This window comes from Dipodomys merriami, unplaced genomic scaffold (assembly GCF_024711535.1).
Source record: "Dipodomys merriami isolate MVZ:Mamm:240054 unplaced genomic scaffold, mDipMer1.0.p SCAF_5, whole genome shotgun sequence".
Lineage (NCBI taxonomy): Eukaryota > Metazoa > Chordata > Mammalia > Rodentia > Heteromyidae > Dipodomys > Dipodomys merriami.
Window position 1 is genome coordinate 12,131,449 of NW_027206068.1, and position 72,089 is coordinate 12,203,537.

Here is a 72,089-nt window from a genome sequence, read left to right on the forward strand (position 1 = left end):
GCGCTTTGATAAGGATTTCATTGAAACTGTGGATTTTATTGGATTCTATGAATATTTTAACAATACTAACCCTTTCCATCCATGACACAGGTATCTTTCCATTTATGTATGCCATCTCCTATTGATAGTTTTCGCTACAGAGGTTTTTCATTTCCTTGGTTGAATTTATTCTAAGCATATTTTTCTTTCTGATTGTAATTTCTATCCAACAACTGGGATTGTTGTCTTCATTTCCTTTTTAGTTTGTTGTTAATGTATACCAGTGCAACTGATGTTTGAATATTGATTTTATATCATGCAACTCCACAAATAATTTTATTTAAAAAATGTTGTAAGTATTGCTAATGCATTTCCCCTCCAACTACTAAAACCCATAAATCATTGCAAGTGTGAGGTAGAGTGGTATCATAAGAAGGGAAGTCCTGTTCTTCATGGTTCATCAAGGAAGATTTCAAAGAGAAAGAAATGTGTGAAGTGGGTTTATTAAAGGGTTGGAGGAGTCTGGCAGGCTGAGGTAGGAGGGCAATCATACTGGGGGTCAGTAAAGATGATGAGGTGCAAGAGTCCTTGGGACATTTCTACATGTCTGTCCCATCCAGCAAGAAGAGTAGATAGATCAAGTGTGGGAAAGTGATAGACCAAGGGCCCAGTCATCTGAGAGGTAGGATTGCACTGGAATTGATGCTTCATCTGTCATGCCAAAGAGGTTTGAACTTTCTCCTGTAAGCAAAGGAAAGCCTACAAATGAGAAGTGACATGAACAGTTGTTGAGCTTAGAAATGTCAATCAAGTCTATCCTGAGGCTGCAGAGGACGGATGTGTTAATTAGCCAGGCAATTTATGGCATCACTTCTAAGTATCACATGTCCATACTGGCTTTCCTCAGATTGCCTCACATAAGGACTTTGGTTATTATCTTTTAAAAATTATTATTATAAAGATGATATAAAGGGGCTGGGAAGGTGGCTCAGTGGTAGAGCGCTTGCCTTGCATGCATGAGGCCCTGGGTTCAATTCCTCAGTATCACATAAGCAGAAAAAGCCGGAAGTGGTGCTGTGGCTCAAGTGGTAGAGAGCTAGCCTTGAGCTGAAGAGCTGAGGGACAGCGCCCAGGCCCAGAGTTCAGGCCCCATGACTGACCAAAAAAAAAAAAAAAGGTGATGTACTAAAGGGTTACGGTTACATAAGTCAGGTAATGATTTTTTTAAAAATATCACCCCTTCCCTCACTTTCTATGTGAGTATTACTGCTGCCTTCATTCATCTTTTGTCCCACCAGGTTTCCAAATGTAAAAGAAAGAAAATGCAATAATAAAATACATGCCCAACAACCAGATTTCAGAAATGTTTTAAAGTCTACCACCTATGGGAGAGTGTATAAGTTTTAAGAGTAAAGTTGATCTTTGATGCATGCTTATAAAGTAATTGTACATAATTAATCACAGTAAAAAATCAAGATAAAAATACTATCAGAGTGGCTGGGAAGGTGGCTCAGTGGTAGAGTGCTTGCCTTGCAAGCCTGAGGCACTGGGTTCGATTCCTCAGCACCATATAAGCAAAAAGAAAAAAGCCGGAAGTGGTGCTGTGGCTCAAGTGGTAGAGCACTAACCTTGAGATGAAGAGCTGAGGGACAGCGCCCAGGTCCAGAGTTCAGGCCCCATAACCGGACCCCAAAAAAATAAAAAAATAAAAATACTATCAGAACTCTAGGTATATCAATCTACAAATCAAGATATAAATACTACCAGAACTTTTGACCTTTCCAAGACATTGCCTTCCAAAAACCTGGCCACTGTTCCAGCTTCTTCTGGAAGTTGTTATCAAATTGTATCACCTCATTAATTGAAAAGACCATCATTTCCCAAAGCCTTCATGTCAGTGTCTAATGATTTGTAGGGCAGTTATGTAGAGATGTGTATCTGTCAAGCTGTGGGTATGGACATCTGTATGTACATAAAGTGTGTTTTTAGAGTGTGTATTTAGAGCTGTGTGTATGTAGAGCTGCTGTGTATATGCATCTGTATATATGTGTCTGAATTCCGCTTTGTACCATTACTTGCATATCCTTGCAGCAATTCTGTACTGTTGCAATATATGCAACTTTATATAAAAATACTTTAACAGTATTTTGATTCATCCCTTTCTTTTCTTCAAGATCTCAATGCCATTTTCAAGGTATTGCATTTCCATGTAAATTTTGGAAGCATTTTGTTGGCTTCTGCACAATAACACTGAAAGGTTTATTTGGATTGCATTAGATTTACAGATCCATGTGGAGTGCTGGTGATATGTTTTCAATAGTGAATATTCTGATCAATAAACTTGGTACATACCTACAACTACTTTAAGACTTCATTTTTTCTTTTTATTATTATATTTAAGTAGCGGTACAGAAGGGTTATATCATTTCACTTCATGAGTAATGTGTCTTGGTCAATGTCACCTATCTCATCTGTTTTAGGACTTTTCAAACTTCTCTCGGTAATGACATGTTGCTTTCTGTCTACAATTCTGTTATTATATGTATTCCTATATCTTTATAATTTCAGTGTTTTAATTTTAATTTTAATTTCAGCGTTTCTTATTGCTATTATGTAGAAATGCAATTGACTTAAAATAGTGTCCTTTAAATGATTTTGGTGAAGTGCATATATTTATACATACATATAATAATGGATTGAACATAATAAGTATGCTATGTGCAAATAATGACAATCTATTGCTTTCAGTTTCTATATCTTCTATTTCTTTTCATGCCTTGTTGCATCTCTATTAAAATGGCAAATAACAGGCATCTTTGTTGTTTTAGTCATGGGGAGGAAATCTTCAATATTTGAACACCCAGCCTATTTTAACAGGCTTCTTGGAAAATTTAATTTGATCTTAGTTTAATGCTTTTATGTTGAATGGGTATTGAATATTATCAAACACTTTTGGGAGACCTATTGAGATGACCATATGATTTTCCCATTTCACTCTGTTCATATAGTGAAGTAAAATGATTGATTTCTAGAACAAGTACAACATGAATAGTTTCCATTTTCTGTATTACAAGAAACTCAATTTGCCAATATTTTGCTTAGGACTTTTATTTCAAAATCCATGATATACATTGAGCTGTAATGATCTTTTCTTGTACTACTCATATTAATTGTAAGTTGTCTCATAAATCATTTGTATTGTTATTGTTATTGCAGTACTGAAATCAGAGAGCCTTGTGTCCCACTGAGCTACATGCCATACTCATGTAATTTTCATGAGATTTTCTGAGGATATAACTTAGTATCTGTGAATGATGACAATTTCATCTCTTCCCTTTCAACTTCCTCCTTTTTAGCTTAAGACATTAGCTACCATGCTGAATAATAGAGCACAGTACACAAGCATGTACAAACATGTATTGTTTATATCTTAGCTAGAAAAGACTCCCATACTTTTATAGCTAAGTGATTATTATAGGTTTTAGTAAACATTATTAAAGAGGTTTCCTTCTGTTCTTTGCTTACTAAGAGTTACATTTTAATGAATTAGACTTTTTAAAGTCAGTGGAAATGCCTTAGAGCATAAATGATGTGTGATTTTCTCCTTTAATCTGTTTATATAATGTATATCAATGATGTGTTTTAAACATTTATATGTAAAGAAAGATGTCTTTTCCAATTTAATCTACTACTATTTTAAGAAAATTTTCATCTAGTTCCATAAATTAGATTAGGCCTTTTATTTTTGTTGTTGTTGTTGTTGTTGTTGTTATTTGTCAGTTGTGGGACTTGAAGTCTGGGCGTGGGCATTGTCCCTGAGCTCTTCAGCTCAAGGTGAGTGCTCTACCACTTGAGCTACAGCACCACTTCCTGTTTTCCAGTGGTTAATTGGAGATAAGAATCCACACAGACTTTCCGGCCAGGGCTGGCTTTGAACTGTGACCCTCAAATCTCATCCTCTTAAGTAACTAGGATTGGCACCCGGCCCTTGTTATGATTTCAAAACACAGAAAACAGATTCAATGCTGCCTGTTTCTACATATACTTAAGATACTGTGGGAGCCAGCTAAAGTCCTCGCTTCCTTTCTAGGTAAGCCAAATTCCCCTCTAGAATAAGAGCTTAGGATAAATTAAAATATCTTTTTGTCATCTCTTATTTCTCTTCTATTACAGCATAATTAAGCTTTTGTGGTTTGGCTTGAGCATGCAGAATATATTCCAAGTTTTTAACTAGTGGCTGACAAATGAGCTTTACAACCCAAGGCCCTGGAAACTGAGAGCTGCCAGCATAATGCTTCTGAGGCCCCAAGCAGTGGATGGCAATTTACTACTTGCTTTCAACACCTTGGCCAGCTGGAATCCAAGCCAAGGGAGGAGGTCCTCAAACCTGCAAGCCAGCCCCACTCTACAGAGGATGGCATGCAGCCAAGATTTCAGAGCTGTTGTTTTCTGTGTCCACCAGGCTCTGCCCTTCTATTCTACTCACCGCTCCTGAAGGCTGAGGCTACAGAGGATAGTAAAAAAGTCAGCTATCCTGTGACCCCAGTGAAACTAATGATTTGGAAATAAACTATGAATCCTAGAAGATTTCTCTCCCTCTCCCCCTTCCTCTCCCTCTTTCCCTTCCTCCCCCTCTCTCTGTATACAGGGCTTGAATTCATAGCCTGGTATTGTCCCTTAGTTTTTTTAACTGTATTTTTTTTTTGTCTTTTCTTTTTTGGTACTGGGGATGGAACCCAGGACGTTGCACTTGCTAGGCAAGCGCTTTGCCACTGAGCTACATCCCAGCCAGCCCTAGTTTTTTTGCTCAAAGTTGGTGCTCTACCACTTGAGCTGGTTAATTGGAAATAAGTCTCTCAGATTTGTCTATCTAAACTTGCTTAGAACTATGATCTTCAGATATCAGCTTCCTGTGTAGTTAGGATTACAGGGGTGAGCCACAGGTACCTGACTCCTAACTTATTTCTTTTTGTTTGTTTGTTTTTTGTTGGTCGTGGGGCTTGAACTCTGGGCTTGGGCACTGTTCCTGCGCTCCTCAGCTCAAGGCAAGCGCTCTACCGCTTGAGCCACTGCTCCACTTCCAGTTTTCAAGTGGTTTATTGGCGAAAAGAGTCTCACGGACTTTCCTGCCCTGGCTGGCTTTGAAAGTGATTATAAGGTCCGCTCTTGGATGGCAAACAAAGTCTCCACCCAGTACCTGCGTTACCTAGGCAACTGGCACACCTGGAAGAGGTCACATCTGCATCTGCTGAGGTCACATCTGAATTTGATGTGGCCACACCTTTCTCCACCCATATCCTAGATAAGGCCTAGCCCAGGCCCAGATGCCCTCTAGCTGCTCTTTTCTAGCTCTCTGCTCTCTCTGCTTGCTCTCTGCTCTTTTCTAGCTTTTTCTCAGCTCTTTCCTTCTCTTCTCTTTCCCAGCTCTCTTCTCTTTCCCACCTTTCCCAGACTCTCTCTCTGCTCTTTTCTAGCTCTTTTGTAGCTCTTTTCTCTCTTTTCTAGCTCTTTTCTCTCTCTTTCCCAGCTCTCTCTCTTTCCCAGATCTCCCAGCTCTCTTTCCCAGGCCTTTCCCCACCGCGTGGAGAACCAAGATGGCCTGGTGCCAGCCGGAACAATGAATAAACCTACCCCTTACCTGAATACCACGTGCATGGTGCAGTTCTTACTCGGCCACCTCTTTTTAAAAACCTAACAGTGATCATCAGATCTCAGCCTCCTGAGTAACTAGGATTATAGGCATGAGACACTGGTGCCCGGCTCTAACTTATTTCTTATAGCTTGTGTTCTGGCTAGGGTCTGAAGAGCGTAGACCACTTCTAAACCCAAGGAAGCTCTTCTCAGCCAGATTGGTGGCTATATGACATTTGGGAGAAAATGAATAATGTAGATTAAATCCCATCATTCAATTCTTCAAGTACTTGCTCACTTAAACATGCTGAGCATTGATCTAATCTAAAAGCAATTATAACCCTCTCAGGATTTACATGCAAATGTGACACAGCTCTTGAGAAATTATAGGAAGAGGAGAAAAGATTGTTGCTGTTTGTTGCCATTGGAAATGAAATAAAAGCATGGAATCATACTATTTATTTTTCCAGGAAATAAAGGAACTCTTACTTTAGCTCTATAAGGAAAAATAGGAAGAACATTAATATTTCTTTTATCAGGTTTCTCACTGGATGACCATCTAAGCCTTTAGTTCTGAAAGAGTCAGGAATCCTTGCATTGATGTTTCTCTTCTTTATACTGCACAGAGCAATCCATGGTAGATATTGCTTCTGTGTCCTTGGTAAACCATGTATATCATATTCAGTCATTTCAATAGTCACTGCATGCCAGAATTCCCCAAGGACCACACATTCCCACGGCAGTGCAGGGAGGGTCTCCTTTGGAACCATATTAAATACCACTCTAGTTCCAGTCATTCCTTCCTTCTCTTCCTTACTTCCTTCTTCCCTTCCTTTCTTTCTTCCTTCCTTCTTTCCTTCCTTCCTACCTTCTTTTTCCCTTCCTTTCTTGTGTGTGCATGTGTGCACATTTGTGCATGTGTGTGTGTGTGTGTGTGTGTGTGTGTGTGTATGAAAGAGAGAGAGAGAGTTGCAGCTTGAAACTCAGGGCCTGGACACTGTCTCTTAGCTTTTCCATTTAAGGGTGGCATTCTACCACTTGAGCAACACATTTACTTCCAACTTTTGGGTGACTAATCATAGATAAGAGTTTCACCAACTTCCCAGCCCAGACTGGCTTCCAACTTTGATTCCTAGATCTCAACCTCCCAAATCACTAGAATTACAAGCATGAGCCACAGGTACCCAGTTCAGTGGTTTCTTATTAAAGGCCTATTTGTGCAAGGGCATAATTTTCTAGCAATACACACAACATACATTTATTTTTAAAGAAAAAAATGTCAGCACTAACAAGTTTAGAATACCCTGCTGGGATGTTAGGCTACTGAATTATTCTCCTCCAAGCTATTTGTAGAGCCATTAATTGAGAAATTAGAGAAATAAGGGCATGTATGCCTCTGTAATTAAACTGCCCATTTCTCCTCCTCACTAAAGTGGTTTCCAAGGATGCTAATTGTCTGGCAACTTTCCCCCAGCTTGGTAGATCTTGATAAGTTGTGCACTAAACAAGAATTGCTCCCACCTTTAAAGTGTCTGGGGGTTTTAATTCTCTTCAACAGATTTAGCACTTTGAAGTGTTAATGACAGATAAAAAGAATATTTTTGATGTGTGTGTCTTTTGGCATATTGGCTACTGATGACCCTCCTGCCATCAAATGATGACAATTCCTTATTGGATTTTCTGATTTTCCAGGGGTTGTAGGGAAGGGGAATTCCTGGGAGCAGCAAGCAGAATACTGCTTTGTTTTGGGCAAAACACTCATTTCCTCAAGGTTTTGCTTTAGAAGAAACTCTATTTGATTTCTGTGTCTGTGTTTTCCCTCCCAGGCCATCATCTACCATCTATTACCTGGGCTGTCCTGCCACCTCTGTAGATTCATTGTCCTTTTCAGGAGAATTCCGAAAGAAATGACTATTGGTGCCCTTTGCTTCTGTGTCTCTATCAGCACTGACTCATTCCTCTTGATGGTTAATTGTTTCTTTTCTTTCCACTCTCTAAGAAAGAAAACATGTGCTTTCCCTTAGGGGAAAAAAGAATTGTGTTTTGGAGAGTTTTTTTTTTTTGGTTGGTGTCTTTGGTTGTTGTTTTTTTAAACAGCCAGTGTTGATGACTAGCAACAACCTTTCAGTGTTGATGACTAGCAACAACCTTTCACTGTTTTTACACTAGGAGTTTATAACAATCATTGATTGGACCCAGAACTTTGGGGACAGACTCAATTTCAAATATTCTTCCCTGCTGTTGTCTAAAATACATTCACAAATGAAAATGGAAAAATAAACCATCGTTTGGTGATGAATTTATTTTGACTTTTAGGGTAAAAAAAACCATAAGTAAAACTGTGTGCTGGGGGTTCACACCTGTGATGCTATCTACCCACGAGGCTGAAGTCTGAGGATCACAGTTTGAGGCCAGCCTGGGCAGGAAAATCCATGAGACTCTTATCTCCAATTAGTTTCCAAAATAGAAGTGGAGCAAAAAAGCTCAGGGACAGCATTCAGACCCTGAGTTCAAGTATCAGACAGGCACCAAAAAAAAAAAACCAAGCAAACATAAGAAAATCATAACTAAGTTGAGTCACGTGAGTAAACATGAGTTGAATTGAAAGATAGTGTGTATGTGTGTGTGTGTGTGTGTGAAAAAGCAAGGAGGTATCTTGCTCATGATAGAATCGACTAATAAGCAGGTAAACAAATAAGCATAGTTAGATGTGTTTTCAAGTTTTAAAAGAAAGCATATAAAGCTTAGAATCAGAGAAATGTGTGTTAGAATCCTACCAACTAGGAACAGCTCCTACCTGACATGTTTAAGTCTCAGTCCCAGAATCAATGAAGATAATATCACTTACCTGGCAGCTTGTTTGTGCAGCTAAAAGTTAAGACTTTTGTATCTGGGCACCAGACGTTCCAGACCTATAATCCTTGCTGTTCAGGAAGCTGAGATCTGAGGATCACAGTTCAAAGTCAGCTGGGCAGTAAAGTCTGTGATTCTCTTTTCTCCAGTTAACCACCAAAAAGCTGGAATCTGTGGCTCAAGTGGTAGAGTGCCAGCCTTGAGTGAAAAATGCAAACAAGAGCTCCCTCCACACCCTGAGTTCAAGTCCCTTACCGATAGAATTACTGCAGACATCTTTGCATCTGTCTCTTGTCTCTGAAATCAATGTGTCATGGGCCCCCATCTCTATCATTCGTTTAGGTTTTATGCTACACTTTAACAGCAGTAATGTCCTTTCTTTTTTATTCCTATTATTACTTAAGTAGTTATACAGAGGGGTTTCAATTCAATAATTCAGATTATAAGTACAGTATATTTTGATCAGTGTCATCCTTTCCTTTGTCCTCCCCATCTTGCCCAATCCCATTTATAAGTAATATCCTTTCAATGTGATCTTTTCATCTTGTCAGTCTAAAGTGCATAGGAGACATTTTGAGCTGTTGGTTTTATGGTGATGATGATTTTTTATTGTTTTCTATTTAATAATAAATATGTAACCCGAAGATTATAAACCACTGTTTGATTGCTGTAATTTCCCAAGGGCATTATTATGCTTTCAAATGGCACTCCAGAAAACTAAGTATCATGACATCAGCCATTTTATTTGGCATGGATTTTGGTATTAGAATGGAGTCCAAAGGCTGAATGAAATTCCTTAATTTCACTAGCAACAAAAATGTACATCCATAATGAGGAGGTCACTCTGCACAGAGAAGAAATTTTGCTTTATGGTTACAAACACAAGAGAGTAAAAATGGGCATAATTTTAAGGAGTGATTAGGAGATTCTTTCAGGTGTATAAACCTGGAGAATTTAACGATTACTGTGAAAGTGATATGTGAAAGCGACTCACTTATCTGGAAGTGGGTCTATAATTTAAAAAACATCAATTGGGGACTGGGAAGATGGCTCAGTGGTCGAGCGCTTGCCTTGTATGCCTGAGGCCCTGGGTTCGATTCCTCAGCACCACATAAGCAAAAAGAAAAAAGCTGGAAGTGGCGCTGTGGCTCAAGTGGTAGAGCACTAGCCTTGAGCTGAAGAGCTGAGGGACAGCACCCAGGCCCAGAGTTCAGGCCCCATGACCGGACCCAAAAAAAACAAAAAACAAAAAACATCAATTGGGAAGCAATTGATCAATTTTCTAAAGCCTGGATAACCAGCATATATATATATATATATATATATATATATATATATATATATATATATATATATATATACACATACATGCATATATGTGCACATATATTAATGTACATTTGCAATGTATATGATACTCCTAACAAGAGATCCTATTTTTAGTAGAGAACAAGCTGGAACATTTTCTGGATTTTTCTTGTCAGTTCATAAGGCCAAATGACCTTCCAATGAATCCCATTTTCCCTGACCCTAATGTCTGACTATGTCAGGCATTCAGAGACTCTGGGTTGTCTGTGAGTCAGGTTTGGCTGAGTGGCCTCCGAGCCTGCACTCTGCTCCTCATGGTGACATGGGGTTGCACCTGCCCAAAGCTCCCAGCTGCCAGGTGGGACCCAAGTCACCTGACAGACATTTACCTCCTTGTCCTCTCTGTTCTGTTTGCACCACATGATAAATGTGTCTGTTGTTACTAGGAACAAAAAAGAGAAACTGAGGGCTGGGAGGATGACTCAGTGATAGAGTGCTTGCCTTGCATGCATGAAGCCCTGGGTTTGATTCCTCAGCACCACATAAGAAGGGAAAAAAGCCGGAAGTGGTGCTGTGGCTCAAGTGGTAGAGCGCTAGCCTTGAGCTGAAGAGCTGAGGGACAGCGCCTAGGCCCAGAGTTCAGGCCCCAGGACCAACCAAAAACAGAGAGAGAGAGAGAGAGAGAGAGAGAGAGAGAGAGAGAGAGAGAGAGAGAGAGAGAGAGAGAGATCTCATGGTCTAAAAATTGTGTTTAAGACATTAAAAAAATAAATATAAAGAAGAGAGAGATAGATCTTGAAAGGAAGAGTAAACCAGAATCATGTTTTTGTTTTTGTTTTTAGCATTGCATGTAAGCTGGGAGTCATTGGCTCACACAGGTCATCCAAGCTACTCAAGTGGCTGAGATCTGAGAAGTAGGATTCATAGTCAGCCCAGACAGACAAATCCAAGACACTCTTCTCTCCAATTAGGAAGATAAAAGCCAAAAAGTGGAGGTTTGGTTCAAGTGGTTGAGTACCAGCTTTGAGCAAAAAAAGCCAAGCAAGAACCACAAGGTTTTGGGTTTAAATCCCAGTATCAGCACACACACACACACACACACACACACACACACACACACACACACACACACACAAGTTGTATTGAGTTAAATTTGAAAAGCAAACAGCAGTTACTGACAAGAGAAAACACACAGTGCTACTGAAAGACAATCCTGGGGGCTGTGGACAACAGACATTAAGAGGCAGGCTATCTACACCAATGAAGAGCTGCCCTGCATAGAGACTGCCACGCACTGAGCACAATCATCAACTCAAAGCACTACATGCACAGAGAGATCCATGCATCCCAGTCTTTAGAGATTCCCCCTCCAGGAAACAGGGCCATTTCCCCCTTAGGGGACTATTTGGCTACATCCAGAGACATGTTTGTTTGTCACATCCTGGGAGCACTATTGCCATTAAGTGGTATAACACAGCCCAGCCCCTGCCATGACAAAGAATTACCCCGTCCAGGACATCAACAGGCAATTCTGCTCTTTCAGGGTTGCATTTACCTCTGAGCAGCAGGGAAAAAAACGTCTATTGCTGTAGCAATTTAAACAATTAGAAGCTTTATTTATCTCACACAATAAGTAGTACAAAGGTTGCCAGGCCAAAGTTTGTATTGCAGCTCAGTGATGTCATTAAAGACTCAGGACCTTCAGAAAGAGTTTTAGACAGTGCATATTTTAGCTGTGCAAATTACAGATAGGCAATGGAGCTTGCTAGTAAGAAGAAAAGGCCTCAATGGATATGGGATAGGTCAATGGTATATTAGCCACAATACATTCTCCTTTTCCAAGCTGCTGTGCCTGCTTTAAAAAATCATTATCTTATTATCTTTAAGTGTTTTTACAAAGGAGTTTCCATCTAACCAATATCACCCTCAAATGTTACCCAGCCATTTTCTACCAAATGAGAGCCTTTTCTGGAGTATTCCATGCTATTCCCAGGCAGTGATGATCTCTCTGAGCTAGGTGATCTACTGATGAGGGACAAGAAGGGTCTCAAGCCAGAAAGGAAAAGAAATGACTCATTCTTCATAGGGACAATTATCAATGAGCTAGAATTCCCAGAGAGGTAAGTCATAATAAGAAGCCATAGATATCTGAGACCATAATAAGAGATGTTGACAGGGAAAAGCACATTAGAGTTATTATTACTATTATTACTTTTAATACTATTATTACTGAGCAAGATTGCTGATTTAAAATAAAATCTAAAGTAAAATTAAGAGAAAATTCAAAAACATAGTGAGACAGTTTGAAAATGGGTTTCTTGGAGCCAATATATAATAAATAGATTGGTCATTAGTTAATTATGTTCAATACTGGGGCTTGAACTCAGGGTTTCACACTGTATGTGTCATTTTTGCCTCAAATCTTGCCTTCTATCACTGGAGCCACACCTCCACTTCTGGCTTTTTTTAACCAGTCCTGTGACTTCAAACTCAGCCTGAGTACTGTCTCTGAGCTTTTGTGCATAAGGCTAGCATTCTATCACTTGAGCCACATCTCTACTTCCAGCTTTTTGGTGGTTAATTGGAGATTAAAGTCCCATGAACTTTTCTGCCTGGGCTGGCTTCAAACTCAGTCCTCAGATATCAGTCTCCTGAGTTGCTGTGATTACAGGAGCGAGCCATTGATCCTGGCTTAGTTCTGGCTTTTTGATGGCTAACTGGAAATAAATGTCTCATGGACTTTTCTGCCTAAAGTAGCTTTGAACCTTCCTCCTTAGATCTCAGCTTTCTGAGTATCAAGAATTACAGGCATGAGCCAAGAGCACCTTGCTAGAACTCATTTTTATCAAAATACAAAAGCAATAAAGATAAAAATGACAAAGCTCATAATCGTGAGGCAAAATCTTAGAGCCATTCTCCAGTCCATGGCAACCCATTGCAAAAGAGGCTGCAGAGCCCCATCTGAGCTTCAGATGAGGTTGGAGTATCATGTCGCTAGTGAGCATTAGTTCATTGGTTCAGAAGAGAGCCAGGCATAAAGTGGCCTCCTTACAGAGGTGTCTGGACAGACACACTCTGAAATTGTAAGAGAAATTCCTAGTACTCAGCTTTTCCCTCCAGGCCAGAGAAGGGTGAGCTTTTAAGTTTTCTATCAACCATGTGTGGATTATTTGTACAACAGTTGGTGGTTCCTAAAGGTTGGCACGATTTCCATAATCTTAAAGTGGCTTGTTACATGGGATGCATAATGGACCAGTCCTTGAAACAGGGAGTTCTTTGGGCAATTTAAAAATGAAATCCTGGCAGTTACAATGTTTTTAAAAAAAGAGACTTCTGCGAAGCAATTCGTGAAAGTCTGCTTAGTCGATTATAGAGCAAAATGTATCCGGCTCTAAAAGGGCTGCCTTAATAATTTGGTACTTTTCAAAATTTCTATTCCTTTCCTATTTCTTTTCTGAATTCCTTTGAAACAAATATTTGTAACTCACAGAAAATTTTGTAAGGCTGAGAGATTTATAGTACTTTTAAACACTTGATTTCTCCATGAGAATCAGAGTTTGTTGGCAAGAAAACCTACATCATCCCATGCTCTAAAGAAACCCCCAAACACAGGTGGGACCTGTCAGTAAACACTTGGTAATCTATTGGAGTCGTTTTTTCCACAAGATGATCTAAATGGCATGGCGGTACATGTATTAAGTAAGATTAGAGTGATGCATTTTTAACCTATTTTCAGACCTACTTAGAGTTTCCTCAACAATATGTTTGATATACTGGGACATGTGTTTTGAAAGAGGTTGGGGGGGGTAGAGAAAAAAGAAATCTGTACATCATGACCCTGATGTGCACTCCAATTTCCTTTCTATTCCAGGGGCAGGTAGGATGTATGTGAAAGGCCCTGATTAGTTCAGTTCTACATCAGCACATCAGCTTTTAAACAGACAGAAGAAAATAATAGACACAGTTTTCACCAATATTATAAAGGAAAGCAGGAAGTTTGCAAATCAGACTGAAATGGCAGCATAACAGCACACTGTGGACATGTTTGGTCTCTGAACAGACTTGATTTCTAGATTGGGTGTTCATTATCCATTAAAATATAGGTTGATTTGGCAAAATCGGGTACAAAGTTGTACCGAATAAGCAGCACATGAACCACAGGATGTTACTCTGGAGATAGAAATAGTCTGTTCTCTGTGTGTATTTTTCAAGGCACATATCCTCTGTTTTGATGAGACATACTATCAGAAAGTAATAGCCAGGCACCAGTGGCTTACACCTGTAATCCTAGCCTGTCTAGAAGCTGAGATCTGAGGGTCTCAAAGCCAGCCCAAGCAGGAAGGTCCATGACACTCTTAGCTCCAATTAATCACAGAAAAATCTGGAAGTGGCACTGTGGTAGAGCACTATCCTTGAGCAAAAGGAGCTCAGGAACAGCGCCCAAGCGCAGAGTTGGAGCCCAGGACCAGAAAAACAAAAAAAGATGAAGAAGTAATATGCTCACCTTCAAGTGCTAGTGTGAAGCTCCGTTTAGGACTCTGTATCATTCACGAGTGCCTTGTCAGCTGATCTAAAATGGCTGAATCTTCACACTGCTATCCATGCCTTTTGGTTTTTTCTTTATCTTGCACACTGTAGACATGAATTTAGGGTTTTCTCTTTATCATTTGACAAGCAGAGGTGTTTACCCACCCAGTAGCTATCCAAGTGTGCTCAGGAGACCCTCTGATGCTAGTCAGGGTTTAGATGTGTGTTTGCCCATGTCTCAGACGAACCTGGACTACAGAGTTTTAGGCATCACTCACCTTCTCCTCTCACTTCAGAGGAAGATTTCTTGGTAGGGGTTGGGACAGGACTGGGAACTGAGCTCAGGCTCTACCTTATGCTCTACCACTTGAGCCAGGCCCCTAATCTTCTTTTTGCATTAGCTAGTTTTTCAGATGGAGTTCTGCACTTGGTTGATCTGATTCTCCTACCCATGACCCCTAAGAAGTTAGGATGACAAGGATGCTCACCATAGCTGGCCTATTTTTTTTTTATGGAAGTCCTCATTAATTTTGCTCAGGTTGGTCCTGAACCACAATCTTGTTTTTGCTTCCCAAGTGGCTGGTATTACAGGGATACCTAGGCAAGCCTAGCTCCAGAGGCAGTATTTTGATATAGAATTAAGCCCATCATGGTCGTCTCATTCTCTTTCACTTTTGTTGGTTCAAGAAGGAGAAGGCTGTGTCATTCTGGTCAGTGAAATATGAGCAGAAACTTGTGGGGAAACTCCTATAAATATTCTCTGCACATTAAACAGTTTACAAAAGCAGCATCTGCCTGTAATCCCAGCACTCAGGAGGCTGAGGCAGAAAAGCACAAGGTCAAGGCCCCCTAGGATATATAATGAGATCCTATCTCAAAAACAAAACAAAACAAAAAGGAAAAGGGAAAGAAAGCAAGCTGGGTGCTGATGGCTCATGCCTGTGATAGCTCACACTTATACTCCTAGCTACGCAGGAAGTTGAGATTATTGATTATTGGAGGCCAGTCTAGGCAGAAAAGTTCAATAGAATCCATGCTACCAAAAGCAATCAGAAAAAAAACCCACAGGGCTGATTGTGTGCCTCAAGTGGTAGGGTGTCAGTGTGAACAAGCAAACCAAGGTCAGAGCTCGAACCCCAGAATTACCCCTCAAAAAGCAAAACAAGAAAACAAATAAAAGTTCACATGGTCTTTCTTTTCCTTTTTTTTTTCTTTTTTTTTGGTATCAGCAGTGGTATCCATCTTGGATCACCACAGCAGGCAGGCTATGAAGAAAACTAATACACTGAGGTGAAAAGAAAGAAGAAAAGAAACTGTCTCCCTTATATCCACCAATGAGACACTAGATTGACCCACTCTGCCCGCTAACCATCATGTTGTAGTAGACACTGGGATGTATACCACAGGCTCCTACAGGCCCTACAAATACTCCCACTCCCTGGGTTCTTCCTTCACCCCAGAAAGCCTGAATCCTATGATAAGTCATAGACAGACACACAGTCCTGGTTACTCTGCTTCCCAACTCTGAGGTTTTCTGTGGATCAGCAAGCTCTTCTTCTAACAGGAAGAAGTCTAACAGGAAGACCCAGCGTCTCTCACTTGCCAGTCCTGGGGTTTCTGGTATTCTACCACTTGAGCCATGCTGGAGCCTGAGTTTTTGCTGGTTGTTTTAGAGACAGAGTCCACTGGACTTTTGAACCACGATTCTCTGGATGTCAGCCTCCTGAATTGCTCAGGTTATAAACATGAGCTACAAACACCCTGTTTCTCTCACTATACATGAAAGCAACACCAGTGATTATTTTGCATATAAAATGGAGTTGATTTCCATTATTATCCATCATAAAACACTTAATTTTCTTTTTTTATTGTGAAAATACTGTACAGAGGGGTTACAATCACATGGGCACGATAATGAGTACATTTCTTATCAAGCATTGTAGCCTCCTCCTTTGTTTCCCCTTCCCATCCCATCCTCCCCCCGCCCCTCCCTATCCAACCCTCCTTCTCCCCCCACCCCAACCAAAGTTGTAAAGTTCGTTTTCGACATAAGGACTTGTATGTCTCATTGTTGCAATGGGTCCACCTGTATCCCTATTTAAACACTTTGTAAAACACTTAATTTTCTAAGTAATCTTTTCTTTGCTTAAAAAAAAATACTTCTTGGTACCTTCCTTTCCATCATTGTTTTAGAATACACTAATCGTTCAAAGGGGTTTCTCCATGGTAGCTCACACATGCTTATACAATATTTTAATGAGATTGACTTCATTTGCTCTCATTTAATTGGTTCACTACCCCATCCTCACTACCATTTATTATTTATTAGCTACCCATGAGTTTCATTTTACTATCTTCTTTCACAGATGCCACATATTTCAGTATTGTTTAGGCTCTCAGATCCTTCAATATTTTATATAAACTTTATGAGGAGTTTATCAAGTTCCACAAAACATCATTAGGCTTATACTCCATTCCTTCCTGAAACTGTACCCTTGATTGGGTTCATTTTCCTTGTGCCTAAAAAAACCATCCTAATAATTTCCTTTGTTGGGTGTTTGCTGATGATAAATCTCTCTGTTTTATCTTTTGCTTTCATCCTTTACATATTTTTGCTAGGTCTAGAATTCTAAGATGAGAATATTTTCTTTCAGTGAATTGAATCGTTCATGTATCTGTCTTTGAAAAGGTAAAGGGGCATAGAAATGGAAGGACAAAGGATGAACAAATGCAGTGGTGGTATTCATTAGGCACTATGTTGAAAATGAACTATACAACTTGTGGGGAGGGATGGGAGGAAAAACCAATAAAATAAAATAAAGCAAAAATTTTTAAAGAAAATTAATTTCTATGTTTTCTGGATGTTGTCACTTCTATTTAGATATCAGTTGCATAATTGTGACTGCTTGGACAAGACTTTTTTGGATACTAGGGACTGATTTCAGGGCTTTGAACTTTTAGGCTGGCACTTTACTAACCAATTTTTGCCTCCAATCCTGTTAGTTTTAGGATAAAACTCAGACACACACCTGAACTTCTCTGGATGAGGCCCTGTGGCTTCCATGATGCCAGTTCAAGTGGTCCCTTCCTATCCTCATCTTACACAACCTCTTTCCTAGAATGCCAGGAATTCCCATCCTCCTGAGTTTCCTCCTAACACCTAACAGTTTCCTGACATCTAAAACTGCATGTGATCATTCTCCCTTCCTTTCCCAAGGAAATGCCACACTCTAAGAGTCTGGAGCTCCACCTTGCCTTTCCCCTGTGTTTCTGAGTAATCTGAGGATGTTCATCAAATGGGTTTTGGAGAAGATTTCTCATTAAGACAGAGCTAATCCTCAATTCTGTGTCCTCGAGGAATATCACCTAAAGAACGCCTCACACTCTAAGATGGGGTAGCAGAGCTGCTTGCTGATCTATTTCCACTTCCTTATAGCTGACAGACTAACTTTGTTCAGCTCGTTTTCACTCTTTCAAGGTTTGTCTTTTTCATTACACAGCGCAGAAGCAGGCAAGGTAATGAAGCCTTGCTCGTTCAAAGAACTTTGCATTCACCCTTCAATATAAACAGGCAGAGCCACAATAGACTGAGCCTGAACACAGCCACTCCTTCCTTGAGTGGCTGTGAGCTTTTGTGGCTGGCTGCACTGTGTCTCAGCTAGTTGGCAGTCTCTCTATGTTTCATGTCCTACATACCACCTTCCCCTTGAAGCCTCTGAATCTTCTCAAAGGTACTTGGCTGAGTTGGGATGCTGAGAAAGGGCAGAGAAGAACAGGCAATGCCCTGCAATGCAGCAAATCACCACTGCAAGACATGTGGAGAGCACCAAGGTCAAAGGGATTCCTCCGGGAGAGACTGTCTCCTGCCCTGAGAGAAGGCCCAGAGCTAGGGACTGAGCCTGGATGACCCATTCTACTGGTACCAGCAGAAAGAGGGTATAGTTTGAGTGCTGCGGGAACACCAAGGCTCAAGCTGCCAGGAGAGAAAGAGGAAGCCATCCAGAGAAACCAGGGCTACTTCCTCGGTTTCCTTTTGTATAAACCTCCTGAGAAATTCTAACACCTGAGTGGCAAGTTAGAACAGACTCCAATCAAAAGGACAGGTGGGGAAGTCCACTATTGAGGCTACCCATCTCCTTTCTCAGATGCTGGCCAGAAAACTTCTCCCCAATGTTTGGACAGTGGTCAGAGCATTCGTCACAGTGTAATGTGTCATGCAATGATTTTATAGCATTATGGCAACTAGGGGCAGAGATCAACAAGGTTCATAAGATCTGCTGTCATCTTAGAATTGACCTGAAACCCCCCAAGTCATGCACTTGTGATTCAATTCATCTCAGCCCATTCCAAGGCAAACAGTCACAATACACCCTTCTTCAGAACACACTCGGAAGGCAACTGCTTCCGTCACACGGTTTTTCATCATTCAGTGTTTCCTGATCATTGTCATCAATAATTTCTGAGCTCTCTAATGAAATCTAATGAATCCCAGATTCTTGTGAATTTAAGATCATTTTTTTAAATGTTCCTTTTCCCATAACAAGATGTATGTCAGAATAAAAGCAGATTGTGTTTTCAGTACACAAGTTATATATATTGCCACTCAAGAATAGTTCTCCTTGGGTTTATGTCAGCCTTGTAATAAATCTTTCTGTATTAAGAGTTATTAGGCAGTCCTTTGTCTTGCTAACTCTGAGTCAACATTAGTATTTGTGTACTAGTGGAATTATTATTATTATTATTATTATTATTATTATGTGACAATATCCTGCTGATACTATTTGATATGCAACAGCAAACATTCCATGCATACCCAGTCAGTTCACCTCACAGGATTTTTAAAGCTAAAAACCCTAGAGTTATAAACATTCATTCTACCCACGATTGACAAACATGTCAAAAGACTTGGTCAAGGTCCCTAGCTCTCACAGGAGTCTTCATGTTTAGGCCTAGTTTTCTGGTGTCTTATATTCTATTGCCTTTGAATTTGACACACACGAAATATTTTTTCAATGTTTGTATGTTATATTTTTAGGAAGAAAACTATAGCTTAATGTATTAGAATTATCATGTAGGAGAAGATTTCATTTAAAATCATTCAGTAGGCAGAATATGATGGCTCATGGCTGTAATCTTAGCATCTCAAAAGGACAAGATCAGAAAGATTAAAGGTCCAGGACAAAGTGGACACAACGTTAATGAGACTCCTGCCTCCCATCTTAAATATGTCTGGTGTAATGATAGTAGTATGTGCCTATAATCATAAGTAGGAAGATCATGATCTGAGACTAGCCTTGGACAAAAACATGGGGGAAAAAATCATGCAAAAAAAGGGCTTTGGACATGGCTTGTGTGGTAGAGTACCTTCCTAATAAGTAGAGGGTCCTAAGTTCAAATCTCAGTATCATCCAAAATAAACTAACTAAATAAAACTATGCAGCAATAATTTAAATTCTCTACAGATATAACATACTTCTCCATGTGATGTGAGTTATTCTCAGTAGTTCAGTCAACAAAGATTCTAGCCACTTGTTCATATTAAATGATTAAAGACTTAATTTCTCTAACAAAGACAAGTAGAACAAAATTCTTTTTATGTGGTTTGTTATTTGTAAATATATACGAGATATCTCCATATTTCCATATAACCTAGAACCACCTGCTAATGTACAGTTGAGCAGAAGGAGAAGCAGGTATCTTGGGATGTAGGAACTGACCACAGATGTAGCTTCAAGATCATGGATGTGCAGATAGGTCAATATTGGAGCACACACAGGAAAATTCTCCACCTCGTTAAAAGTTGAGTTTCAACTACAGGCATGGATTAGTGCTGGAGCATCTGCTAAAAAAGTGTATGCAAATCCCAGTACTAGGACCAATCAATCAAGAAGTACCTCAACTTAATTATGAACAAATGCTTGCATCTTAGAAACACACAGGATTCCTGGTTCTATATTTGAGATTTCAGAGCTTCTATTTCTGGTAAGAGAGAACACGCAGCCACCCTTTGTAGTTCTTGGGCTAGGTAGAAGAATACTCACTGGGCTGCGTTCATCCACTCAGTTCATCTTGTCTTCTTGAGGGCTCAGCACACAGGTTCACCTCTTGAGTGCAGCAAATTTCAATAACTCAACCTGAAATAAATCAGGTTTGTTTGGCTAGTTTCTGCAATATGGTTGTTAGAAATGTCTTTTCTCATTTATGTTTATAACTTAGATCTAGTTTCCACATATAAGTGAAAACGTGTGCTCTCTGTTTCTCTGAGCCTGGCTTACTTCCCTTCACATATCTTCTCAAGGTTTATCTATTTCCCGGCAAATGATAGTAAATAAAAATATATGCAGGGTCATATGCCTATATATACATATTGACTAACGTATGACACATGTAGGAGAGGATTCCAACAGTTTAGCTTCCTTGAACAACCAGGTTACAACCTAACTAAATAGATGCCAGGAAACAAAAACATGTTGTCGGAAGAAGGGTTGGTTGAGAGAAGGGAGACAGACAAATGGAATGAGGAATAGTGGGCAAAGACATTCATAATATTCAATGTACATATGTAAAAATGGAACCAGCTGGTTTGACGAGATGCACGGAATTGGGAGAAATGGGGGTGGACATTGCAAGGGTTGACACTGATCAAGATGCATTGTACTAATAAATGGACTTGTTGAACTGAAACTCCTTTATACAACTACTTAAAGGTATTTTTTTAAAGGTTATCAATGCAAATTACTTTTTAAAAGTCCTTTCTCCAACTCCTGAACACAAAACTAGCCTTCTTTCCTTGCATCACTGGCTCTTTATCCCAGGGCCCCTCGTACCCCATGCTTAGGCCCCTGCTAGCTTAGATTTTCCTCCCTTGAAACCCAGAATTTGTCAACAGTCTCTCCCACCCTGCTTCCTAAGCCTTTCCCCACTTTCCACAAACTACGTGGTGGGTGGTAGCCACGATAGGTACACAGATAAAAGGATGCCAGTGCTCTAGTTGCAATGTGACAACGCTTTTCAATACAGAAACTTCTCACCACACTGAATCATTCATTACGCCATTCAGACAGAGAGGTCTAGTGTGACAATTTGCTATAAAGCGCCTCCGTGATTATAAAGAGAAAATCAGTCACTTATTGCTAGGATTGTTCAGAAGACCCACAGACATGCTCAGTTCGGAGCCGAGAGTTTGCACCTGGTCAGGAAACTGCGAGATGGGACAAGGATTTCTCTGTTGCTAATAATTACGGCTTGGGTTTAATCACCAACTTCATGCCTGACAAAAATGGAAGCCAAACACTGGGGAAATGATGAAGCAATAGGTATTTAAATCATGGAATAGTTCTTGTTCATTTAGTATGGTGATGAGACGCTCCATTTGTTAGGGATTCTAGCTGATGCTGGCAGTATTTGAAAATTAAGGTTTGTTGAAATGACGGCAGCAGAGTTTGAGAAGTGACATACTACAAGGAGTGTGTCACCTCTCTATAAACTGGAGATGGACTTTTGATGACTTGAATCATTGCTTAGAAAGCTGAGATTGAAAAAGAGAAAGTAATTTGCTGCCTAACCCCTGTTCATAATACTTCCCTTTTCCTTTTCTTTCTTTTTTTCTTTTTTCTTTTTTTTTTAGCAAAAGCAAGGAGTGGAGTTAAGAGATGACAAGATGGCCTGGAAGGAGAAAATGGATGATGCCAATCTGTACATTCAATTTGCATACCATTAATCAATTTAGGCAGCTGGACAGTCTGGGTCTGTTACGTAGATTCTGTGTTAACCCAGCCTTCTTTGTGCTAGTAAATTGTTCCATTGTACAAAGAATGTACCAGAAAATGATAATGTGCCTTCCTGGACTTTGAGACCCCCCAATTCTAAGTGATATTTTGTTCAACAAATCATACAATGCAAATCACATCTTTCCGTGGGAGGCTGCATCTTCATGATATACGTTTAGTTGCCTCCGGAAATGGTCTCACTTTTGCTTTCTCTTCTTTCCACAGATTAGAAAACTGACTCATTCCCAAATCACTAATCTTCATTAATTACATAAACAGCATGCAAAATCTCTACAAGGGAGGTTTTCTGTTTTAATGCCCTGTCATGACATTAATGTTAGAATAGACTTTTCCCACCCACTCAGACAAAACTGAAGAGGCAAGTTTTATTGAGAGACTAATGTTTATTGCCACAAAGTGGCAACTGTAAAGAAGTTTAATTAATTGAACAGTTGGAAGCTCAGCTATTTAGTTTATCATCTCAGAGCAGATGAGAAATAGGAGGGAGACGAAAATAACTCTTATGTGATGAGGATAAAAGAACTAACTTCTGTAACCTCTTAATTATCTCTGTGTGTGACACACACTGTGGAGTTTTCTGGGACAAACTTTTCATATCACGCTGTTTTCTCCTTAGCTAATAGTCATAAATGTATCCCCCATTATGTATCTATTGGTATATGCTCTGAGAAAATGGAAGAGTAATTTTAGTATTAGCTCTAGTGTTTGGGGGCTGCAAATTACATTACATTATATTATATTACAAATTCTATTTCCTCCTTTTTTTCATCCCTAGTATAGTGGGTGGATATGTAGAGCTCGGCCTTCAGAAGAACATGATTTGGACACAACAGTTAGAATTGGGGTCTCTTCAAGGTCACACAGTACTGAATGCAAGGAATTTAGCAGTTTGGAGTTCTTGAGAAATCTATTTGATAGTAAATTTCAACCAACCAATATATGAATCAAAACAAAAGTATTCCAGAATGGAGAAGCTATGTAGTAAAGACACAGTGATCAATAAATCCATTGGCCCTTAGCGCCCCAATTTCAAATCCAAAAATCATGTTAACGGAGATTTTTAGGGACCTGGCCCAGATTCCTGCTTTTCATAGGTCAGGTCTGACTACTTGCCCCAACATGCCACATATAGAGACAAGCAATACTGAAGGGTAAAGAAAGAAAATTTATTATCTGACATGGCCAGTCACAGGAAGAGGAAAGGGAATAGTTCCATCAGTCTTCCTTGAGCAGACATCTGTTTTATGATTACCTAAATGGAAGAATTATGGGGAAGAATAAAAGATATGCATACTTATTAAACAGTTCCAATCATAAAGTATAGGCTGGTGGTCACAGGTGACAGGCAGCAGTCACAGGTGAATGTACAGCTCACTGTCTCAGGAGTGATCGATGGGGCCTTTTTACAATCAGAGTCATTGATACCTGGCAGGTGATCCTGTCCTTCCTAGCTTCTTGCCTTCAGTTAATTCATGGGTCCAAGAAAGGAGTCAGGTTAGCGCCTCTCAGCAAATGTAGTTTTTAAAGCATTTGTTACAGTCATAGTGTCATTCCCACATGGTGGAAATTGTGACTGTGGCATAGAATAAACGCTAAAATTGAAGTCATATAGTCTTGGGCACACCTCCCTGAGCTTCAGCTTTCTCAGGGGTATAGATGAAAAGGTCAGTCATTAAAGTTGTTCTCTCAACAGCCATCAGAAATAGGTACAGTTATTCACTGCATTTAAATGTGAGGACAACAGTGTCTAGTGAGTGTCACTGCTATATTTGTTTACTCTTTGTCCTTCCATTTCTATGTTCCTCTCTTTACCCTCCCAAAAACAGATGGTTGAAAATGAACTTTACAACTTGTGAGTGGGGACTGGAGGGGAAAACTGGGAGACAGTGAGGGAAAGACTGACATTGTTCAAAAAGAAATGTACTCTTTGATTTATGTAACTGTAATCCCTCTGTACACCTTGACAATAATAATAAAAATGGAAATTTTTACTGTGTTCTCAGAAATTATAAAGTTTCTTTGTAATCTATTAAGTGAACTCAAACTTGGATATGGATTTTGTGATTACTATTAGTATATGATTAATATTATCTGCAAATCTCACCAAAGAAATATTTTGTCAAGTATTTCTGCATTTCTTTCCTTAAGGGCTTTAAAAATAAAATTATTTGTAACTTAAAAAAAATTAAGGGGTGGGGGAGGGGGGGAAGGAGAAGGATTGGGATGGGGGGGAGGGGGGAGGCTGGGAAGGGATGTGAAGGGTAAACAAAGGAGGAGGCTGCAATGCTTGGTAAGAAATGTACGCATTATCCTGCCCATGTAATTGTAACTCCTCTGTACAGTATGTTCACAAATAAAATAAAATAAAATTTAAAAAAATTAAGGGGCTGGGATATAGTCCAGTTACCTTGCAAATGCAACATCCTGGTTTCGATCCCCAGTAACAGAAAAAAAAAATTAAAATGAGGACATGGAGTCTTAGAGAGACAAGGCTGCACCTAATCAAGAAGCTCATTACTTCCTTCCCTCACATGTCTTCCATTTGCCTGCTGCTAGTCCCTGAACCTATCTGGGATAAGGTCCCTGTCTGAAGCTCATGTCCAGGCACATGTGGGACTTCATTAAACGTTTCAAAAAGGTTTGCTGAATGGAATTGAACTCCTAGGGCTCATATTCCTGAAAGACATAGAATTGCCATTTATATCCTCTGTCTCATATTCGGTTCACTCCTAAACAATCTAAGGGGAAGAGAGGGGAAGAGACAGGCAATACAGAAACTGAACATATCAGAGAACATTTCTTGTACTACACAGAAAAGCACAGAATTTTACTATGGTGGAAACCCCTGGTTTTATCACAACCTCTCAGTGATTGAGATAGCTCCTCTTTTCTCTGGGTCTGATCCTTCACATGTCTTTTCCATTCCTACCTTTGTGGAATGGCACTGGAGATTCTCTCAGTGTCTCTATCCCATGCTCTTACCTATTCCATTATTCTTCTCAGGTCACTAGGCCTCTCTGCTCTCAGCACTCTTCCATGTACTCCCATTAACAGTGAGAGTAGGAGACAGCCTTCACTAGGCCTCTCTGCTCTCAGCACTCTTCCATGTACTCCCATTAACAGTGAGAGTAGGAGACAGCCTTTGCTTAGACCAACTAGAATAGATTGATGGCCTCCATCAATTTCTTTTAATCTTCTAAATACATGTTGCTCCTTTAATTAAAAAGGTAGGCTGGAGCCAGGTGTGGTGGTTTATACATTTACTCCCAACACCAATGAGGTGGAGTCTGGAGGATCACAAATTTGAGGTACACCTGGGATACATTATAGGAACTTGTCTTGAGAAAGGAAAAAGTAGAAAGTGGGATTCAAGATGTTCCCTTGAATCAAAGATGATGCATGATATGACTTCATCAATAGAAAATAGCAGAAGTGCTCCGTGTGGCTTCTGGGTCTAGACTTCATGAGGTTTTGCAGCTTTCATTTTCCCTCTTGGTCTGAAGCATATAGACATGCAAATGGAAAAATTCCAATGTATGAGAGAAAGATAGAGACAAAGAGAAACAGAGATACATACAGGGAAAACCACTGGTTATTCTAACCACTCCAGCTGATGCACCAAACATGGAATGAAGCCACTTGAGCTTTCCAGTCCAGCACAGCTTCTAATACTTGTGATCCCAGATAAAACCATATGCCTCTCTCATTTGGGGATGAGGATTATGATAGCTTCATAGAATGAATTTGGTAGTGATCTTTCCATTTCTATTCCATTGAAGAATTTGAGGAGCATTGGAGTGAGTTCTCCTTTAAAGGCATTGTAGAATTTGTCTGCAAATCCATCAGGTCCTGGGCTTTTCTTAGATGTGAGATCTTTTGTTGCTATTTCAATTTCATTACTTAGTATGTCTATTTAGTTAGTTTAAATATACTTGGTTTAATTTGGGTATATCAATATTCCCTAGGAATTATTTCATGTCTTCTAGATTCTCCAATTTTTGGCATAAAAGTTCAAAAAGTATTCCCTTTTAATGTTCTGAATCTGTCTTGTTTCTGTCATGATGCTCCCATTTTTGTCTCTGATTTTATTTATTTGGGTGTGTTCTTTTTTATGGTCAGATTTGCTGTCAATTTTCTTACTTTTTTTCAAAGAACAACCTTTAATTTTGTTGATTCTGTCTATGGTTTTAGTCTCTAATTCATTTATTTCTGATTTAATTATTATTACTTGTTTCTGTCTACTGGTTTGGAGTTCTATGCCTCCATCAGAAAGAATGATATTGTACCATACATAAGAAAATTGAAAGACTTTGAAAAAATTATATTAAGCGAAGTAAGCTAGATCCAAAAAACATAGGTTGCATGGTTACCCTCATTTGTTTTAGCTAAAATGTGCCTATAAACCCACAAGAAAACAGACTGGATGGTAAAAGACAAAAAAATTACACTTGGACAACAACAGTGAAACCAAAGGAAGATATTCTTAGGAGAGGACCACAAAGACTCAATAGCTATATGCATATGAGTATATAAAATGATGTTCATCAAAATGAACTCTAAGAAATGGAAACAAGAGGTTTTTCACTATTTTGCTTTTGTTATTTTTTCCCTTGTTGCTGTTTCTGATTTCTTTTAAGAATTTTATTGTACAGATACTGTACAGAGGGGTTACAGTTACATGTGTGATGAGTACATTTCTTGTCAAGCATTCTTACCCTCTCCTTTCTTTCTGATTTCTGTATCATTTGTCTTGTATGTGGGTTTATCTGTTTGGGGGAGGGTACGAAGGAACACAGAAATAGTGGTACAAAGAGTGAACAAATGCAGCAGTGATACTCACTAGACACTGTGTTAAAAATGTACTATACAACTGTGTGGGGGAGGGAGGGTCAGGAGGGAAAACCTGGGAGAAAACTATGGGAGAGAAGACACTGTTCAAAAAGAAATGTACTCATTACCTGGCTTATGTAACTGCAACCTCCATCATCTTTATGTAAACTTGAACTCATCTTTCAAGATTTGTCTTAAGAATAGACTCCTCTGAGAACTCTCTAGTCCATATCCTGCCCACTAAAACCCTAATTCCCCTTCTTCTCTCCAAAATTTCATAATACTTTAGATGATATTACATATGCTTCTACCAAAAAGCTCTGGGTATCCAGACAGCAGAAACTTGGTCTATGTAAGGTCCTCTCCTGGATGGCGAGCAGACTCCACCCTCCTTGCAGCAAAGTCTCTACCCAGTACCTGAGTTACCTAGGCAACTGGCACACCTGGAAGAGGTCACATCTGCATCCGATGAGGTCACATCTGAATTTGATATGGCCACACCTTTCTCTGCCCATACTCTAGATAAGGCCTAGCCCAGGCTCTTTTCTAGCTCTTTCTCAGCTCTTTCCTTCTCTTCTCTTTCCCCGCTCCCTTCTCTTTTCTAGCTCTCTCTGCTCTTTTCTAGCTCTTTCTTGCTCTTTCCTTCTCTTTTCTTTCCCAGCTCTCTTCTCTTTCCTAGCTTTTTCCCACCTTTCCCAGATGCTCTCTTTTCTAGCTCTCTCTGCTCTTTTCTAGCTCTTTCTCAGCTTTTTCCTTCTCTTCTCTTTCCCAGCTCCCTTCTCTTTCCTAGCACTCTCTTTTCCAGGCCTTTCCCCACTGCGTGGAGGACCAAGATGGCCTGGTGCCAGCCAGAACGATGAATAAACCTACCCCTTACCTGAATACCATGTGCATGCTGCTGTTCTTACTCGGCTACCTCTTTTTAAGAACCTAACAGTCTAATTCATTTTTTCTATGCCTGGTACATTTAGATTTTCAGACACTGTTTATTGAACAAATAAAAAATGATGAGAATTTTTTAAAAGGCTTATTTTTATATCTTTTGGTTCCCATGTCATCTAGCATGATGTCCACTAGAGAAATTTCTTATGCCACACAAGAATGAAAGGCTGGCAAACAACATAATACATCTAAGAGTTGAGGTGTTCTGAACTTAAATTCCACCCTTGAAGTTATTGTTTGCATCAAGGCAAATAAATTAATATTCACCCATTACCCATAGACAGGGAAGATGTTTAAAACTTAGTTCTTCAAGAAGTCAGACATAGCCAATATTTCTTTTTTCACTGCTCATGAGGATGGGTGGTACTAACTACTAAGCATCCAAAGCTTATTAAGAGCACACAGTCGACACCACTGCTTCATTTAAAATGAGCCAAGCTTGGCCAGAGAGGCAAATCACCTCCCTTAAGTCACACAGATGAAAGGAGGAAGAGAAGGGACTCCCATACAGACCTGTCTGATATTCAACAGAAACATGATTTTATCTTACCTAGTCTCAGACCAAAAAAAAAACCCCAAAAAACAAAAACATAAAATGGAGAAGAAACTAGAGCAACTCTCCAGTCTTGGAATCAGTCGGAGATGAGAAAGACTATGTCTTTTGTCAAACTACATTGTCAAATAACAGCAAAGAACTAAATAAACATCACCTCAACCATGGTCAAACACCCACTGCAATTCCAGGTCTATATCTTTAAGTCCTTTTTTTTCAATTTCCATCACTCTGCTATGCTATCTCTAGAACTGTCTTCCCAAACACAAATGTGATCTGATTACTCCCCTGCTTTGCAGCCCACAGCATAATGTTCCCCTCAGTCTTACCCCAACACTCCCATGTGTCGTCTCTAATTATCCTTAAGCATGGGTGACCAGATGACTCACAGCTGACTCACACTCACAGGTGTGAACTATTTTCAGGCTTCTCAGGCTTTGTACCTGCTGCTGCCTCTTCCAAGAGTGCTCTTTTCCCCCAGAAAACATTTAAACATTCTTCCACACTCAGTTCAAACCTTACTTCCTCTGCATAGCATCTTCACATAGGGAATTCAATAATAAGGCCACCACACTTCCTGTTTCAAAAGAGATTTCACTGTCTTTATGTGGAACAGGTGACTCTTAAAAAAAACATCATCTTGTTGGGCACTTGTAACATTTCATACCAATTACCATGCATACATTTTAAGTAGCTCTCTCCCAAATCTCAAGGTTGTCTACTTGCCTTCCTCCATCCAGCCTTCACTCAGAGCATACAGCACATTTCTGAACCCTAAGTCCTCCATAAATGCTTGTTAATTACAACAATGTCTTATTTATTCACTCACATCCTTGGCTTGCTGGAGGAATAGTCTACAAATCTTTTTTTATTTTTGGGGGAGGGGTGAGGAGTCCGGTCGTGGAGCCTGAACTCTGGGCTTGGGTGCTGTCCCTCAGCATTTCAGCTCAAGGCTAGCGCTCTACCACTTGACCACAGCGCCACTTTCGTGTTTTTTTTTCTTTTTTGCTTATGTGGTGCTGAGGAATCGAACCCAGGGCCTCATGCATGCAAGGCAAGGGCTCTACCACTGAGCAACCTTCCCAGCCCCTAGTCTACAAATCTTAATGTCTATCTTCTCTTTACAGTAGAATGCATGGAGTCATCATGTTTGCAATTTAAAAAAATCTTTCTCAAAAACTTCCATTTGAACAAAATGCTGAAATAAGGATACAAATTGACCCATTGTAACAATGAGATCTATAAGACACTATGTTGAAACCAAACTTTACAACTTGAGGGAGAGGGAGGTAGGAGTTGGGGAGGTGGAGAGTGAAAGAATGGTAGGGGATAAACAAAGGAGGAGGTAACAATGCTCGATAGGAAATGTATTCATTACCTTACATAACTGTAACCCCTCTTTACACTATTTTTACAATAAAAGTATATTTTTTTAAACTTCCATTTCTTAAAAAAATGAGGGGGTCCTTCAAATGCCAATGACATTCCCTACAGCAAATGTCTCCTGTGCTATTTGTGAAGCTGGAACAAATGGAACATCTCCCTTTGATTTTCTGGCCTAAGCTCCACCATGGGGTTCAGACTTTCTGTTTCTCCCATTTGTGCTCATGACAGTTCTAATAGGAAGCAGCCATTCAGTCCTGGGCTCACAGAAGTTTCCATCTTTGCCTGTAAGGCCACACCTGCTCAAAACAGTGCATAGCAGTGACTTGAAAGAACTAAGAGGCTTTAGAATCTTCCATTTTCCCTTTACCCTAATAGGTTTGTGTGGTTAATTCTATCATAAAATTTAGGGTTCAATGATGAGGAGCATGAGACAGCAGGCCATTGTTCTGCCTGCTTCAAAAGGGATTTCAATGCCTTGTTGTTGAACGGATTATTGTTTTGTCATCTCACCAGCCTCGGGCAGGTACATTTATGCATCAACAAATAAATGATTTATGACATAAGATCAGAAACTTCTGCCACAACTTGAGCAGCTCCACTGGCAGGTCCAGCAGGATGAAAGAGCACAGCTTGAACAGGTAAACCAACTCACAATCATGACAGTCACATGGGGAGGGGTGGAGACAAATTCTAGCTCCTGATAACACAGCCTCCTCCTCTCCTCACCCTACAGAAGAGGTTGATCACAGACTGTGGAATGTCACAGAATGTAGAATGTAGAGTCTCAGCATGTTAAGAACCGAACCTTCTTTAAGTGTGTTTTTTTGCTCTCTGACATTTTCTGGCCTCTGCTAGGCTGCAGAAGAAGGACTATAAATAAGCTAGGACCAGGGTTCAAGGAATTGGACAATTAATAGTTAAATAATCAGAAGGATCATTTCTACTAGACATCTGTTATTATAATCCATTCTTTACCAGAGTAATGGCCTCCTTTTGTCAGGTTTGTTCTTCACCATCTACAATTGTTTCATGATGTTACCAACATATCTTAACTTACTTTTCTAATAATAATTTTATAGCTTGGAACAACCTGGGCAGAAAAGTTTTCAAGAATCATTTTCAACCCATAGCTGGGTATAATAGCAAATGCCTATCATGCTATTATGTGGGAGGTTGAGAGTGGTAGGCTCCTGGTTCTAGGCCACCTCACACAGAAATGTCTTCAGAACTCCATTTCAAGAAAAGGAAGTCAGATGCCTGTCATGCCTGCAATGATGGGAAGTCTAAAATAGGTGTATTGAGGCAGGAAGTGAGAACCTATCTCAAAACTAACCCTCCAAGTAACAGTGCAGAAGATGTGGCTCATTGGTTGAGCACCTGCTAAGCAAGAAGAAAGCCCTGAATTCAAACCCCAAGACCACCAAAATAGCAATAGTAATTTTTTTCAACATAAAACAGTTTACTCTGGATTATATCAAGAGAAAATCAATATGAGAAACAGTAAGACAACCAAGCCACTGACCACTCAACCCCCCAAAATGTCTAGCACATGAATTAGTTTGCTTAGGGTGAAGTCACATTAGCTTTATGCTGGTGGTCTGAAACTATCCAAGAAGTAAGACAGTACTATGTGAAGAAAACAAAAAAAAGAAGCAAAGTCGTTAGAGTTGGACATCATTCTCAACATAAAACCTTGGAGAAACTAATTGAAAGTTCTGTGACTTACTTTCCTTATATGTAAAAGAATCATGTTAGCTAATAACTACTTCTCTGAACCACTGTAATTATTCCAGGAGAAAAGTATACACACCAATGGGTATGTGGTTTGGCACACCATACACACTTACTAAATGTATTACTGGATTTTGTCCAAATGTATTATTGGATTTTTGTCATAGAAGGAAGGTAAACACACATATAAAGATATGTAGAAAAACCAGGATAAATAGAAAGCACAAAATGGTGGGGGGAAATGAATATATCACTAATCAACAATGAGTTCTGTTTTCAACTCAAAAATTAACAATCGCTAGATTTACCTTCCACTTGAAACATACAAATGATGAAATATACATTCTTTTCCATTATGGGAACAATATCAAGAGACTATAAAATGACTATGAACCAATTTAAAAGACTTAGAGCCATGTATGATATATGATCTCTGATGAATGGACTTAAATTAGAACCTAGCAATAAAATTAGAACTTAGCAATAAATACAAATCAACTAAACTTTTCAACTGAAACGTGAAGACTGTCATAGTTGGTGTATGTGTGCAAACACACACGCACAAAGGCTGTATGTACTCTTTGCAAGAGATAGCTCTAATACATGAAGGGCTCAAAAGTTGAAAATTTTAAGATGTATATATATTAGGAAGAAGAAATAGCTTTGGAAGTACTGAGGATTGAGCATAGGGCCTCATGCTTGCAAGATGGGTACTTTCACTTGAGCCATGCCACGGCCCCTTTTTTCCTTAATTATTCTCAAGGTAGGCTCTCACTATATGTTCAGGCTAGTCTGAGCTGTGGTTAGACTACTTCTGATAATAAGCATGCATCACTTTGCTGAACCATTATACTTCCCCTGTAGCTGGGATAACAGGCACACCCTATCACCGTGGCCATTGAGTGAGATAGAGTCCTGTAAACTTTTACTTCCAAGATGACCTTGAACTGTGATCAGTCACCCTCCTCAGTGACTCACAAGTAGCTAGAATTATAGGCTTAAGCTACAAGTGCCCAATAGTAGTTCATTTTTTTATATAACTCTCCCTGCATACATGATCAATATAAAGAGCTAACTATATGTCTATAGTCAAGCAAGGAACAATCTGAAGTTTAAATAACAGCTACCATTTATAGTAGAATCAACTTAATAGATTGCTGGACTTCATTTAGGATTTTTTTTTCTAAATTTTGCTTCTTCAGTCCAATATTACACTATTGTAGTATCTTTGTATTTCGCAACATCATAATGCTGGAAATACACAATCATTTTGGAAGTGTTTCCTGGAATAATTTATATACAATTGTTTTCTGATCATCTTTTCTTTTGTGTTGTTGTTGCCTTTTGTTCATTCTCATGCACTTAAATATTTTAGCAAATTCACCAGTAAATCCACCCAGGCCTGGAGTTTTTGTGACTACAAGTGTTAATTCCATAGTGGGTACAGGCTATTCAGTTGCTCTATTTCTTCTTGAGGTTGCTCTGTTAACTTGAGTCTTCCAGAATTTTTATTCATTTTATCTACATAATCAAATTTATTAACATAAAATTGTTCCTAACAGTAACATGTTATCCTCTTAACTTCTGTACAAGCTGGAAGCCTGTCATTCTTTTATTCCTATAATTAATTTGTGTTTTCTTCTTGCTGATTATATAGTACTGCTAGAGGTTTATCAATGTTACTGGTCTCAATGAACTGGATCTGGTGTCATTGATTTTCTGGATCCTCTTTTCTGATTTCTTCTTTAAAAAAAATTACTAAATAGAGCAGTTACAGTTACATAAGTCAGGCTAAGAGTACATTTTCTTTTGGACCATGTCACCTTTCCCTTGCTCATTCCTGGTTTTCCCTCCCATTCCCACTCACAAGTTGTAGAGTTCATTTTCAACGTAGTCTCCAGTTTGTCCCGTTGCTGCATTTGCTTACCCTTTCTTCTCTTTATTATTTTGTTTCTCTCATGTAAATTTCCCCTAGTTGGCTTTTCTTTTTGCTGTTACAGAGTTTGAACTCAGGGTCTCACACAAGCTCAACTCTCTTGCCCCTGGCAGGCACTCTACTGCTTGAACTATACCTCTACCTCTGCTTTTTAACTGGTTATTTTGAAGATAGAGTCTGCCAAAATTTTCTGCCTACACTTGCCTCAAAGTGTGATCCTCTAGTTTCTAGACTCCCGAGTAGTTAGGATTATAGGTGTCAGGCAGCAGCACCTGAATCTATTTTTCATTTTAATTAACATGTGGTAATTGTATATATTTGTGGTGTATAGTGTGATATATATGTACATTCTTGTGTACTGATAAGTCAGGGTCTTTTCCTAAAGCTGAAATCAAGGTCATTGACTTAAGACCTTTCTACTTTTTTATAAAGAAATTTGGTTTTTATTAATTTTCCTTTTTAGAACCATTTCCATGCAATTTTATGTTTTATATAGTGCTTTTCTTCAGCTCAGAACATTCTCTACTTTACATTTTCATCTATAAGTTAATTTAAAAGTATGCTATTTATTTTTCAAATACTTGCATATTTTGCAAAGATTTTTCTATTACTGATTTCAAATTCAATTTTATTGTGTGAAAGAAAGATAACTCAAGATTTTGAACACTTATTGGTGAAGGTTTTAAATTATAAAGCCTAACTCTTTTCTATTTTTTTTTTAATTTAATTTTATTTTATTTGAGAACATACTGTACAGAGGGGCTACAATTACATGGGCAGGATAATGCATACATTTCTTACCAAGCATTGCAGCCTCCTCCTTTGTTTACCCTTCACCTCCCTTCCCAGCCTCCCCCCTCCTCCCACCCAATTATACCCCCCTCCCCCCCCACACACCGACATTGTAAAGTTGGTTTTGACATGACATTTTGTACTTCTCATTGTTGCAACAGGTCCACCTGAATCCTTAAACGACTTGTTTGTCCCCATCTCCTCCACATGTTATACTGACATCAAATATAGTGAAAGCAGGGGTTACACTGTGGGGGAGGGACATACAAAGCAACAAAGAAATAATCTAACTTTTCTATTTTAATCATGCATTATTTGTCTTCTCTGCTTTTGATGTAGATAGGTCAAGAGATTTAGTTATGATTGTATGTCCTTATCTTCTTGAAATTCTGTGTTTCTTCAACACCATGTTGTCAAATGCATACAAATTCATAATTACTGTATCTTCTAGAAAGTTGTTCCATAATGGAAAATGTGTTTCATTACCTCTCTTGATGCTTTTGTCTTTAATACTTTGCATAATATTAATATTGCTACACCAGATACTTTGTTTCTGTATGTGATAGAGCTTTTAAAGATTTTTATTTTAAAAATTATTCTATGTAGTTTTGTTGTATGTGAGCTTTTTAATAAATAGCACTTGTTTGTTTTAGTCCCGTATTATTCTTTAGATAGCATGAATATAGTTCCTTGGCTCTTAACTCACCTTTTTAGAGAAAAATTATTTTCATTAAGACTATGGCATCCTTTTTTCTTCTCCTTTCCCTACCTTCTTCCTAGTGTTTTGTGTTTTTTTAGCTACCTGGTTTTCCTTATATTTATACTATTAAGCAAACAAAAGCTTTTTTTTTTCTTTTTACCAGGCTTGGGGCTTGGACTCAGGGCCTGGGCACTGTCCCTGAGCTTCTTTTTGCTCAAGGTAGCACTCTATCACTTGAGCCACAACGCCACTTCCAGCTTTTCCTGATTATCTGGTACTGAGGAATCAACCCAGGGCTTCATGCATGCTAGGCAAGCGCTCTACCATTAAGCCACATCCCCAACCCCAAAAGCTTTTTTTTTAACTGCCAGTAAACTAGATATGGACAAGCTATAGCACATTAGCTGTGACTTCTTTCCAGCTTCCTTTCATGCAAAAGAAACCCTACTCAAAGTTCAGTGTTGCTACTGCACATAGGTACCCTAGGCCCTGCCCACCCATAGGAACCTGAGTTCTGGCCAATGTGGAGTGTTTCTGGATGAAAATCCAGGGGACTTGTGACTTCCACCCACTTACAGCTGGATACATCCATTTTTATTTTTGTGCCTAAACAGCTTCTTTTGAGCATGGATTGTCTTTGGTGTATGTGTCTGTGTGTCTATGTGTCTGTGTGTCTGTGTCTGTCTGTGTCTGTGTCTGTCTGTGTCTGTGTCTGTGTGTGTAGTAGTAGTAGTAGTAGTAGCTTAAAATATGAACTCATCACCATCTTGAACAGAAGCAGAATAAACCAATAACTAAATGGGCAAGGGAACTAAGCAGAGACTTCTCAGAAAAAGAGGTAAGAATGGCAAATAAACATATAAGGAAATGCTCATCATCCCTGGCCATAAAGGAAATACAAATCAAAACAACTCTAGGATTCCATCTAACCTCAGTAAGATTGGCCAACATTATGAATTTGAACTACAAAAAATGTTGGCAGAGATGTTGGGGGAAAGGAAACCGACAGCACAACCACTCTATTCAGCAGTCTGGAGGTTCCTCAGAAAACTAAACATAGACCTTCCCTACAACCCAGCCGTACCACTTCTAGGCATCCACCCTGAGCATCATGAGCCAAGATTTGAAAAGGACACTTGTTCATGGCCACAGTATTCACAATAGCCAACATATGGAAACAGCCCAATGCCCTACAATAGATGAGTGAATCCAAAAAGTGTGGTACCTATATGCAATGGAACTTTACATAGCCAATAAGAAGAATAAATAATGTCATTTGCAGGGAAATGGATGGAGCCAGAACAAATCATGTTAAGTGAGGTAAGCCAACTCAGAGAGTCAAACAGCACATGTTCTCTGTGATAGGTAGAAGTTAGATCTAAAACACACTGAAATGTGACATATTATACAGGATTCAGATACTCACATATAGTGAGACCCACAGAGGATACTTATTGGAGAGAATCACAAAGGCACAAAGCCTAAGTACCTCTTCATATTTATATAAAATAATATACATATTGAAACAAACTCCAAGATATGGAAACAAAAGACTTTTATGGTGGGTTTTTTTGTTGTTTTGTTTTTAGTTTTGATGATTTTGACTTCTTTACCTTATTATGGTTTACTCACATGCCATCTTTGGGAGGGTAGGGTGGAGGGTACGGAACTCAAGTGGAAAAGAGTGAAAAGTACAATAGTGGAGCTCACTGGACATTGATGAAAGTGAACTAAACAAGTGGGTAGAGACAGGAGGGAGGGACTGGGAGAGAATGACGGAACGGAAGACACTGTATGAAAGGAAATATATTCATTACCTAACTCAGATCATTGTAATCCCTCTGTACATCACTTCTATAATAACAATAAAGTAAATTAACTTTTTAAAAAAGAAGCAGAATAGATTTTCTCAACCTTTTATAGGCTCTTCTCTGTTTTGACATTTATAAAAATATTACATACAGTTTATGTAACAAATTCTTTTTCCCTACTTGAAATTTCAAAATATTATAAATAAAAGTGTATTGCTTTGACAAGAGAGGTTGAATTCTTGCCAGGGCCTTCATTCAAAGTTATACCTGACATTCCCACCCTGATCCTCCCCAGTCCCTATGTCTCCTGGGAAGTAGGTAAAAATAAGAACTTCCCTGTATCTCAGGTTAAAACTCCCTGTCATAGCTGTACACCCAAGGCTCACACCTGTAATCCTACATACTCAGGAGGCTTAGATCTGAAGATCGTAGTTTGAAGTCAGCCCAGACAGGAATGTATGTGAGACTCTTATCTCCAATTAACTACCAAAAAAGCAATAGCAGAGCTGTGATTCAAGTGGTAGAATGCTAGCCTTGAGCAAAAAAAGCCTAAGAACAGCTCTCAGGCCCTGGGTTCAAGCTTTAGGTCTGGCACACGCACACACACACACACACAAACATACACACACACACACGCACGCACATACACATGCGCACACACACACACACACACACACACACACACACACACACACACACACACACACAATCATAAAAGGAAACACATGGGGCTGGGAAGATGGCTCAGTGGTAGAGCGCTTGCCTCGCATGCATGAGGCCCTGGGTTCAATTCCTCAGCACCACATAAGCAGAAAAGGCCAGAAGTGGCTCTGTGGCTCAAGTGGTAGAGTGCTAGCCTTGAGCTGAAGAGCTCAGGGACAGCTCCCAGGCCCAGAGTCCAGGCCCCATGACTGGCAAAAAATAAATAAAATAAAATAAAAATTTTAAAGTTAAAAAAGAGGCTTACATTAACTGATAGTTAAAAGTTCATTAAAAAAAAAAAAAGAAACACACAGCTCTACTAAGAGGATTTCCTACCACTAGGCAACTGTGTGGTTCATGGTAGATGGGCAGACCTGGAGAGAGAACTGGACAAAGAGGGGGTGACAATGTCCCAGAATCACAGAGAGGCAACTGACAAACCCCTACAACCTATAGCCAGGGCTTTACCTACCTTGCTCAATTTGTTCTCAAGTTCTAGCCCCTGGGAATAAACAGCACTTTCCATAAAATCATTTGCTTTAGATAATAAACAACTCCATGACAACATTTACAGAAATCAAAATATAAAGAGACCATCAAAACCCCAGTGAGAAATTATAAAGAATAAAAGCAGGCAGTTCTCACAAACACAAATACAAATTAGCCTAATATCTACATATATGTTTCCTTTCATATTAATCAAAGAAATAAAAATGTATATACTGTTTCACATCTAGGAATGCTTTTTGAAAAAAATAACCCTTAAGTATAAAGGTTGTTGTCATACTTGTAATTCTAACTTACTGTGACATTGGAAATCCTTTGGGAAAACAACATAATGAAACTTGCCAAGAGCTAGAAAAATCGTTACATTATCTTTTAGTCAATCAAGTAATCCCTAGGGGGAAAAAAACTTGATATACATGGTGTTTGCAGAGCACCATTTACAAATCTATAACCCACTGTTGAAGAAGACAAACAGTTCCACTCACCATTTGGAAACAGCTTTGCTTGAGGTATCATTTCTACTCAATAAACTGCACATAAAGAATATAATTTAATGAGTGTGTATATATCTATCCAGCAACCCATCACATATAATCAAGAGAAAGAGAAGAACCACCCCAGACAGTTTTTAATTGGGCAAAACCAGCTTGTGCTGGACACTTGCTAAGAGAGAACAACACAGTCATAAGCTCCACAGCCCTCCAGGCACTGCAAACCACCTGGGCAATAGAATTTGGAACCATAGGAGGAATAGATTTTCATGATGAGAAAGTTTGTTCTCCTCTTTCTTTTATAAGTGTCCTCTCAGGTTGCTCAGAAATTAGGACGCCAAAGAATAGCTTTAAGAGATCGAAGGTACTCCTGGCAAGAGGGTACAAGCATTAACCAGCTGTCTAAATTGCTTCAAAATCTGCAGATTATCCAGACACTATTGGTTCACTCAGGAAGCTGAGATCTGAAAATCACAGTTCAATGCTAGCCCTGGCAGAAAAGTCTGAGACTCTTAATTCCAACTAACCAGCAAAAAGCCAGAAGTGGAGCCGTGGGTCAAATGGTAGAGTACCAGTCTTGAGCGAAGAGCTCAGGGACACAGCCTGGGCCCTGATTTCAAGGCCCAGTACCAGTGTACACATACACACAGGTGGGGCACACAGGCAGCAAAGCCTGATTTCTTTATGTTCAGTGTGTAAACAGCTCGTGGAAGCTTAGGTGCATGATAGGGTATGACTTTTACAGTGATTGATTGGTTCCGTTTCCTCCCCTCCCACTCAGTCTTTTGCTTTAAAAAGTGCTTGCTGTGTGGTAATAAATGAGTTCCTGCTTGACTTGACTCCCCAATGTGTCTGATTGTCTCCCAGGCTAAGGGAGGCTGGGGAACGGGCAATCGGCGCACTTACCTTTTCTTGGACCCCACCCCAACCATCTTTCGTGGGATGGACGAAGACCTGACGCACACACACACACACACACACACACACACACACACACACACACACACACACACAAAATCTCTGTGGGCCCATTTTGAGGATAGCCTCATGGCAGAAGCTTGCTGAGGACAGGAACAAGAAGGATTTGTGATGGTATCAGCCTGGCTAGACGATTACAGTCTACCCAATAGCACTGTGTCCCCTAGTAGCATGTGAAGAAGAAATTAGAAGCTTTCCTGGCTCACACAGGGAGCTGAGGCATGAACTCCATTTCCTACTAATCAAGTAAAGTAAGATCTAATTTATACTCTGGGTTGAGGGTGTAGGCCAATGACATGGCTTGAAAGAATACCATTGTCCCTTTTTTGAGCCATGAGAAATGCATGGGGCAAAAGCCAAATCAGTAGACCTTATTAGCAGCCAACTATAGTGGCCAGTAGTAAGATCAGGGCCACTGTTCACTAGTATGGAGCATAGCTTCTCTCTTCCCTTAAAGCCCTCTAGAAAGAGGTGACAAAATGAAGTATATCCTTCCAGCTGCAGATTCTAAAGACTATTATTTAGCTAGAGAGAAATGGGAGAATAGGATTTTGGGTTTAAAACTGCACCAGACAGCAGTTTGAATGAGAAATAATTAATGTTATGGGATCCTAAAAAGTAACTGGAACGACAGGCGAGGGAGGTGGTGGCTGTAAGAAACAAGAGACTGTTCATGCCTCTACCTCACAGGGCTTAGAAAACACACTGTGTCAGAAACACTGCAAAAGTAAGAAGAGAATGAGGAAAGTACAGCTTGCTATGGCTTGGAACGTTTTCCTCCAAAAAGCTCAGGTACTGATGAAGGCTTGGTTCTTGTACTGGCTTGGTTTCTGGGCCAGGCAGAAAGATATGTAATAGAATGTTCCGAAACTTTATGAGATTGGGCCTCTGCAAGTAGGGCTACCTGAGAGACTGTGTCTTTTCTCAGGATCCATTGTCTCTCTGTTTCTCCTTTTCTCTGACTTTTTTCTGGCTCTTTTTCTTTCTTTTTTTTTAATTGTGAAAATACCGTACAGAGGGGTTACAATTACATGGGCAAGATAATGAGTACATTTCTTATCAAGCATTGTTGCCTCCTCCTTTGTTTCCCCTTCCCATCCCTTCCCATCTCCCCCCCACCCCACCCCTTTGTCCCCCCTTTCCCCACACCCCACCCCACACCCAGCCCCCGGCCAAAGTTGAAAGTTCGTTTTTTTGACATAATGTCTTGTAAATCTCATTGTTGCAATGGGTGCACCTGTATCCCTATTTAAACAATTTGTTTCCCGGGAGCTGGTGGCTCACGCCTGTAATCCTAGCTACTCCGGAGGCTGAGATCTGAGGATCATGGTTCAAAGCCAGCCCAGGCAGGAAAGACCATGAGACTCCTGTCTCCAATAAACCACCAGAAAACCAGAAGTGGCGCTGTAGCTCAAGCAGTAGAGTGCTTGCCTTGAGCTAAAGAACTGAGGGACAGCACCCAGGCCCAGAGTTCAAGCCCCATGACCAACCAAACAAAAAATTTGTTTTTTCCCTTCCCCTCCACAAACTATACCAACATCAAAGACAGTGAAAACAGGGGTTATACCCTGGGGGAGGGACATACAAAGCAACAAAGAAATCGTCTTATAAATATATTAGAAACAATCACAAGAAAGAAAAAAATTTGAATCCTTATCTTGGGGTTCATTTCGCCTAACATCAACTTATCTGACTGTTTCTGCTTGTCTCAGACATATACTAGTAATTCTTTAGGCCTGGCTTACTTCACTTAATATATTTTTTTCCAAATCTTTCATTTCCTAACAAATGGGGCAATGTCATTCTTTGTGATGGAGGCATAGAATTCCATTGTGTATATATACCACATTTTCTTGATCCATTCATCTACTGAGGGGCATCTGGGTTGGTTGCATATCTTAGCTATGGTAAATAATGCTGCAATAATCATAGTTGTGCTGGTAGCTTTGGTATGGTCTTGTTTGTGATCATTTGGTAAATGCCCAAAGGTGGGATTGCTGGGTCATAGGGGAGCTCTATGTGGAGTCTTTTGAGGAACCTCCATACTACTTTCCAAAGTGGTTGAACAAGTTTATACTCCCACCAACAATGCAGTAGGGTTCTCTTCTGTCCACATCCCCTCCAGCATCTGTTGTTATTAGAGTTCTTGATTATAGCCATTCTAACTGGGGTGAGGTGGTATCTCAATGTTGTTTTGATGTGCATTTCTTTTATGGCTAGAGAGGTTGAGCATTTCTTCATGTGTCTTTTGGCTATCCTTCTTTCCTCTTCAGAGAAGTTTCTCTTTAAGTCTTTAGCCCACTTATTTATTGGGCTGTTGTTTCTTTGAGGATTTGTTGTTGGAGGATTTAATTTTTTGAGTTCCAGGTATATTTTAGATATGAGACTCTTGTCTGTTGTATGGCTAGTGAAGATCTTCTTTCAATCTGTGGGCTTTCTATGGATCTTGCTAACTATGTCCTTTGCCATGCAGAAGCTCTGCAACTTCATGCAATCCCATTTGTCCAAACTTTCTTTGATTTGTTGTGTTTCTGGGTCTCTATTCTGTCTCTTTTTCTTTTTGTCTTTTGTCTGTCTCACTCGTTCTCTTTCTCCCTTTTCTCTCTCCCCCTCTCTCTGTCTTCCTCCTTCCCTTGCCCTCTTCTTCCTAGGTGCCATGAGATAAAAGGCCTACTCTAACACACATTCCTGCCTACCCGAACACATGGGACCAAATAACAATGGGCGAATCCTATGAAACCATGAGCCAAAATAAATCCTTCCTCTCTTGAGCCATTTACTTGAGCTATTGTGTCAGGATGACAGAAAGTCTGACTAACATGCTTACCAATTCAAAACCTTACATAACGTGTCATAACAAGTTATTAAAGTAAGCAGATACAAACAAAATCTTTTTTTTGTTTTTTGTTTGGACAGTGAGAAGAAGTTTTATTAGTGAAAATCTTTACTATACAACTCAGAAGTCCTACATAGGTACAACAAGGAACAGGATATACATAAACTCACTAGTCTTCCCCCCCCCCCCCGACCCCTACCGCCCCCCTAGGTTTAGTAAATTTGACAGGGCATAACCGTCTGTAGAAGCAGTGAATCTTTTCTGTGGATCTGGCAGTTGTTCCTAGGGCATAGCTCTCCATCACTGAATAGCTCTCATAAAATTATGCAACGCTTCACGAATTTGCGTGTCCTCCTTGCGCAGGGGCCGTGCTAATCTTCTCTGTATCATTCCAATTTTAGTATACGTGCTGCCAAAGCCAACACACAAACAAAATCTTAAAGAGAGTACAAAAATAAATCTCATTTGTTAGCTGGACATCAGTAGCTCATGCCTGTTCAAGCTACTTCGGAGACTGGGCTGAGTAGTTCAATGATCGCTGTGAGACTCATATCTACAATTAACCAGCAAAAAGCTAGAAGTAGAGCTCAAGTGGTACAGTGCTAAACTTGTGGAAGAATGCTCAGAGATAGTGCTTAGGCCTTTAGGACTGGGGGGGTGGGGTGGATTTCATTTGTCAAAATTGAATGATGAATAGTTTAAATTACTTTTAATTTATTACATTTGTTTTATGATACAGAAAGGGAAAAAGGAATCACCTGCCAATTTATCTTAACTGGTTACAAAAGTTAATTTCTCACGATCTTTCCCCTTCAATGATTTGATCAACAGTGTTGAGTACCTGTCTGGCAGATCAAGATTGTGCTGATAATGTGCTCACAGCCCATTGCAGAGATGCTGCCTCTCACCTGCACAATCCTGCATGGACATAAGGGACTCTGAGCTGTGTGAGGCAAGAACAGCAGTGTGGAGTTCAGGGACAGCACGGAGAAGCCCTGGAGGAACCCAGGAGACAATGGGAAAGTATGAATGCCTAGAAGGTAGCCAATGGAGAGAAGAATGTTCCAGACAAGGAGCACAGGTTGTAGAGATTCTTGCAAGAAGCTCTAGAGTAGAACTCAATGAAGCTCGAGAGAGCTGGAGCATAGATCAGAGTAGCAGAATAACCGGCAAGAAGTTGGGTCAGCTCTTACCTGACTTGGCGAAAAGTTTTTATTTTATGATAAACATTTTGGCCAGGAGCCAGAGGCCTTCACACCTGAAATCCTAGCTACTCAAGAGGGTAGGATCTGAGGATCACATGTGAAGCCAGCTGGGGCAGGAAAATCAGTGAGACTATCTCCAGTTAGTCACTAAAGAGCCAGAAGTGGAGATATGGCTCTGTAGTGGCATGAGAAAGACAGAGACAGACAGATAGACAGACAGACAGACTGACAGAGACAGAGAGAGATTTTAAAATGAAGAATTTTTCAGCTAAAATGTCAAGTATTTTATGATATTTTAGATGATTTTATATATAAACATGTATATATCCACATACATTCACAATATTTACATAGTTGAATTTCTTAACTTCTATGCAATTGAACCTAAGTTTGAATTTGGAACTTCATCTATAATATTTTTGTTTCTGTACATTAGCACATTTAGGTTGTTGGGGTTTATACCAATCTGGGACACTAAGTAGGAATGTGGGAGCTGCAGGATTGTGGCAGGTCTCATGGCAGACCTGGGACCCACTGGTTCCATTTTTTCCCTTTGTACTCTCTCCATCTCTCCAGGAGGGATGGGGTCCCTCGTCAGTCTCAGCTGGTCACCATCCACTTCAGACTGGTCAGGTTTCTGTAAGATTGTCACATGAGAAACACTTGAAGCAAAAAGAACGAAGGAGACTCTTGTGGTGACAGGTGAGTGTTCCATGCGTGCATCTTGCTGAGGAATGGCTCACAATTTATGAGGCAATAATGAGACAGCTCAGAAGCCAATCTCTGAGACATGACAGTTCCATCTCCAAGACCATTAACGAGAAGGTCAGCTCATTCTGCACACCTGCTGAAATAGTGCAACCCCCAGGTGTCAGAGCCTGGACCCAGTACTGCATTAACTCTCACCACCGCAAACTCAAATCCTGCAGGAAGTTTCTTCCCACCACCCTGGCTGCCCCATCTCCTGGTCCCCACTGAAAAAGCTCAAGGAGACAGAACCTGGAGGGAAATTTTCCAAGTGCAAGATTGCTTTTACAATTTTAAGTTTGAAAGTACATCAAAGTGTCTTCTCTTTTAATTACGGCAAGTTGCCATGTAGCTTAAATATGAAAAAATTATTAATGAGTTCAGCGTATCCTCCCTCAGTTTTTGATACAATCACAGTCCCTTCCCACCCCCACCCTTAGGGCAAGTACTGGGCTTGAACTGCGGCCTATGCTCTTTTATTTTCGGGAGGGGAGTGGGTGGGGGGAGGAGGAGGGTCACATCTGGGACTCTATCACTTGATCTACACCTGAACTTCTGGCTTTTTACTACTTATCTAGAGATAGGAGATTCACAGATTGCCTTCCCAGGCTGGCTTAGAATCTTGATTCTCAGATCTTAGCCTCCAAAGTAACTAGAATTACAGCTTTGAGACACCTGTGCTCAGCAGAGCTGTCTTCTTTAAATTTACATAACAAAAGTTTATGGTAAAACGTACATGTACATATATGATACATATGCATATATAAGAATACATTCATATACATTCATGCATACATCTATATGCATCTACCCCTACATGTATGCATAGAAACATATACCCATATATACATATGTATGAGTAGACCACAGGAGAAGCGTAGGATAACCATTTACCCCAGTTTGCCTGTGTTTTTCCTAGTTGTAGGACTCAAATTTATTTTTGAAGCTGTGGACTGGCTTCCTGAAGAAGAAGCAAGAATCCACAGCCCTCTTCCGACTCCCAGCACCAGATCTGTGGAAAGGGAAAGCAAGTCAGCCATTTCAGAAGAGTGATGTTTTGGGTGTTGTGCTGAGTTAGAACTGTTTGCAACTTAATGTAATTGCAGGACTACCTATTACCCAAAATGAGCAGAAAAACCAGATGCTTGTAAAAAAAAAAAAAACAATTGATTGGACATTTTTGATGACTGAGAGAAGATTTTTATCTAGAAGTATTATGAATGAGGACAAAAATCCCATATATCTATACTTACATATTTATAAGAAAATATACAATTAATTTCTGGCAGTACTAGGATTTGAACTCAGATCCTCTGCTTGCTTAAGCAGGTGTTATACTACTTGAATTACTTCAACAGTCCATTTTGTGTTATTTATTTTCAAAATAGCAGTTCAGGTCCAGTTCAGACTGGATTTCCATGTTCCTATTTATTTCCCTTTGTTGCTTGGATGGCAGGCATATACCAACCATTGCACCCAGCCATTGATTGAGACAGAGTCTCACACACTTTCATGCCTGGACTGGCCTTTGGAAACTACTGAAGTTGTAATATGGGATTGGTTTAGTGAGCTACATTATCTTCTATATAAATTTCCAGAGTAGTTCTTTATTTGCCTTAAAGGTGGTAGTATAATTACTGCAGAATGGAAGCTGTGGTTTTAAATTACATCACAGGCTCTCAGGGTTCAAAATAGCTGTGTGTCTGGGAAACTTAAATTTGTACATGAATATGATGTTCCTCTCTGGGTAGCCCATCATCTCATTTAATTCATAATATAGAGGACAGAAGAGGACACTGAGAATTACAGAACCTCACCACCTCACCTGTGACTTTCTTACTTCCCTCCCTTTCTCCTTTCCTTTTTATTTCTTTTCCCCTCCTTTCTCTCTTCTGCTTTCCCTCTTCTTCTTTCCTTCTTTCCTTCCTTCCTTGCTTCTTTCTTTCCTTCTTCCCTCCCTCCCTCCCTTCCTCCCCTCTTTCCATAGCATCTATCACATTATTTTAGTAGTTATTTTTGTTCCTGGTTGTTTGTTCCCATGAAGCTACAAGACATGTGTTTTCATGCCAAATGCCAAGAGCCATCATGGTAGCAAAGTTTTCACCTAGTCCAGGAAGAAGGCAGGAGGGGGTCCAGGCATCTCCTAGACAGGATCCTGATGCTTGGCTAGGCTTTACTGGGTTGTAGGCTGTTCTTTTGTTCTTCCTTTCTTTGTACCACCTTCTCACAGGAAAGAGAGCATCAAAACTCAGAAGCAGCACCAATAAGTGCATGTTAATTAGCAGCAACAGTTGCAAAGTTAATCAATAAAAGTAGCAAGCTAAGCCCTCACATAGGCTGATTTGGGATTTTTGTAAGGTAAATTCCATCATACCTAATTTCTGTCCAGTCCTGTAGGGTTCATATATATATATATATATACATATATATATATATATATATACACACATATATACATATATGTATGTTCTCTTTAAAGAAATACATATATATATGTATTTCTTTAAAGAGAACATTTTATATGTATTTCTTTAAAGAGAACATTTTATTTTCTTTTTAGTTTTTATTTTTATTTTTGGCAGTGCTAGAGATGGCAGGACATTGTATATGAGAGACAAATATACCACTGTATCCAGCCTTGATTGAGAGAATGTCTCACAAATTTTTATGTCCAGCCTTGATTGAGAGAAAGTCTCACAATTTTTTATGTCCAGGCTGACCTCAAATCATGATTTCTCTGCCTCACAAGTACCTAGAATTACAGGTTTGAGCACTGCATCAGGTTAAAATAATATATAATTTTTGAAGCTATGTTTTCAACAGTGTTCTTAGATATTTGCTTTTCTTGCAAAACATCTTGCTTATATTAAACCTACAGAGCTTATATTTTTAAAAATTAGTAAATTCATATAAATTTAATACAATCCTGTAAAATAGACCTACACATAGCAATATCCAAAAAAACTGACTTGGTCTCCCAGGTACATGGGAGATGGAGATCTCATCCTGGGAACAACACAAGACCTTATCTGAAAAAGAACTATAGCAAAGCTGGGTACCAGTGGCTAACATCTGTAATCCTATTACTCAAGAAGCTAAGGACCATGGTTTAAAGCTAGCCTGGGCAGGAAAGTCCATGAGGCTCTTATCTTCAATTAAGCACCAAAGCACCAGCCTTGAGTAGAAAAACAGACAGTACCCTGGCCCTGAATTCAAGGTCCAATTCTGGCGCACACACACACACACACACACACACACACACACACACACACACACACACACACACACACACACACACACACACACACACACACAAATACTAAAGCAAATGCCCATCAATATCCCAACCTCATTCTTCAGTGAAATCAAAGAAGCAATCTAAAAATTCATATGAAACAATAAAAGACCCTGAATAGCAAAAACAATCCTTAGCAGAAAGAACAGTGCTAGAGGAATATCAATACCAAACTTCACACTCTATTACAAAGTCATAGTAACCAAAATAGCTGAGTACTGGCAGAAGAACAGACCTGAGGACCAATGAAATATAACTGAAGACCCAGAAATGAACCCACAGACCTCTAGCCACCTAATCTTCAATGAGGGAGTAAAAAAAAATAGGATGGAAGAAAAACAGCCTCTTCAGTAAATGGTGCAGGCAAAATAGGTTAAATACCTGTAGAAAACTAAAGCTAGATCCTTATATATCACCCTGCACCAGAATCAACTCCAAATGGATCAAAGACCTCAAAGTCAAAGCAGACACCCTGAAAACATTACAGGAAAGAATAAGAGAAACCCTAGGTCTCGTTGGCACAGGCCGAAATTTTCTTAATAAAGAGCCAGAAACACAGCAAATCAAAGAAAGGTTGGACAAATGGGATTGCATGAAATTGCAGAGCTCCTGCAGGGCAAAGGACATAGCTAGCAAGATCAATAGAAAGCCCACAGATTGGGAGAAGATCTTCACTAGCCATACAACGGACAAGGGTCTCATATCTAAAATATACCTGGAACTCAAAAAATTAAATCCCCCAACAACAAATCCCCAAAGAAACAACCACCCCATTAATAAGTGGGCTAAAAACTTAAAGAGAGACTTATGTAAAGAGGAAATAAGAATGTCTAAGACACATGAATAAATGCTTAACTTTTCTAGCCAGAAAAGAAATGCAAATCAAAACAACATTGAGATTCCATCTCACCCCAGTTAGAATGTCTATAATCAAGAAATTTAATAACAACAGATGCTGGAGGGGATGTGGCCAAAAGGGGACCCTACTGCACTGTTGGTGGGAGTGTAAACTCATTCAACCACTCTGGAAAGCAGATGCCCCTCAGTAGATAAATGAATCAAGGATATCTATCTATTTATCTAGCTATCTAGCTATCTATCTAGCCATCTATCTATCTATCTATCTACATACATACATACATACATACATACATACATACATACATACATACATACATACAATGGAATCCTCTGATTCCATCAGAAAGAATGACACTGCCCTTCAAAAAAATAATATTAAGTGAAGTAAGCCAGACCCAAAGAAACATAGGTCCCATGGTTTCCCTTATTTGCAATAATTAGCATATGTCTAGGATAATTTTAGCAGATGAGCAGGATAGCTCAATAGCTATGTAACTATAACCATATAAGATAATACTAAGAGAAATGAACTCCAAGACATGGACACAAGAAGTTTTTCATTGTTGGTTTTAATGTACTATATGATTTTTTTGTTTCTTTTGTGTGTTCTTCCCCCTATGGTATATCCCCTGTTGTCACTGTATTTGATTCTTGTACCCTGGTATTGTATATACATTTATTTGAATTAGGGAAGGGAAGGGGAACAACAGAATTGTGAGACAAAGGACAAGAGGGGGACCAATGCAACAGCAATATACTCAAGACAACATGTCAGAAATGATGTGTACAACTTTGGGTGGGAGGAGGGAAAATAGGAGAAAAATAAGGGAAGGGATAACAAGTTTGACAAGAAATGTACTTATTACCTTACTTATGTAACTGTAACCCCTCTGTACTAAAAAAACTAAAGCAACAAAGGGCTGAGAACATGGCTAGAGTGGTGGACAGCCTGAGACTGCTAAGCAGGAGGCTCTGAGTTTAAATCTCATAGCAAAATATAAGGGGGGGTGGAGAGAAAGAAAGAAAGAAGGAGGGATGGAGGGAGGGAGGGAGGAAAAAAGGAAAGAAGGAGGGAGGGAGGGAGGGAGAGAGAGAGGGAGGGATAGAAGGAAGGAAGGAAGGAGGAAGGGAGGGAGGGAGGAAGGAAGACACTTGCACACCCATGTTCATTGCTGCCCTAGTCACAATAGCCAGGTTGTAGAAACTGCTTAGATGCTCTACAATAGATGAGTGGATCCAAAAAACATGGTACCTATACACAATGGAACTTTATAGTGCCATTAGAAAGAATAATATGTCATTTGCAGGGAAATGGATGGACCTAGAACAAATCATGTTAAATGAGATAAACCAAACTCAGAGAGAGAGAAATGGCTCAGGTTTTCTCTTGTATATAGAAGCTAGATCTAAAATACACTGGGACAAAATAAATTATATAGGTCTTTAAGTATTCACACACAGTGAGACCAAAGAACACTCTTGGAAGAAGAACAGAAAGGCACAATGCCTATGTGCATCTGATCATACAAAATAATACTTATCAAAATGAAAACAAGAGGTTTTTTTTTTCTTTTTTGCTATTTTTGCTTTCTTTTCTTTTTGTGTCATTTGTCTATATGTCTGTGGGAATGTAAGGCAAAGCACAGAATTGGAGGGACAAAGGGTAAACAAATGCAGCAATGGTACTCACTGAACATTGTGTTGAAAATGAACTATACAACTTGTAGGCGGGATGGGAGGAAAGGAGTGACATTATCCAAAAGGAATGTACTGTTTACCTGACTTATGTAACTGTAATCCCTCTATATTTTAGCATTTTCAAATAAAAATAATAAAAAGAAAAAGGAAGGAAGACAGGAAGGAAGGAAGGAAGGAAGGAAGGAAGGAAGGAAGGAAGGAAGGAAGGAAGGAAGGAAGGAAGGAAGGAAGGAAGGAAGGGAGGGAGGGAGGGAGGGAGGGAGGGAGGGAGGGAGGGAGGGTAAGGTCCCCTCCTAGATGGCGAGCAGACTCCACCCTCCTCCCAGCAAAGTCTCTACCCAGTACCTGTATTACCTAGGCAACTGGCACACCTGGAAGAGGTCACATCTGCATCTGCTGAGGTCACATCTGAATTTGATGTGGCCACACCTTTCTCTGCCCATGTCCTAGATAAGGCCTAGCCCAGGCCCAGATGCCCTCTCTCTGCTCTTTTCTAGCTCTTTCTCAGCTCTTTCCTTCTCTTCTCTTTCCCAGCTTCCTTCTCTTTCCTAGCTCTCTCTTTCACACCTTTCCTAGATGCTCTCTTTTCTAGCTCTTTTCTCTCTTTTCTAGCTCTCTCAGCTCTTTCCTTCTCAGCTCTTTTGCAGCTCTTTCTCTCTCTCTTTCCTAGCTCTCTTTCCCAGCTCTCTTCTCTTTCCCAGCGCTCTCTTTTCTAGCTGCCTTCTCTTTCCCAGCTCTCTTTCTTTCCCAGGCCTTTCCCAGCTGCGTGGAGGGCCAACATGGCCTGGTGCCAGCCAGAACGATGAATAAACCTACCCTTTACCTGAATACCACGTGCTGTTCTTACTTGGCTACCTCTTTTTCAAAACCTAACAGGAAAGAAGGAAGGAAGGAAGGAAGGAAGGAAGGAAGGAAGGAAGGAAGGAAGGAAGGAAGGAAGGAAGGAAGGAAGGAAGGAAGGAAGGAAGAAAGGAAGGAAGGAAGGAAGGAAGGAAGGAAGGAAGGAAGGAAGGAAGGGAGGGAGGAAGGGAGGAAGGGAGGGAGGAACAGAGAGATGGAGGGAGGGACTGAGAAGAGGGAGGGAGGGGAGGGAAGGGAAAGGAAGGGAAAGGAAGGGAAAGGGAAGGGAAGAGAAGGGAAGGGCAGGGAAGGGCAGGGAAGGGCAGGGAAGGGCAGGGAAGGGAAGGTATGTGTCACTGAGTAGACATCTAGTATCAGGGCATTGGGGAAAATGTAAAACCAGAAGCCCACCCACTGAACAGGAATCTTCATTTACTAAGATCCATTCATTGGCACTGTGAAGGGTGAAAAGTGTGAATGAGGACACCCTTTTGCACAGCAGGCAGCTGTACTATTGCGTGAGAATCTGTAGCCACAGGGCTAGAGATTATTCATATAACAGGCAATTTTGAAAGTCTCCATCTTTGCTGGGCACTGTGGCTCACACTTGTAATCCTAGCTACTCAGGAGGCTGAGATCTGATGATTGCAATTTAAAAAAAATCCCAGGCAGGAAAGTCCCTGAGATTCTTATCTCTAACAAACCACCAGAAAACCAGAAGTGGAGCTGTGGCTCAAAGTGATAGAGCATTAGCCATGAGGAAAAGAGCTCAGGGACAGTGCCTAGGCACCGAGTTCAAGCCCATGACCAAACAAAAAGAAGAAAAGTCTCCATCTTTGTATCTGTGTCCTTTGATCACCACTATTCTCTGCTGCAGTTAATTTTGCAATCAACATGAGCTACAAGACCAGATTCACAAATATCAATCTTGAGTGGAAGGCAAACTCCCCATCCAACAACCAATGTCATCTTCTTATCATAGTAAACAGCCCCCAACACCTCAGGAGACTACCTTGTTCCTGTTCTGATCCAATAATAAAGGGATAACTTTTCTGGAACTAGTCCAAATTAGCAGACTTAGATAATAATCACAGATCGCACCTGCAATTTAGGACTATTTTAACTATGCATACCATTCTCATCCTCTATCTCTAGTTTTCCCTCTTGAACCTGAAGTGAATGTCTGTACATCTGAGGATGGCTGAAGATGTACTGAAGTGCTGTCTTCCCGTGGCTGCCATTTAACTTTCTCTGTCCTTCACCATGTTTCTTTATTTGGCCTATGAAGGTGAGCAGCCAGACCTAATATGGGACTCCTGGATTTTGGAAGCCTGGGATCTTAAAATCTGATTTCAATGTTTTAGAGATTAGCTACGAGATGGCCAGGAGGCATTTACAACAATCACCACAACTAAATATTACTAGAGTGATTCCACTGGCCTAGGGCAACAGACAGTTTCTTGGGGATGAGGGCAGGGGAGAGGGTGAGAGTTACAAGCAAACCAGAGCAGTCTCCATCTAAGACTCCCCATAGATAACTGCATGCAGAATGGTTTTTTAAAAAATGTTTACTATGTTATGCTAACAGATGCTTCCAAACAAAGGAAACAGGAAGCCGGTGCCTGCTCTGTCTGCCATTCAGCCAGGCTGAATATGTTCCATTAAATTTGCCTGCAAACGTTGCTGAAGAGCCCAGCAAGCAGGGCTGAAAATTACAGAGCAGCTCCCAAGCGCTTTCGTGAGTAATCAGCTGAAATTGAGCTGTTTTCCATATTCTTTGCTGATAATGCAAATGGCACCTTGAAAGCAAACAGCTCCAAGTTAGCACACATCCCATGAGCTGAAAGGGCCCATGTGGTCCACACAGATGCATTCACTACACACCAAGTCTTGCTCGGAGAAATTGGTTCCCACAGCGATCAGCAGCAAGATCGAACAGATGCCTGAGCTTTAACAAAGGGTCAGGCTGAGCTGAGGCCAATTACCTGGAAAAATTGGCTGTCAGGAAATATAAGCAATTCTAGCAAAATGACTAGGAAAGTCTAAATCCCTATGATTTTTCCTCATAAGGCTTAGTTTTTGCCTTGAATGGTATGGAATCTGTATTAGTGTATACAGTGCTAGACTCTTTGTCTAAACTGGCTTTAGGTGTTAGATTGCCCAGGAATACAGCCACAGCCTTAAGGGATGAAGAATTCAGGGAGAACTGTTCTAAGATTTTCCTTGATTCCAAAGGGACAACTTACTGAAGGAAAAAAAAAAATCACTTAGAGGGTTGCTAAGAAGCTAAGCAAAGAGAGAATAGAAACAGAAACATGGCCTGGGCCAAGGATTCAAATGCCAACCAATCAGGCCCTAGCTGTGCAACCCTGATAGTTATAAGTCTCTGATCCTTAATTTCTAGGAAATGGAATAAGACTTCACAGGGAAGATACTGAAGGTGCCATCACCTGGGATACGGTAGGTAAGTGACAAATGAAAATGAACCAAGCTCTACGCGCTTCTTTCTGTCTCCATGCTCCAAACATCAAAAATAAATACAGAAGTCCAGATTTTTTGTTAGTTGTGGAGTTTGAACTCAGGGCCTAAGCACTGTCCCAGAGGTTTTTGGCTCAAGGGTAATGCTCTACTACTCTGAGCCACAGCACTACTTCCAGTTTTCTGGTGTTTAATTGGCTATAAGAATCTTACTTTCCTGCCAAGATGATTTCAAACCATGATTCTCAGATCTCAGCTTCCTGAGTAGATAGGATTATAGGTGTGAGCCAGTAATGCATCCAGAAAGGATGAATTTCTACATAAAATGCTTAGTTTTGGGAACACACATACACACACACACACACACACACACACACACACACACACAAATAAAGCTTACTTTCCCTGTAAACAACTCAGTTTAATTTTAATCAAGAAAGGATTTTTAGTATGCATTTAATCAACCAAAATGAGCAGAGAAAAAAAAAAGCCCTGTTGTCTATAATGTAAGGGTAAAGGCTCTTCTGTGTGCCCTCACAGGTGTAGGAGTTAATGCAACAGCTTTGGTCTTGAAGGTATAGAAAGTAATCATAAAATTGAGTTTCCCACAGTATCTCTTATTTTTTATACAAAAATGCTATCAAAATTATATAATATGGGAATATTATATAAATTACAAATGTTTCTTTTTATTCTCCCTGTACCATACCATTCCCTTCTCTAAACGTATTTATAGTTACTAAAATCTCTCCCAAAAGCTGTGTGTATCCTAGGTATTTTGCTAAGCTTTTAAAATACCATTTCATTAGTTTGTCCTCTTACCCTTGATTTGAAATGTCATTTAAAGAATAACAATGGTGCTGGGCAACAGTGAATCATGCCTATCATCATAGCTACCAAGAGGCTGGGATCTAAAGGATCAAGGTTTGGGGCCAGCCCATGTAGAAAAGTTCACTAGATTCCATCTCAAAAATAACCAGCAAAATACAGTGCTGGAGGTATGGCTCAAGTGGTAGAGTACCAGTCTAGCAAGTATGAGACCTTGAGTTCAAATCACAATTCTGTAAAAAGATAAAACAAAGTAAATAGCAATGGCTTGAGGATACAATGAAATATTGTTCAGAACAAAGAAGCCCTGAATGGACAAGAAAAATCACTGTATTATTAAGCATAAAAAAGACAAAGCATAGAAAAAAAATATAGTTATAGTTATATGAGAAAAAACAATGTATTAATTTTGCTTATATTTTCACAATGAAAAATTAAACCAGTAAAAAAAGAACATAGTGGTTATTCTGTCTTCTACTGAAAAGCAGAAATTCTATTCCTCAGTAAACACACACACACACACACACACACACACACACACACACACACACACACACACACACACACACACACACTAGTAATTTTAATATCACTACATCCTCATCCCAGGACCTACCAGTGAGTAGGATTAGTTGACAAAAGAGAATTAGGATTCTAGATGGAATTAAGGTTCCTAATCAAATGACTTTAGAATAGGGTAAGTGTTCTGTATTACCTCGGTGGGCTCATTATAATCACAAAGGAAAATGCCCAGGCCCTGAGTTCAAACCCCAGGACTTGCCCTCCACCCCCAAAAAAAATCCTCAGTAAGCAAGGTGCTGGTGGATCATGCCTATAATTCCAGCTACTCAGGAAACTGAGATATGAGGGTCAATGTTCAGAGCCAGCCTAGAAGAAAAATCATCAAGACTGTTACCTCAAAGTAACCAACACAAAGCCAGAAATGGAGATCTGGTTCAAGTGGTAGAGTATGAGTTGTGAATAGAAGAAACTGAACAAGAGTAGGGAGCCCTGAGCTCAAGTTCCAGTACTGGTGGGCACATGGATGGGCATCCACACACATAGAGATAGTATCCTCAGTGCTGTCTTTGTTTTGTCCATCTTTTCTTCGTTATTATTTGATTTTATTTTATTGTGTTGGTCCTAGGGCAGGACCTGGGTGGGGTCCCTGAGTTTCTCTTGCTCTGCCTTTTTGGTAGTTACTTGGAGATACTGTAGGAGTCTCATGGACTGTCTAGCCTATAGGCAGGCTTCAAACCATGATCTTCAGATCTCAGCCACTGGAGTAGCTAGGATTACAGGCATGAGCCACCCTGCCCAGCTATTCATATTCTTTTGATCAAATTATTGGTCTAATGATCATTTCCAAAATTCTACCACATACTGTTCAAATATGCTTTTATGTTTGATTTTATCATTGAGCTGAAAAGAGGTCATTTTCCTTCAACTTTATTTCTAATAAACACTTCCACAGCTATAAATCATGGAGTGACACAATACATGTGGCAGCTTGTCACATATACTGACTTTATTTTTTTAAAGATGTTTTATAATTTTAAAATTTACACTAAAACTGAAGCAATGTTTTATAAGTTCAAACAAGGTTCTTTTTATAAACACCTCCAATTTTATTTGTTATTTGACAGTTTATTTTGTACTAATTTTAGTTGTCTTATAACACAAATCTGATCATATTTCTCTCTTGATTCAGTGGCTGTTTACCCCCCTTGGGATGAAATTTAAAGTTTCTCTTAGGACATCTTCCAAAGCCATTCGCACTGTTTCTTCTTTTGTCCAGTTGACTTGCTCACTGTTCCTACCTTTGCCCTAACTCCATCCACATCCCACCCTACCCTTCAACTCCCACAATTCATCTCTTCACCCCCACCATCTTCTCTCTGGACACTTAGAATTCCTCATCATTTTATGAATGGGCCACATGATGTTCTGTTGCTTTAGGAACTTAGCATGTGCTGTGTTATCTGTGGAAAACAGTTTCCTCATTTATCATCCCATTAACTGAAGAGTCCTTGCTTCTCCTTCAGGTCTGAAAATGGACATCAGTTCTTCAGAAAACCCTTTAGCAACATTAACTACTTAGATGGTCTCCATATAGCTCTTCAGGTCACCTTTATCACACTGAAGTGGGCCATTTTCCCATCTATATTTTCTACTAAAATGATGAGTAACTCAAGGACAAGAGATTAGGGCTCTTCTATGTCCCTCACCAAGTGCCTTCCTCCCTAGCTCATTACAAAGATCCTGGTGTTTGGATAATCATTTTTTGGATATCTACTCATTCCCACTTGCATGTATATAAATAGGGAAAATGGAAAGAAAAGTTACATACAAAATATTTTCAGCTGCTATTGATAAAAGCTGTGCAGAATACATTGTGTGTACTGTATATCCCCACTATGTTGTGCCAGAGGTGAGCTCAGGAGGCAACTTGAGAAGATGCTCATTTTCTTCCTTTCATGTTTCAAATTTTCCCACTTGACAATTGTCCTTCATAGAAATCAGAGAAAATAGTTATTTAAAGATGCTCTCTCCCTAGGGAGGCCTATCATATGTGCAAGTATAAATCACCCAGACACCAATGGGTCATGCCTGTAACCCTAGCTACTCAAAAGGCTAAGATCTGAAGTCAGCCCAGGTAAGAAAGTTGCGTGACTCTTATCTCTAATTAACCTGCAAAAAGCTAAAAATAGAGGTCTGGCTCATGTGGTAGAGCACTAGCCTTGAGCTAGTGCCCAGACCCCACGTTTAAAACACAATTCAAAAAAAGAGGAGGATAGCATAGCATAGCATAGCATAGCATAGATACAGGTGATGGCCATTGTCTGAACATCACCCTTATGAAGAAAGCTTTAAGCCAATGGGAACTCAGAATGTGTCCTGGCCTCTTGATCTCCCCCGAACCTCAGTTATTGGGAAAGGATAAAGGCAGCTGGGAGCTCTTTAGCTGTAGGATGTCTTCTAACAGTAAATTAGCACCCATAAATACAACTGCTGCTGACTTTTTCTGTTCTGTGAAGCTGTGAGGAAATCAAAGACTCACCCTTCTCTGTACTATCAAATCACCAATGCAAAATAATGAAGCTTACGTATGCAGCAGCAAGGTAATTCTTGAGCCTGTTTTCCATTAAGCCCACACAATGAGCCTACATACAAATTCTAACACATTAGCATTTCCAGTTTATGAATGCTTCCCATGCTCAGAGCCCTCATTTGAGGCCTTTGGTTGATGCATGATGGCTTACACAATAAAAATTGATTTTTTAATTCATAATAGGGCTTTGAGCAAGCAAATGCCCTTGCTTTTTCATTCAAATATGAATAGCCCCACTTGATTCTGATTTATTGTACTAATAATTCGCAAACATTAATTAACTATACCTAGATATAAACAAGCTTTATTTCCCACCTTGAGTGTCAGTGAATCTCCCCTTTCTCATCCCCTATCTCAAAAGCATCATTTTAAAAGAAATTCTGGATTCATAAGACAGGTGAGTAATATAGTTATGTTTTGTTAACACCAGTAGATGTGAATAAAACTTTCTTAGACACTAAATCGGCAGCCTTTGTTCCTGTCTGTTATGCTGGCTTCCTATCACACCCAAAACCTTTTCCTTATGAGAGTCATAAAAACCATAATACAACATTTATTTTATTTCCCGAGAACATTTCAGCTGTGATACTTTATATCTAATCTTTGCAGCTTGTAATGACAATGTCTACCATTTGTTAGAAGACCTCTATGTGAACACATACTCATCCTTATTCCATATTTCCATATGAGGAAACAGAACCCAAGACTTAACCAGGTGAAGATTGTGTCTGCAGTCATGGCTATGAATGGAGACACTCAATAGAATTCATCTCTTTCCTTTCAACAAAATGACTAGAGAGCTCAAAACTACAAGGATCATCCCCAGATAATATTGTATTTTGTTTTTTATTTGTTTTTGTGTGTGCAACTACTTGGGCTTGGATTCTCTTGCTTAGCTTTTTTTCACTCAAAGCCAGGTGCTCTAACATTTAAGCCACAGTTCTGCTTTAGCCTTTTGGTTGATCAATTAGAGCTAAGAGTCTTTTAGATTTGTTTGCCTTTGGCTGTCTTTGAACCTCAGTCCTTAGATCTTAGGATTACATTTGTGAGCCACCATAGCCAGCCTATTGGATTGTTTCTATTAAGGACACATAAACAAGCTCCTAGACTTTTTCAAGTTTCTATTTCTCTGAGGCTCTGTGGCTAACTGCCTTTCAGAAAGATGGAATACAAAAAAGAGACCACTTCCTCTATCTTACTTTCCACATACATACAGATCTGAACCTACAACCACTGGTACATAGTACAGGTTGTTCTGAAAGACACACCTAAAAGATTCTTTTGCTTAGCCTTTGAATTACTAAAAGCTAGACACAGCTCTCTCACCTCCCAACTTGTACTTACTACCTTTGATCTAAGCTATTTCCTGCCACAGTCACTTTACAGTCTTCTTGGGCTCCAGGAAAAACAGGATTCAATGACAAGTGTCTTGTGATGGAAGGTAAACTGCTCGCTAAACTGGCATATCTTTATCATTTTAAAGAAAGTAGCCAAAAACACAGGAGATCACCCATCAGGCAACTATTCCAATGGTAAAGTGATAACTTTTCTGGAATTCCTCCAATGATCTAGACTGAGCTAAAAGCCAACCAGGCCATGCCTGTGACTTGGGCCTGTTTTAACTGTACATACCTTTATCATTCTTTGCCCCCATTCTCTCTATTTCACCTGAGCCCCTGTCTGTACTCCCGATGGCTGAAGATGTACTGTCCTCCCAGTGCTGTCTTCCCAACACTGCCATGTAATAGCTCTCCTTTCTCTGCCTTCCATCATGTCTTTTTATTCAGCATCTGGGGGCAGGCGGCCAAATTTATTGTGAGACTCCTGGATTTTTGTCCTGCAGTCTAAAAACCCAATCTCAATACTTCTAAAAAATACAAAATACAAGAATTTGTTTTTGCATCCATGTCCTATTCCTATATTCATCTCTATCTCCCCTGCAAATAAATGGAAATGGGGGTTTCTTATAAAACAGTAAGAAAGCATGGAATTTCCTGGTTAAGTGGAGCTAAAAAAAAAAAAAGCAATTATATCCAACCAAGTTAGCAGAAAATACAAATTTCTAATTCTTAGCTCAGTAATACAGTGCCTGTCTTGGTATTTGAGACTGAAGATGGAGTAAGAAAAACTAGGGTATGTTCTTTTCTCTCAAATATTTGCTTCCCTATGTGTCAAAGCAAGAGAGAACTGAATCCCATTATACTCAGGAGATGGAAGATGAGTGGATATGATAGGGTTCTATGTAATTCCTTAGCTCCAGGTTAATGGAGAAAGAACATTTTTCTTAACCTAAAGACAAGAAACTAAATTTATTAGGTTATGTCTAATAACGTGAAACAACCATGTGAAACATAGAAACAGAATTAGATGAAAACTTAAAGTTCTAAACTTAGGGTTAAAACTTAGTGTTGATAAACCTAGAACAAATTGTGTTAAGTGAGGTAAGCCAAGCACATATCTTCTATCATATGTGAAAGCTAGGTCTAAAATACATGATAAATTGTACAGGACTTTAGGCATTCATACACAATGAGCCCAAAGAAGGACACTCAGAGAAGGAACACAGAGGTGCAAAGCCTCTGTGCCTCTGACCCTATAAAATATTATTTATTAAAATGAACTCCAGGAAATGGAAACAAGAGGGCTTTTCCTTTTTTCTTTTATTTCTTGTCTGGTTTCTTCATTTTTCTGCCTTTGGGGGTGGGTAAGGGGTGGGCACAAAAATGGAGGGATATAAGGTGGACAAATGTGGCAGTGGCACTCAGAAGAAACTACTGAAAATGAACTATACAACTTGTGGGTGGGAACGGGAGGGAAAAACTAGAAGAGAGTGAAGGAAGGGTAACATTGTCTAAAAAGTATATTCATTACCTGACTTATGAAATAGTAATCCCTCTGCCCATTTATAATAACAATAAACTTTTTTTAGAAAACCCATACGATCTTGAAACTACTTTTATTTATAATGAAAGAACATTTTTTTAGCCCAAGATCAACGTAAGTATCAAAAACTGAGAAGAAGGCGCTATAGTACAGCAGTAATAGAGTCCTTACCTCACTAGCATGGGCAAGGTTCTGGGATCAATCCCAACACCAAAAAACAAACAACAACAACAACAACAACAACAACCAGCAAGTGTTATGACTGTTTGAACGAATGAGATAGGCATAAATTGACCAAAGTAGATATTCCTGGAGGAGGAGAGAGAGACTCACCAAATAGATGGCATCACAAGTTAAGTGAAGATCCTATGGAATTAATCATCTAAAATCCAAAACCAAAGAGTTGAGAAGTCAACAGAAAGATCTAGGTTATCCTCAAAAACAAGAGACTACTCTTTGAGACCCTTCAAGTGCCAAAAACTTCACTGAGCAAGGATAAGAGGCACCAATTCCCTATGGAATCAATGCTGGAGAGGCCCAGACACCCTCATGATGGGTGACTTAATAGTGCTAAGTGCTATAAAAGTATCATCTCATGGAATACTGAATACCCTAAAATCTAAAGCTGACCCCAGAACACAAGGTTTGAGCCATTCTTTCCTATTGCTACTAAAGAACTTCAAATTTCCCTGAGTGCCAGACACGTCCTTCTTATGTGTCACTCTGAGTGTCCTGGACACAGGAAGCGACTAACCCTAGGCCTTCCTTTATTCATTTTACAGATGCTACATTTGTCAGTGGTGCCGCACTCTAATTGTACTCTGCAGGAGTGATTAATGCCAGCTGCAAGCTAGAGGAATCCAAAATCTTCATGGAGTAACTGAACAACCCCACTGAAACAGACTAGAAGTAAGTTCAGAGCAATCTTTTGGGTGTTTAAAAATAAAGCCAAATCAGGAAGTATCTGAAGGATGGACTCAATATCCAAGAATATCTGTAGTGACACTCTCAAAATACCTCATCTTCCTGCCTAAGGACACACTGATACAGTGATTTGTGTGGAACTCTGTTCCGCTACAGAGCAAATTTCCTTAGGAGTGTTTTCTCTGTTTACTCAACTCTGTCTCTCATTTCTCAAGATTCTCCCTTTTTCTGTGCCCACTTGTCTCTTAAGATCTCCTACCATCCTGTGCCTTGTGATGGTTTATATATGAACAGTCCCCAAGAGCAACCTATGTTGAACACTTAGTTCTCATAGCTAGAGGAAATAGGGTATATTGAGGGCTATCTTATTCTAGGCCCTTTTCTTCCTGACACTCTCTACTTCCTGTCTTTCATGAGGTGAAAAAGCTCCTCTGCTACACTGTCCTGCCACTGGTGACATTCTCTCCAAGCACATGGGACCAAACAACCATGGACCAAACCTCCTGAAACTGTGTGTCAAAAGAAATAATTCCTTTCTGTTAAATTGTTCTGTTAGGTGTTTTGATCAAGGCTAGACAGAAGTAGCTAATACATACCTGAAAACTTGTTTTCCAGCACTCCCAAGAAAGTGTTGAAAATGCTCATAGGTATCCCAGTTTTCTCCAAATCAGACTCCTAGAAGCCTGAGACACACAGAATCCTGTGCATTTCTTTGGGATTCCTGTGTGATTTCTTTGATAAAAGCTCTGAGAAGGGGAAGGAGACAGGCAAGATGAAGCATAGAAAGAAGCTGAACAAATGCATAATCTCAGTAAGTTTTGCCTTCAGCCTATTCCCCTAGGGAGCTTTGGAACAGAAAATATGACAGAGAGTTAATCTCCCTGTGGGGTAGGGGTGCAATTCTTTGGTTTCCCAGGTCAGCCAGTTCTTACTATACCTTAGGGGCCAATGGATGGGAGGAACATAACTTCCTACTTGAGCTGCCTATGTCTGCCCTGGGGCCCTTCTGCCAAGGAAAGGATATCTCTGGTTTGTCTGCTTCCTATTTTCTATTTTCACAATAGTCGTCCTAAGATAGGGTTCATACCTTACACAACGTTGACTGCTTAAAGGGAATAAAAGTCTTGCTACAGTGGTTCAAGGACATTGCATTTCTTAGGAACTTGTAAAGCTATTTACTTCAATCATGTTTGTGTAATCTCTTTTAGAAATTAGAGAGTACACTACCAATTCTTTCTGATTTGAAAAGTTGTACAGCACACACAATTCTTTGTCCTTGCTTTCACATTTTGTTCTACATCTGTCCTTTTGTGAGGTATAATTTGTTCTAGCTTTTCTAACTCTGACATCAATGTAAATCAGGACTATTTGTAAAAAAGACTGACAGAGAGTGCAGTAGGGAAGTTTCTACCTTTCCCTTCTGTTCTAGCTTATGAATGGCTTTTTTCAAGTTCAGAGGATAAGGGCCTGAGGAATATCTCACTGCTGATGAAGAGGCAGGCAGGAAGGGCAATGAATTATTTGGATAAACACATAGCATTAAAAATAGAGTTATGAGGAGCTTGACTAGAGGGTAGCTACTGTTAGGGTCTTTGGGCAGGGACCAACACTGAACTCTGGCTTGGGAGCATCAGACACAGAGATCAAGGGGTCACCAGCTGCCAGGTACTGCACTACCATCTGGCCTCTAATGGACCAATTTTGTCCACATAACCACCTGTGTTCTCCCACAACAGACCAGGCCTGATCAGTTCCCCCAGAACTCAAGGATTTCCGGCCAACTCCTCCAGATGTGGAGTATGGCTGCCAGAACACTGGAACAAAGAAGAGTTTTCAGTAAGCTAAGTGTTTCTGTAAAATATACTATAATTTCTCTCTCTCCCTCTCTCTCTCTCTCTCTCTCTCTCTCTCTCTCTCTCTCTCTCTCTCTCTCTCACACACACACACACACACACACACACACACATACACACACACACACACACAAATACACTCAAGCATCAGCTATAATCTTAACTACTCAGGAGGCTGAGCTCTAAAGACACAAATTCAAAACCAGCCTGAACAGGAAAGTCCATGAGATTCTTACCTTTAATTAACCAGCAAAAACTGAGGTATGGCTCAAATGATAGAGTGCCAGTCTCAAGCAAAAAAGACAAGCAAGCAGAAGCTGGGCACTGGTGGCTTATGACTATAATCCTAGCTACTCAAGAGGCTGAGATCTGAAGATTGAGGGTCAAAGCCAGCCCAGGCAGAAAAGTCCACACAACTTTTATCTCCAATAAACACTCAGAAAAAGTTGGAATGGTACTGTGGCTCAAGTGGTAGAGCTCTAGCCTTGAGCCAAAGAGGCTCGGGGCCAGTGCCTAGGCCCTGATTCAAACCCTAGGACCAGCAAAAAAAAAAAAAAAAAAAAAAAAAAAGAAAGAAAGAAAGAAAAGAAAAGAAACAGCCAAGCAGGAGCATTGGGCTCTGAGATTAAAGATCAAGCCCCAGTACTGGTACCCCAGCCCCCCAAAAAATGAATGGTCAAGGTGACTTATGTAGATGTTCAGTTTATGGAGAAAGATTTAAATATCAAGTTGAGAAGTTTGTTAACTTGATCTAACTCAACATGCCACACCCAGCAATAATGGGGTATTTGGAACACAGACTTTAAAGTCAAAGGGTTGTAAATTCAAAACCTGGCAAATGTCTCAATCTCTGACACTCATTCCTACTTTGGAACATATGTGATAATAATAAATAGCTCTCTGAAGTAATTCAAGAATTGAGAAAAAATATCAACGAAGCCTAGCAAAAGGCTGCTTACCTAATTGTTCATTTGGCTGAAGATAAGTAAATCACTTATGTAGGTTAAACAAAAATAGTGGAATTTAATGTTGGGGTAGACAAGTGGATCCTAAACCAAGAGAAGGAATATAATGGGAGTTTGGATAAGACCAAGGCATAAAAGTTGAGGGAAGATGGAGCATGTTTTAAGCTCTACATTTTCTCATAAGCAGCAATATTTAGTTGTTATTGTTGTTTTTTAAAAACAAAAGGTAGCTCTCTCCATGTGATCTTGACTGCTTGCCCAACTGATTAGCATGCTCTGAGAATGAACAAGGAAATAAAAAAGAAAGACACTTCGAAGAAAATGACTCCTTTGGGTTTAAAAGGTGTTTTCTATATAGACATATATAGATATATAGATATATAGATATATCACTGGTGGACACCTGTCTTGAAGGGAGCAGGTAGCAGAACTCATCCTTGGTTTGAAGGGCTAGCCAGGATTTAATAAGCAGGACAGCCTTAAAATCTCTGGGCCCGACTGATAGAAACTGTAACAACAAAAGTGACCAAATATACCAGACATCAGAACATAAGGTCAATATGAGTCAAATCCCAACCTACTTTTTCACCAAAAATACCCATGATATTAGAGTGCTTATTGCATCCATTGTCAGATGCCCTGGCACCCATCTCTTTATCTTTCCTTTGCTTTAACTAACACATTCACTGTGGCCTAAATTTTTCTTTTTTCTTTTTGACAATATCAAGATCTGCATAGTCCAGAGCCAGGCAGAGGCCTCCTTCCTTTAAAGAGAACTCCTCTCAGGAGTACTACAGGTCACCTATCTTCAGACAAGACTAGAGCCAGTGTTGGCTCAGGTCCTCTGGGAGTGGATGCATGATGGGTTTGTTTGAATGAGTTAATGGTGTATGTTCCCCTAAGGTATATGGGAGAAATCACTTATGTGCAGGTCTGACGATAAGAGGCATCTAAGAACTTTTATTCCTGACATGGATTAACTAGGAGCAAGATAATAAAAAGTAGATTAATGAAGCCAAAAAGAGCTGGGAGGCATCACTCAAATAAATGGTAGAGCCACCTGCCTAGCAAATGGTGGGGAAGGGATCCTGAGTTCAAACCCTAGCATCACCAAAGAGGGAGGGAGGAAGGAAAGGAGAAAAAGAGGGTTAAAAAAAAAAAACAACAAAACAGTTGTTAATTAACGGAAGCTTCAACGCTGTAAGCATTTAACTACCTGAACCCAGGTCTTAGATTTCTGAGGTGGCAGCTAGAATACCTGAAACTCAACCCACCAGAGCGAGATTAGTGCCCTGGCTTCAGCAATCCAAATAGCAAACCACACCCTGGAGTTTTCTCATTAGCAAGTGAATGTCAAGGCAATCATTGTACTTGGTGAAGTAGGGGTTTCCTTTATTTTTTTTCCACACACTTGGCTCTCCTCCTGAGACTGCACTAGATGACAGTAAGGGAACATATCTTTACATCCTACTTCTTTGCTTTTATTTATTCTCCAATAAATAAACAAAAAGGTGTCATTTATTCACTTTCTCCTGTAGCTCTAGGGAGCTCATGACATTTGGTGCTTAAGTGCCCCTCTCTAGCTTAGGTTGACCTTGTCAACCCTTCAGTCCATCTTCCAGGGGACTTTTCCTGACCTGGTGGGTGTATAGCACCTTGGCTTGTCAGCAGATCCCACAGAGCTGTGTCTCACATAACAAGATGATTTTTCAAAGTCTGACAGGTAATGATAATAACCAATCTCCAGAGACCTGCAAATGCTTTTCTACCATAGAAAGGAAGTGGCAGCCACAGAGAAAGGAAAATAGATACCAGATAGGGGAAAACTCTGCAGTGGGCATCCTGATGTGGATGGAAATGTGGACACAGACGTGTGCCCTCACCTCCCTGCACAGTGGGAAGCCCCGGACTTGACTTCCCCTAACACAATACTAGAAGCACGTTCAGTTCTCCATTATGCATTTGGCACTGTGTCATTTCTCTCCAGCCTGGATTCTCTGTCTTTGAGATGGCATAACTTTTGAGGCATATTAACATCATTACACAGAGTCCAAAAAAAAAAAAAAAAAAAAACAAGGAGAAAAGAAAAGTTCTGTTTTGGTTTTATGCCAGTCCTAGGATTTGAACTCAGGGTCTGGACACTGTCCCTGAGCTTATTTTGCTCAAGGATAGTACTCTTTCATGTGAGCCAAAGCTCCACTTTCTGTTAGTTTATTGGAAATGACTCTTGTGGACTTTCTGCCCGAGCTGGCTTTGAGCTATGATCCTAAAATCTCAGCCTTCTGAGCAGCTACAATTATGGGCACCAACCACAAGTGCCTGGCTGAAAAGATGGTTTTTAAAGAATCAGGTAGTGACTGAGCCCTCTAAATAAGCTAAATTGAGAGTTTGTGGCAGGAAATGGCATTCCAGTCACCTATATGTAAGAAATGAGAGAGTGAGAGCAACCAATACAAGCTCAAGGCTTTACTGGGGAGCAGACCTGCTGGGCTGCCCCAAGCAGGAATGGGGCAGCAACCAAGGGCAGGTGTGGGCTGAATTTAAACAAAATTTTAGGGGGCAGTCACAGAGGTCACATTACGTGGACTACAGGAATTGGGGGGAGAGTCACATTCCCAGAAAGAGTGAAAGGGTGTAAGGAGACTATTGTAACTAGGGCAGGAATTTGTACATCACACCAGGAAAACAATACTGGAAAATAATGACATATTTTTGTAAATAGGTGAGCATGGAGGCGGGGGGGATTTACATGCCCAAGGAGGAAGCAAGGCCCTTTGCTAAAAAAAAAAAAAAAATAACCAGCAAAAATTAGGCTGACACATGGTTCAGTAGTAATCATGCCAGCCTAGCAAGTTCAATGTGGTAAGTTTAGACCTCAGTACTGCCACAAAAAAAGCAGTAATTCCCTTTATTAACTTCTGTTGTAAAATACAGGCATGAATATAAACACTTGTGATTTATACAATCAGGGTTATACCCATAAGAGATTATCATTAGAACCACTTTCCTCTACAACACCTACCCTCCACATGTGAACTCTCATTCTCCAGGTTGATGGCTGACTAAGCATGGTGATTGTGTTTCTTGCAAATTATGGACAAAGATCCTTTTTCATGCCAACCATTCTCTTTGAACAGGAAGCTAAATAAAAGCCTCACTGTGGTATTTATGGTGAACAGCCACCTTTGATTCAAAACAAGGAAGATTAGAGGAACTTCCACTAGTTACCATCCTCCCTAAACTTTCCTAACCTTCACCTGGTTTTCTATGGTTAGTAATTAACAGCATGTTTTGTTTTGTTTGAATCCAGTAGCCCCTGACTTCAGTCTCCTGTTTTACTTACAGTCTGCTAAAGGAATAGAACTGTGTCCCCTCAGATCAGCCAGAAAAATGCAAACCTTCATCTCCCCCCTTCTATGGGCTGAATTATTTCCTCTCAATTAAAATGTGTTAAAGCCTCATTCAATGATTTTTGGACACAAAGCCTCTGAGTAAGGAGAGCAAAGCTATCATGATAGGATTTGGGATCTTATTAAGAGAGACCAGAAAGAAAATTGTTCTCTCTCTTCCTATTTCCCTCTCTTCTTCCCTCTCTACTTGTCCCCCTTCTCCTTGGCTGAAGGCATAGCTAGAAAGCAACAGGAGGAAGAGAGCATCCTCCTGGAACCTAAGCAGCCCAACCCCCGTTCTTGAAGTTTTAGAGTAGAGACTTTGAGGAAATTAATTTCTCTTGTTAGCCTCTGGTATTTTATTGTAGCAGCACAAGCTGACCAAGACATTCTCATGCAATTAAAAAAAAAAAAAAGATGGATTCTAGCCAGGTGTCAATGGCTTATGCCTATAATCCTAGCTACTCAGGAGTTTGAAATTGAGGATTGTGGTTCAATGCCAGCCCAGGCAGTAAAGTGTTTGAGACTCTTATCTCTAATTATCTACCCAAAAGCCAGAGGTGGATTACATGGTGTAGCACAAGTGATAGAGCACCACCCTTGGGCACAAAAGCTCAGGACATTGTCCAAGCCCTGAGTTCAAGCCTCAGGACTGGCCCAGGTGCAAGCACGCACGCACACACATGCACACATACACACATGCACACACACATGCACGTGCACACACACAGATGGATTTTATTCTGAAATTGTAAAACATAAATGTAAAGTATTTTGGGAACAAATGACACTTTGAAGTGATGGCAAGTCATTCTGCACGCAGTCAGGGATGGCTCAGGCCCCCAGCAGAGCCTTTGCCCACCCTTGTCTGGCTGTGTTAGTTAGCCAAATGACAACCTGGTAATGAGATGACAGAAAAACATCAAGTACATTAAAATCTTTCTTTGATGCCAGACCCCATTAAGTATCAGCTGTCTGCTCCTCAAGTTTGTTACAGTGGGTGAATTTGATGGCTCTCGGTAACCAGCCCCAGATTACAACAGTGAAAACGACATTTATATTTGCTTACGCTATGCATTCATTGAGAACAGCTGGGGGCTTGGCTCCGACCTGACTCTGGCAGGTCCTGTGTGGAACCATGCCCATGTCTGTGAAAGAAGGAAAACCACAACTTGGCAACGGTTGCATTGGCTCAGGAAAACCACCTAGAAATGGCTCCTATCCCTTCTGCTCACATTTTATTGTAGGAAGCAAGTCACATGACCACGATTGACCCAGAGGTGGCTATGTCCCTAGATGGAGAACCAAGTAGATTGAGTGGGAGCTCAGTGGCGACTGCCTAGTGCGCAGAAGTGAAGAGAACAGCAAGAGAAATGCTTTTAATCTTTTTTTTTATTAAAAAGAGGCAGCTGAAAGTTTCATATAATTTTATTAATAGGAAAAGATAGAATTTTGAAATGCTTATATTTAAATTGATACAGAATTAAGCCTCTGGATTTACTTTTTTCAAAGGAACATATTTACTTTTTTCAAAAGAAAAAACCACATTAGCCTAGATTAATGATACAAAGCGTTTCATTACAATATTTACATATGTGTATGTTATGTACTTGGATCAAATTCCAATTTCTTAATTGTCCTTCCTCCTCCCCATCCTTTTAGTAGCTTTTAGTAGGCTTCATTATGCCATTTTTATACATGTAAATAATGTATGTCCATTTTATTCATCCCTATCACCTTTTCCTTCCCCTTCCCACCTCCTACTGGTTCTTTTCTTCTCTCCAACTACTTTCTTACCATGCCTTCTAGAAGTTCCAGAAGTTACCATGCTTCCTAGATTTGTCAAATTCCAAACTTCAAAAACCTATGTCTCTTAGAGCCTTCATTTGCTTACTCCTGGGAGGTATCTTCTATCACAGTGCCTCTGTCCCAGGAAGCTTATTACATGCCCTAGGGTGGTGCTTCCCTGTTATCCTACTTCATTCTGCTCCATCTTGAGATCACCAGGCCATCTGGAACTGTACTGTGGCTGTCCTCTGTTCTATCCAGAGGGCAGGAACATGGAAAGCTGAGAAGAGTCTTAAACCAGAAATAGTTATTGACGATCTGGAGACACAGCTAATATGTTACATAGAGCTAACACTGGATGCTCATGTTAGCTGTTCTGAGAATCTACAGCCTCATCTACTGACACAAGCAAGCTTCACTCCTTTCCCCTAGTGTTTCTTATCTGGAGCCTATGGCCAGAGAGAGAAAGCCAATGATGACTTATTCAAATTGTAGGCCTGATGCCAAGTTCTAAGCCCAGGCTTATCTTCTTCCAGTATACTAACTGTTAGAAAGCCCATTCTAACACCAGCCCCTTCATGCCATGGGCAATTCAGTCTAAAGAATCTCACCTCATAGGTGTGCTTCCAGCAAGACAGGACATTTGTATTACTAAAAGATCTGAAAAGTGGTAAAGTCTAGCTACATCCCCACTACAAGATAAGGGTCTTTGGTAGGCCCCAGGTGGAAGCGTTTCTTTAAAGTTGAGCCCAAGTGAGCCCAAGGGGCAGCAGAGCCTGCTGGCCTTCGGCCTTCTACCCAATAAGGAAAGGATTAGTTTCAGATCACTGCCCTTATCCTATACCACCAGCTTCCTGGGTGGAAATGGTTTATTCAGAACCTGATTCATTATAAGTTCTCTTTTTCTTTTTTTTTCAGGCAGGAGAAGAAGTTTATTTACCGAACTGCTGCCTCTGCCCTGCAAGGTGGAGAGGCATGGCTGAAAAGGAAAAAGGGCAACACACCGCTGGGCCAGGACTTATCTAAGCCAGGGACAGGAAGAGGTATAGCCAGGTGGGGGAAAGGTGTGGCCACACTGGATCTGGATGTGACCTCAGGGTCTGGGACCCTCCTAAGGTCAGATGGGAGGCATGTGACCAGAGGTGGCCCAGGATGTGACCTAGCAGGAGGGGAAGGTGACTGCTTCCAGAGTTACCTAGGTAACAGATACTGGGCAGAAACTTAGCCAAGAGGGAGGGAGGTGTCCCTGTGCAGACCTTATGTTCCAGCCTTTTGATAATTATGAAAAAGGGTGAAGATTCTCTCTGGCTACTTCCTGCTGGCAAGGGCATCAACAGTAGAGGTAATAGGCTGAGATGTGGTCCCCTCTGGGAGAAGGCAGCAGGCAGCAGCTGTCACTTGGTGGGCTTGAGTCCTTAGACAAGTCTGGAGGAGGCAATTCTCTTGGATGAAGTCTGGAGGAAGTCTCATGAGGCAGAGAGGGGCTGAGCAAAATAATAATAATAATAATATATATATGTATACACACACACACGCACACACACACACACACACACACACACACACACACACACACACACACACACACACACACACACACACACACACACACACACACACACTAGAGAGCAAACAAATAGCAAGAGGAAGGGTTTGGGGCAGAAAATTATCACCTGCATTCCAGGCTGTCCTGGAGTTGGTGGAAATGTCCCTAGCTACTTCTGACATCTGGTAACTAGGTAGGAAGAATGTCAGGTAACAAAGGCAATAATGTAAATCCTGTCCAGTTAAAAGGTAGACTGGTATGGACATTAGAGGGGCAAGGCTTCTCACTTCCATTGACCTACCGGCTCTGGTTAACTTTGAAACTGCAGGCACAAAGTGGCTAATGTGACATCATTTCCTCTTACTCCTGTCCATGTTCCCTTGTTCCCCATAATGGCTGAGTCTAGGTGCTCGTTGCTGGGATGGCTTGTCCCAGTTAGTATTCATGGAGGTTTGAACTCAAGGCCTGGGCACTGTCCCTGAGTACTTCTGCTCAAGGCTAGCACTCTACCAGTTTGAGTTATAGTACCACTTCCAGTATTTGCTGGTTAAATAGAGATAAGAGTCTTGAGCCATGCTTCTAACCTGGCTCTTTGCAGGTTAGTTGGCAGACAGAGATGAATTTTTCTGCCCCGGCTGGCTTTGAACTGCAATCTTTGCCACAAAAACCCTTTATTATTTCCAATTAAAGCAACAAGGAGATCAAATAGAAAAAGTAGAGCTTACCTGGTCCTTATCAAGAATTGACCAATAAATATTCTGCAATGACAAAACTCATTTGATGTGATGAGAATTTTAGCACAGATATAATATTGATTTCTTTCTGGTAACCCTAACAGTGCTTAAGTTAACCAAAGTTACAGAAAGAGCCTTAGCTTTTACAAATTCAAAGCAATCTTTCACCAGGAAATCAGCTGTGTGTGAAGGAGCCAAGTGGGACTCCAGTCTACTTTTACCATGCTGGAGGTAGTCAGGATGATCTAGACAGGAGTGAGGCCTGTCTTCCAGGTTGGAAGAAATGGACTGGATCTGAACTGCATGTAGACTGGCTGGCACTAAACTACAAATACAAACTGAACAAACTTCAGGAATCTCAGATAATTTAAGCCAAATAACTTGATTACAATGCCAGATAACAAGTTTACACAGACACAGATATACACACTAAGGTGCGCGCGCGCACACACACACACACACACACACACACACACATACACACTGTACACATTAAGTTTTACAGTGCCCCAAAATGAATAATGGCTGTAGACTCTTGGAATTCCAGCAGTAAGATGACATTATTTTGCTCAATATCTAGAGCCACATGGTCAGTAGTAGAATATGCAACACCAAACAAAAAAGGTAAAATGCAAAACCTAAAATTTTTGACAGCAATGT

At 40.1% G+C, this 72,089-nt stretch overlaps 1 non-coding gene across 1 annotated transcript; it reads right to left on the reverse strand.

Moving 5' to 3' along the window:
- Nucleotides 1–42,601: 42,601 nt before the first annotated feature.
- Nucleotides 42,602–42,708, reverse strand: LOC138810302 (U6 spliceosomal RNA). Its single transcript, XR_011367099.1, has one exon. It is a non-coding gene; the product is annotated as a U6 spliceosomal RNA (small nuclear RNA).
- Between the last annotated feature and the right edge of the window lie 29,381 nt (nucleotides 42,709–72,089).